The 60580-nt window shown below is 37.6% G+C and overlaps 1 protein-coding gene across 2 annotated transcripts; it reads right to left on the reverse strand.

Annotated features, from left to right (window-relative positions):
- Window positions 1-26809: 26809 nt before the first annotated feature.
- Window positions 26810-34291, reverse strand: sstr2b (somatostatin receptor 2b). Of its 2 annotated transcripts, XM_079891437.1 has the most exons (3): window positions 34110-34258; window positions 32737-32842; window positions 26810-29302 (listed from the first exon to the last, which is right to left on the reverse strand). In XM_079891437.1, the coding sequence occupies exon 3, from the start codon at window positions 29253-29255 to the stop codon at window positions 28032-28034; it is 1224 nt and encodes a 407-aa protein (XP_079747563.1). In that variant the 5' UTR covers window positions 29256-29302; window positions 32737-32842; window positions 34110-34258; the 3' UTR covers window positions 26810-28031. The 2 variants fall into 2 exon arrangements, with proteins under 2 accessions (XP_079747563.1, XP_079747564.1); XM_079891438.1 differs by lacking the exon at window positions 32737-32842 and having other exon boundaries at window positions 34110-34291.
- Between the last annotated feature and the right edge of the window lie 26289 nt (window positions 34292-60580).

Raw genomic sequence — 60580 nt, forward strand, 5'->3', positions numbered from 1 at the left:
CTCATGAATATGATTGACCTGAAGAATGAAAGCTGTATCATATACTTGGATATTTATTATCACTCATAGCCATGCAAAATGTTTCTAAAGCTTCAGCCTATCTGATAGATATAATTTTGTGTGAAAAGATTGCTTTATCAATAAAATTAAACACTAAGTTCACATATATTGTCTTTCAATAATTTAAGTTAAATGTTAAGTCAAATTCAAGCACTTCCAAGCATTTTAAGCACCTTGTACGAACCCTGAAAAAAAACACACAATACCAAATATTAAATAAATCATCCTAACAAAGTAGTAATAATCTCATGTTATAGGTAGTACACAGGTGTGACCAGATAGGTGGAGTGGGCTGTATAACAGCACATCCAGGATTTGAGCCGGTAGCACTTAACCCATATGTGCTACAAGCTGTATATGGTACTTACGTACAGTTATATGGGGAGATGGAAGAGACAGTTATAAACAGGTTAGTTCCAGAAAGAAAGGTTACATTTTATATAAATAAATATAAAAAATAAGTGTATATAATGCATTACAATTTTTTTATACTCAACTTCAACATACATGTGCACCACCTGTCTTTCAGTGCTTATAGACACCTTGCATATCGTAATGTCGTTAGGTGGTGTTGGGGGTACCTTGGCCAACATGTTCGGGTGGTCATACCTTCATGTGCGGTGATCCGGATCAGGGAAGAGTTTCCTGAAGAAGGAGCTTACAGAGGTTTCCTTCCCCCACTGCATTTTTTAATTTTTTTTTTTTTTAGAATATAAAAATAAAATAAAAATGAATTAAAAGAAGCATTTTTAACTGGAGTTACACACCACACACACACAAAAAAACCTCTTTAGTCTAAATTTGCAAATAATTTTTCTTGAATGTTGTAGATGACCAGGTTTTCCCCCAGGTTTGATCACCCCAAATTTAAGACTTCAGGACCTTTTTAAGACCACTTTAATGAAAATGAAGACCTATATCGCACCCATTATGCAGTCGTAAAACACCAGATCAAATCCCAATAATGACTATTACGAACAAATGTTTTAATTAAAAATACATTTATTAAAAAAAAAAAGCATTTAACAATACACCGATTTATGCATTTTGACAGAATAAATATATTTAATTAATATTAAATAGTACATAATACACTGTGATTTTTTGGGTAAATATCAAACATTCATAAACAGATAAACTTTAAATTGCATCAACCATTTTTTCATTTTCAAGAATAAAAAGAAATGTAAATACACCTTAAAAACAAGGGAGGGATGGATAGAGAGACATAGAGAGTGGTAGATAGATAAAAAGAGACAATGCGAGAGAGATAAGAGAGATAGTTTGCGCATGATACTCCAAAAAATTAGACGTTCTGCTAAAACCCTGTTGAATTTTCATTTCACCTTGCGTTGCTGTCTGGTTGAATAAATAGGCTAGTATAATGAAATTTAAGACCTTGTTAAGGCTTTAATTTAGTTACATGACATTTAAGACCTTTTTAAAGTCCAACTGAAATCAAAATTGACCCTATTATTTTGTTAGCGCATATTACTAGTCTTGTGGTGAACAATTAATCCGTGCAAGTTAAAACAGAAAAAAAAAGCACTCCCCTCAAACCATTAGTCTGTAATGAGCGAGAGATGGAGAGGAGGAGCGCTAGAGTAAAACCCTGCCCTCTGTTCAATATTTCTTTTCACTGGGAAATACGTCACAGCACTGGAGAAAAGTCGTTTGCAACTTCCGGTTCACGTGGACTTTAAGACCCCACGGCTACCCTGATGACAGACAGGTGTGTCCAAGCTGGCAGAGTGGGTAGGTATAGAGCTGGAAAGTCCCGCCCCTTCCACTGACCTCTAGGTTGAAAAACGGCCCATTTGGTTTGAATGATGAGATTTGGGTACAAAACACACAGGCATCTCGATCTGTCTCCATAGATTTTCTCAACATTAGCACCGTGATTTGACAAGTGGAGGGAAATTGTGTTATGGGGTGATGTCACATAGGCGACATGTAGTCTTTCTCATTATGTATTTTCCACAACTGCTAGCCAGATAATCATACAATATACTGTCAAACTCATAACATGAAAAATTATATTAAAAATTCACAGACAACATATGTTCACATTCATGGCACAATTCAAAAGGGACCAGAAAATAATTATTTTCTCACAATAGCCGCGTTTCCACTGTCGGGCCAGGGCCGGGCATATATTTGTATAAATTATAATTCTTTCTAAATGTGATGTAAATATGTCCTGTAACCAGTGTTGTAATGTAACGGAGTACAAATACTTCGTTACTGTACTTAAGTAGAAATTTCACGTATCTGTACTTTACTTCGCTATTTAAATTTATTTCAACTTTCACTTTTACTCCACTACATTTCCTAGATAAAATGTATACTTTTACTCCGATATATTTCCACAAAGCATCTTCGTTACTCGTTACTACAAAATAAAATCAGAACAAATGTGTGCGACTGCAATAAGGGAGGTTTGGCGAATCACTGCTCCTAGATTGCATTACGCACGCTCCGCACGGCGCGCGCTCTATTTCAGCGTTTGGTTGTTTGTTGCCATGCCAAAGAGGAGGAGGAAGCACAACTGAAACCGCCATGGAAGCACAAGCACCTACTGGAGGACGTCCCGTTATCGTAGACGACCACCCTGACACAGAGCTGCCAACTCTCTCGCATTCACCGTGAGACACACGCAATTGACACTTTTCACACGCTTTCACGCCACACATCCATTTTCTCACGCACAGAAAAATCGTGAAGCAAAGAGGACACGGAGACCGACAGACTAGACAGAGCAGGTTAGTTATGATAGAAAAAAATCTCAGCTTTTTATTACGAAATTCAAACAATAAATACCATTTTGGAGCTTGTAAATGTGACGTGACAGATCCCTAGCGCACGTGACCTGATCATCTCTACTAGCTAATAGTAAATAAACACGAATGAACAATGTTAAAAGAAACAGTACAACTTACCGAAATGTATATTCATCATACATAATATCGATCAATCAGTGTTTTTCAACCACGGAAAGGGTCAGTAAAACACCTGGAGAACAATTATGTCACATAACATTTACCTCAGGAAAGCCATTTGATGATCATAATATAGGCTATAGCACGTTAGTTGGCTAGAAAAAAAGAGCTATAGAGAGTATTTAGCTAAATATGTGTAGGCTACTATATTACATATTTATTATATTTTTACTTATCATTAAATAAAGTTGTTATTATGATAAAAACGCATTATATTTATATCTGATAGGGCTCTCTGTATGTTTACAGCATTAGGTGAGATTTTTTTTCTTGAGAAAAATTAATGCCTATCTTGTGTACCTAATATTTATCCAAATTAGTCAATATTGCATATTGTGATCTAAGATTTTTTTTTTACATCCCAACAACTTCCCCACCCACCCCACAATAAAGCCACAATAAAGTTCACAATCAAAGTTTTAACCGTTTGCTTTAAAAAAAAAAAAAAAAAAAAATACTTTTACTTCTACTTCAATTACTTAAGTACATTAAATATCAGAAAATTACTTTTGATACTTAAGTACAGTATATATCAGATACTTTAAGACTTTTACTTAAGTAATATTCTAAAAGGTAACTTTCACTTTTACCAAAGTCTTTTTCTAGTATGATACTTGTACTTTTACTCAAGTATTGCTTTCTAGTACTTTATACAACACTGCCTGTAACTACCAGATAAACAGAAACAGACACGACTGAAGTAGTAAGTGTGTCCTCTTTCTTTTGTGAAATAGACCTAACGTTAACGGTAATTTATTTCTGAGTGACTAATGTGCAATTTTGACATAAATTAATTCATTATTGATCAATGTTTACTTTTTATTGTAAACCTGTGGTAAAACATCGATGCTTGGGTTTTAAATATTCAAGTAAACAACAAAAAAGCTAGCAAACGGCCGCTTTTATCATGTTTGTTTTCAACGCTGTTTCCAGTGATTTCTGATTAGTTTTCTGATAAAACTTCCATTTGTTGGTGAAATGATGGGTTAGTGTAACTTCTGCATCCTTTAGCTTGGACTACAAAATTGCAGCGAGAAATAATAATGGCGGATTGCTCGAAGTGTTGGGCCGGAAGTCGATATCCTTATTTGGCAGTTCCGCTGCAAATACTGTGACGTATTAGTTCAAAAAACGTCATAGATAACAGAAAAATCTGAACAGGTTGAAAAATGATATGTCCCCTTTAAAGCCCTAACTCGCACTGGCCCGACAGTGGAAACGCGGCTATTCACTTGCATTGACGATTTTTCAACCTAGAGGTCCAGTGGGGTTTTAAGGATGGGCGGGACTTACCAGCTCTATAACCTCATGCATTTTTAAAAAACCTTGACCGGTGTCTGCTCACTGCCTCTTCTTTGTCGGGCCGAATAAACTGAGCACACAGTTTTTCTGGGACAGCCTTTTGTCCAGAGAAGTCCAGGTACGGCTGAGGGTCTTCCACCACATGGTGGAACAGCAGCTCCATTAATTTGTCAATGTAGCCTTCAGAAAGAGAATTATTATACTATATATATATATATTTTTTTTTTTAGAGAAAACTCAGAAAAATATAAGTTACCTGTGGTAGGATTGCTCTTCAGCGCTCTCACTGTGAATTCTCCATGCTTAAATTTTGGGAAAACGATTGAGTATCGCAGATCACCAGCTGCAGTGGATGCCTGTGATCTGCCTGCATTTTCATTGTAATGCATCGCAGCAAGCTGTAGTCTGAAAGGGGAAAAAAATACAGTAATCAATATTATAATGATTATAATGAAACAATCTCAAACATGACTTAAGATAACTATAATAAGTTACAAATGTGTTTTTACAGGTTACGTAAAAAGCTCCAGCAGTTTCTCTTCATATACAATGTACTTCATCACTTTGTGGGGTAATATTTCATCAGAGACTCTATGTAAAAAAAAAAAAAAAAAGTAAAACAAATTTAAATAAAAGCATAACATAATCATAATTTGGTTATGTAATGTGTATGTATCAGAAATAACAATGACAATCAATCAAAAGTATTTAAAAACAAGTAATAGCTCAATTAGAACATTCAAATATAGCCTAACTGAAAAACCTAACGGGACTAAACGCATTACCTTGTACAGTTCATGGTGCTCTCACTTCCGTCTTGATGGTAGCTGGAGTCATCAGTGGACACCTCACATCTTTTCCTCTTTATTGGTGTAGAGGTTGCTCCGGGACACTCTGTGAAAGGCTCCATCAGTGTGCCTGTGTCACACGACACACTTCTGTTAGGCATTCTGGCCTGGGTGGCTGCACAAATTAATAATAGATTTGTTATCAATAAGCAGCGACAGTGCAAAACTATTAAATTATATAATCTTGACTATGATGAAACATTCAAAAGCTCCATAGTATTCAAAAATCACCTTTGCTTCTCCTCATGGGCTTCATGTTAGCCTGCACACCTGCAGATCTGGAGATGACTGGTTCAGTCTGGCACCCAATTTCTCTGGTCATAGTAGGCTAAAAAAAATTGTTTTATGGTTTACAATTACAGTCTTATATTCAGTCATTTTAGAGATTTTAAAATATTTATAAATAGTTAATTAACTTCTGAGGTAATTTTCAACAGGATTATTATTACTATTACGCTATTTTTATTCCTCACAGGGTCGCAAGACGACGTAAAGTACATGCATCTGATGAGTTTTATCGAGTTGATGTCAATAGCGCGCGCTTTCCGTATAGCTGCTATTCATATTTTGCCGCTATGTGAAAAAATCCAGTAAAATGCGCTGGCGCGTTTGTCGACCCCAGAGGATTAACTTTTGCCTAACCGTAAATTGTGATTAAAATATATATGATCACTCACCTCAAGACGCCGCTGCGGTGGTGGAGTCCATGCAGGAGGACTCAGAGCAGCGTTTGGCACTGCGTCGCTGTTCAGCGTGAGCTGTGTGGAGAAGCCCATTTCCACCTCTATCGCATTGGAGAAGCAATCCCGCGTAAAATGCAGGTTGCACACTTGAGCTCTAGGCGGGAACTCACGGCCTTCCAGGCCAAGTGCATGCAACCACTGTCGCCTAATTTCCAAATCTGCTGGAAAACTATGCAATCCAGCAGTGCTGTTGCAACCAGCAACACTACACCTACGTACCATCCTGACCACTGTACTAAATACAGATAAATCTACGCTAACTCGAAGCTATCCTAACTGATGCAATACTAACGTTATTCTACTAACAAACTATGCTTCTAACAATACTACACTAACAACTATGCTAATAATAAACTACCTAGGCTACAAGAAATAATCTAAATGACTATATAAATGCTATGCTAAATAGATGCTAAAAATACTCTACCCTGATCGTTTTCAATACTCGCAATTCCAACTCCTGACTCGCTACAGTGGTTTTGACGCAACAAGATGGTTTTTATCCTGCCAGGGGCGTGGTAACTCGTACCAAGGGCTTGGTGAGCTGGAACCTGCTTACGTCACGCAGTACCTTTTAGCTCACGCAGTACCGCAACATCCAATAGGAAAAATCAACTGCAGTAGCCACCGTTCAACCTGAAGAGGGCAGCACTCAGACGTTTTTACACCATATATTGTAGAATTAAAACACTTTATACCCAAATGTCAAAAAAGTTACTCGAATCAATGAACAGCACTAATAAAGACCCATTCTTACAGATCATTAACTAAAAAAAGTTGGTTTAGGGTTTAGTTACCCTTTAACCTACAAACATAAAACTTTCCTAAATGTCGAAGTGATTCTTATGAGTAAAATAAAAAATAAATTCTAAAAAATCAAAAAAAAATAATTCAATGGCTTAGTAAATATCACAGCAATAATTAACTTTATTCACTTAATAAAATCTCTGAATATCATTTACTTGATAGTTTGAGATGAACATACCGAAATAATTGACTAAAACTCCAACAATTAATTTTGTCTGAAATTTACAGTTATATTTAAGTTTTAAGTTTTTCACTAAAATAATTTAGTATTTGACTAACCGATTATTTATTTAAAATACACTGAGCTAATATATTTGTGAAATTTCCATCACCATATTTGAGAATGGATAATTAAACTGATCTGTTTCAAGAACCACAAATATTACTTAAATAAAATCAATATTATTAATATTTAACACGCATAAGAAATTAAGTTTACTCAATTAAAACAATGCGCACCTCCCCCCTCCACTCTGACGTGACGACACTCAACGGTTGAGTGAGCGAGCGCGCGCTGTTTGAAATCTCTTCAGTCTCCAGAGCAGTTCTCTTCTTCTCTCCTCTCCTCTCCTCAGCGGCGCAGAATTAGTGCATTTCCTCTGTGAAATTCAGGTGTGTGCATGCTTTATTTTATCTATATAATCATTAATGTGCTTCAAATCATTTTATTTAATGCGAAAGAACATACGAGCTAAACGAGTGTTGACTCGCGCCTGTCTTTTCGCATGATTAACGCCTTGCATAAAAAACACACGACTATATTCCTAAAGATAATGAATATAACTAATTTGGATGATAAAATGTCCTCAGAACTGTGCACTGTTTGTTTATTGGCAGGTTATAGAGTCAGTCGCGTCGCAGCATCTTTCGGCTGTGAGGCGGTGTAAAGTTAGAGGTTCCCCCGCAGAGGAGAGTCCATCTGGATAACAGACCGGTTGATTACACTTGAATTACTTGAATGTTTAGGCCTAAATGTTTAAGCTTTACTTCGAAAATGTTTCTTACATGAGTTTAAATGTAGGCAATATTGTATATGTGTTAAAAATAGTATAAAATATGCTGTATTGCTGTAGGCTAACTTACTCATCGACAATAAAGGCCAATGTCATGTAGTTATACTGGAGGTTGTATGAAATATTTTTACAAAGGTTTAGAGGAAATAAAAAAGTTAATATTACTGGCATATAAACACAGTTAATATTACTCATAAATATTTGTTTTTAAATGTTTCCCCCCCCAATTATTTCTACTCAATTTTATTTGTTAATGTACCAAATGCAGTTACTCAGATCTATTTAATTAGTTTTACTTACATTTACTCAGTTAATACAGTGTATGTATGTAATTTATTTCACTGCTTAAAAATCTAATCTAATATTAATAATAAAGTGTAAAAATGTTTCACCAAACACAAATCATATTAAAAGCTTTTAGAGTGCATCACCACCAGAGTTCATATAGAAAAACATATTCCAGCCAATTTTCAACATTTTAATCACTGTTCTAGAAACATATTTGACTCAACTTTGTTAATTTGCAATAATATGTTATGATTTGTTCACAAACAACAGGCCCAGACAGTTCACAATTAATGTAAATACACGGTCTTACAATGTCATTGCTTTATTCTGCTCTTTCAAATCCTGTAGGAAAATGAACAGTCTTCATAAAGGTCAGTGATACTCTGACAGCTAGTAATTCTCGAACCGGCTTCTGCACTGTACAGTTTAAAGGGATACTCCACTTTAAAATGAAAATTCTGTCATCATATACTCACCCTCATGTTGTTTCAATCCTTTATGAATTTCTTTCTTCTGCTGAACAGAAAGGAAGATATTTAGAAGAATGTCAGTAACCAGACAGTTTCTGGTCTCATTGACTTCTATAGTAGGAAAAAAATATACTAATGGAAGTCAATGAGACCAGACACTGTGGTTACTGATATTCTTCTAAATATCTTCCTTTCTGTTCAGCAGAAGAAAGAAATTCATAAAGGATTGAAACAACATGAGGGTGAGTATATGATGACAGAATTTTCATTTTAAAGTGGAGTATCCCTTTAAAAATTTGCCAACTGCATATAAGTGAATCAGATGTTGGTCATCAAAACATGAAATCTGTATGAAACATATAAACAAATGACACAAAACGTGTTTAAATTCTATATGACTTTAATTTGACTAGCATATGATTCAATATAAGAACTTTAATTTTAACTTTAACTTTAATTTTATAAGAGTTTTATATATTTCTACTAATACCATACACATTTGCATTCTTTTGTCATGTAAAACTCATATAAGTCTTTTAACAGTATTCATATATAACGCAAAAATCCCCTACAAGTTGTATGTGTGCTATTTAGTATGAAATGGGCCATAATCGGTCTGATTTTGTATAGGACATGTATTGGCCTTATATGAAACACAGAAGGTAATTCTGGCCGATTTAAAGCTACACTGTGTAACTTTTTTTAGTTGATTCTTAGCAAAAAACACTTAGTTCTTTCAAAAATATATGTGCTCATTAATGTATAATTACTTCTGCCAGAAAGACTCGGGAGAATTAATGCTGTAGCATAGTCATTTATTAATAAGCTCAGCAAGCAATCAAATTCTTTGGCGGAGGCCCCGTTCATGACTCGAATTTCAGGGGTATTGAATCAGCGACTGCTGACTGAAGATGAAGGCAGGGGCGCCGCTCACCCCCCGAGGCGATGAAGGGGGCCCTCTGGTGGTGGTGGGGTGGATGGAAGGGGGGGCGTCTTGAAGACTTCAGGTTGGAGAGAAGAGCCCATCTAGTGATGTTAGGGATGGTGAAAGTGGACACCTGGGTGGTCGTGATGGGGGGGATGGAGGAGAAGATCCGTCTTAGTGGTGGTGGGGAGGAAGGTGGTGGCTGGAACAACAGCATCTGCGGACTCAGATATGAGTAAGTGCTGCCCTTTTATGCTACAGCAAGGAAATGATAGGGTAGTTGATAAGGCAATTAGTGACGTAAATGATTGAGTCTCCCTGGCAGAACTTGCGCTAGCTTTATTTCTTTCAAGTAATAAAGTATTCTCGTAAGTTTATAATCTGCCATTGAAAGTACATACGGGTGAGGGGTTCAAATGCCGGTCGCCATGTTGCCCCTCCATCTTGAAACTACATTGGCCAAAGAGGGACATACAAGCTTCGCCTTTCGCGTTTTTACACGCAGTGGCACAGTGACGAATGTGAGAGGGAGATTACTCGCGACTGCCGGCAGATTTGAAATAATAGGGCCACCGTAGGAGTTAAAATGCCTTTGGAATGGGAGGCGCTAGAAAGTAATATTTAGTTGGTAGTCATATACAATTTCACCGCTAGATGGGAGTAAATCCTACACAGTTTAGCTTTAAGTAAGGAAGATATATGGTTGCTGTATATGAACCATGCAGGTTTTTTTCATATGGGGCTGCCTACAGGAAATATGTGGTTTGGCAGTATGGGGTCCTTGGCCCGGGACATAGGGTTGTTATACCAAGGAGCTGCGTGTCTAGGATCAGGGAGCGCTACCCGGATCCATATGGTCAGTATACCGGGTTTCTACCTAGTAGGGTTTAAAAGCACCTGTTGCCCTAAAAAGGTCACTTTTTGGGCACGGTTCTCTTTTTACATTTTACTGTTCATATCAGCAATTTTATGTAAAAGTTCTCTTGTTTACAGTTTAATTTTCATTTAAGTAATTTAAGTACTTAAGTAAATTAAAAATATGTTTTTGCTATTGCTAAATTATGTTTTATTTATTATTAAATATTCTAAATGACATACAAGTATGGGTGTCTGTAACAGTAACAGTCCATAAATGTAAACTTTACAATAGAAAATTAACAGAATGTGGCAAACATTGAGTACATTTTGTTTATTGCAAGCAGTGGTTTGAACAAAAGAAAAGTGCATAGTTCACAACTGCAACATGTGGAGTCGGCTATTATTCTGGTGCCTCTGGGTGCCCTGTACACAAAGAAACACATAAAAAAGCTTTTCAATTATTTTTTGAAACTCAAAACCATGTGAAAATGTGATGGTTTATACAATATCTGCATCAACACAAGGGGACCGTGATGGCAGCTACCCAGAGCCCAAGAGTGCTCCCCGGTTACATGGTGGAGTAGGCCGACCCACATGTCCTAAAATTTAAATGAATGCAGAAATTTCAATTTCTGTGGCAAGCAAACAGATCCAGCAACTCATAACCTTACTTGTGATCACTCAAGGTGATCAATTCAAAGCAGCCTGGGAGAACTTGAAAACAGAGAAACACAGATCCATCAGACAGATCTGTTTCAAAGCATTTCAATGTTCTCAAGTGTTATACTGATGAGTGTGCAGAGGTGGAATATAGTGTAGAAGTGCCGTGCAAACATTGTGTAAATCATGGACTGCATCTTTTGCACAGCACTTTTTTACGTTTTCGGAGCTTTACACACAAGCCGCATTTCCATTACCCTTCAAATTGCGCAAATTGAAATTGCGAATTGAAAATACGCACAATGGAAACACGTCAATTTCGCAAAAACTCCCGTTTATCGCAAAAAAGTTTTTACGCTCTCATGAGGTGGTTTTTCAGGCAATTCGAAAAATGAATATTTCGCAAAACTGCAATGGAAACAGTTTTTGCGCATTTACAGTCACCTGACTTAGAAGACGCGGTGTGTTTGAGGTCCATGTATCTAGCAAATAATAATAATTTTATATTATTTTATTATAACATTTAATAGGCTATATTTAGAAGATGCTTTTATGCAAAAAAGGAACCAAGCTGAGTGTGGAGCGCGCACTGCATGGCACGGAGGCGCGAGCGCGAACACTTGCATTTTCCTATCAACAGTGGAAACAACTTAAAATACTCTATCATTTCTGGTCATACAGAAAATAATAATACATTATTCTCAACTACTTTTATTTGTGTAAACTCACAATAACAAGAAAACGTTGTGCTTTTGTAAAATAAAATAAAACAATCAGACGCACTTTCATGATCTCCGTAAACTGGAGCGCGAGAACTGAAACAAAATACAGCCTATGTAGGCTAAAGCTTGAAATGTCCACTTTAAAATGAACAAATTCGAATCAAAGGGTAATACCTTATGATTGTGTAATCCGTCTGCTTAGCAGCGGAGATGGAGATGTGATTTTAGCCAAAACAATAGTTTATTAATAATATTAATGGCTCTCATTCAGCACTGCGGGAAAAACATCAATTCCAGGTTCTAATTTGGCCTTAGAAAACCAGTAAAATCGACATGTTTTCCATATTAATTTGTGAATATTTTAAATGTTTAATAAAGGGGCAAAAAGTCATAAACAAAAATCTGAAAATTCGTCGATATTTACTTTTTTGTGCAGCAGTTGTGTGTAGCCAGTTCAAATTAAAATTTTGGTGTTCAACTTTGCATTTTAAAAAGACAACAACCGTTTATTTTTCGTTTTTCAATTACGGGTTAAAAAAGGAAAAAACGAATGGATACAAAAGTAGCCTACATGGATCGTTTGGACAGAATACGAGACAGAGTTCTTTATTAAATTAATAAAAGAAACAATAATTAGCCTATAGGAATACTGGATTCTAAATCTCAAAGAAATGCCACAATCAAAACCTCGGAGGAGAAATGAGGGCAAAACACCCAGAAACTCCTTAGGCTTTATGTGTCGTTCGCAGTATAAGGGTCTTTCCCTGCCATTAATGCTTGGATAACACGCCACGTCTCCTTCCATTAATAATAATAATGTCTAATGCGGTGGCTGTGATATTATATAAACCAACGTCCGTTGCCTTGATTTTTGGAATGACTTATCGCGAGAGAAAAAAGGACGTTTAGTCGCATAACATCGGTTAATGGAAACGCCGTCATTTCGCAATAGTTTTTTATCGATATTTAGATAATAGCGCAAAACATTTGCGCAAATCTGTAATGGAAACGCGGCTACTGTTATCTGTCGAACACTTGAGAACATGTAGCACCTCTACATATTTATATTTAATTTGTCAGTGTGTTACGCCAGAATGGAAATTGGATTAAGGTTATCAAGTTGTATCTTGGTTTCTAATATTATGAATTTCTTGACTCCATTTCCTATAATGCTGTGCTGGACTCTTATATTATTTCCTGTTTTTGTTTCTTCCTGTTTGGTGTTTTCTTCATGAATGGTGATTGCATATGTATATAAAGGGGTAGGAACCAAGGTGTGGGGTGTTGTTTTCCCGGGAACTCTTCCAATTGACGGACCTCAAACTTACCAGGTGGATATCCTTGTTTGCAGCATGCCTCGCTGGCAGGATTTACTTGTGTTGTTTTGGAGTGTTTCGTGACATTGGACTTTTTGACGCAATGCAGCACTAAAGACTGGGGTACATTTGTCTGGGACTAATGAAGGTTGTGGTAAGAGTTATGCGACTCATTTGTCAGTGCAAAGACAATGGGAACTATGATGAGTATTGACCAGTTGGACTTTGTTCATGTGTTGGATTAATGATATGTACTTTCTGGGTGTTTATTTAATACACATCACCTTTGCAACGTGAGACTGAACTGTTTGTATTTTATTGATGTGACATCGCTAATATTGAGAGTGTTACAGATTGGTGGCCCGTACGGGGAAGTTGTTTATGTGCAAGTGGTGTGTATATTATTGGGGATAATGGAGAGTGTTAATGAGGAGAAAGTAGAGGGACAAAACAATGAACAAAAGGGTAAAGAGCCAGATTTTTCTGCTGAATCTTTTGTATTAAGAAGGAACTCCACCAATGAAATATCTTCTATGTTAAGTTCATTATATGTTACATCTGATAGAGATGAGTCTGATGATGATGATGATGATGATGATGATGATGATGATGAGACAAGAAGTGTTGTAAATGTTTTGTCACAAACTGAAATGATGCAAATGAAAACTGAAGTTGGGAATGTGAAAGAACAGATACAAGTTTTAGAAACTAAACTAACTGATGCCATTAATAGCTCTCTAAATAGAGAGACCAGTTTGAGGGAAATTATCGATATCAGTCTCTCCAAATTAGAAGAAAGATATAATCAGGGTTTGGAAAGGTTGGAAAGGGAAGTGGTGAATTGTTTGCTTCGTCGAGATGAGAAATGGGAGAGGAAACTGTTGAAAGTTAAGTTCTGTAGTACCCCTACTTCTCCACGGTTACTTACTAGTAGAACCACGACTCCCCAAGTCCATGTTGAGCCTGTGAGTAATGTGTCTCAGATTAATACACAGCTTGTCTGGTCTGGCCGGTGCATCCTCCTTCTGTGCAAATCCTCCGATTAGACTAGAGTTTCCTGAATTTGGACTATCCATGGAAATTGCGGATGTATTGCATTTCATAGAACGATGTGAAATCTACATGGAGATAAGACCTCTTTCATGGCCTGAGTTGCTTGGGACATTGAGTACAGTTTTAAAAAGTTCAGCCTCGAGTTGGTGGAGGGCGGTAAAGTGTACAGTCTAGGGCTGTCGCGATAACCGCAATATCGCAGTACCGCGCTACTGACAGGCCAACCGCAGAGGAATTCAAGTAACCGCAGCAACCGCGATATTCGCGTGTTTTCTTTTTTCATAAGGCTATACCCTTCTTGTTTTGAACTTCGTGCATGTGTATTGAATGTTAAATAAGTTAATAATGATAATAAGACGTGGTGGTCATGGTTTTATCATGGTGATTTGTACAGAGGCTTCGTGGATTTGCACGTAAGCCTAAACAGACAGTGAATGAGAGAGATCGACTGAGCACGTGCGATTACCTGCGTCTGTCTTTGAGGTCAAGTCATATTCGTGTAAAGGTTGCCGTGTACAAGGAAAGTTAAATATTTGTCCTGTCATCCTTTTAACGTTTAAAATAAAGGGTATTTACCATGAATGGCATCAGCGACAGCGCTGGTCAGCATCCACAGCGCGAGGAACTCGCGGTCGCGGGAAACAAAACTCAGTGAGTCACGCATTGAATCAATGCCATTTGTCTCTATTAAGTGAAGCTTCAGTGTTACCCATGCGACGCATTGCTGGTCAGCTGAGCCTTGAAAAGTGGAGCTCAAAGTTAAAAACAATTAACCTTGTTTCATTACTATCTTTTAATGAATCAATCAGCGTTTTTGAACGTGTTGTTGAATGAATGGTTTAATGACTCACTCAAAGACAGTCCGTTGCCGTAACAACTGCGCGCTGAGTGACAGGATTTCAATGCGCAGATACGCTGTTTAGTTTCGGTTTTTTAGTTACTGAAAATGTACTCGTTTTTGTGCATGCTGACCACATCGTAACACTTATTTATATAGCAACAAATAAATCAAAATAAATTAATAAATGCGGTAAAACCGCATATCGCGCTATTGAGCCACTCATAATTACCGCAAGGGAAAATCCTTCACCGCGACAGCCCTAGTACAGTCCATGATTGGAAATCATTTAAAGAAGCTTTCATGGCAGCCTTTCTCCCTGCAGACTATATGAGTGAAGTGGAAGAGAAGCTGAGAGTGATGGTGCAGCAACCTGGACAAAAGCTCAGAGACTTTGCATATGATTACAGAGCTTTGTGTATAAAATGGAAACCTGAGTTGAGTGAGGAAGAGTTGGTTAACAAGATCCTCAATAATGTCAACCCCAAAATAGCAGGTTCCTTGAGGGGCACTGTACATTCGGTTGAGCAGTTAGTGAAGATTGGATCCCTGGTGGAAAAAGATTGTATGAGTATAAAAGATTACTGGCAAAAAGTCAATGACCAAGCTGGAAAAGACAAGATAAATAAAAGAGGCTCTAACAAACCCGTTGCTCCCAGTATGTCAGCAGGTCTATCAGTGATACAGCGCCATCACCATCGGAATCAAATTAATCCAGCATCACTTCTGGTGGTTCCTATCATGCTGAGTGGATGGCAGGTTGAGGCTGTGGTGGATACGGGAAGTGCCTTTACCCTAATGCAAGAGAGCCGATGGAAGGAGATTGCAGGTATGCATGATGAAATTCAGAATGTTAAGCAGAACTTTGTGATGGCTGATGGAAAGATGCATCAATCGAAGGGACAAGTTGAGCTGAAGTATGAATGGCACCAAGAAAGAGGGAAGGTGAAGGTGTATATAATGGAAGACTCCCACCTGGTTTTTCCCGTTGTTCTGGGATTGGACTTTTTGACTCATGTTGGTGCCACCTTTGACTTCTCACAACTCTGCTACAAACTACCCTCTAAAAGAGGTGACTCTGGTTATCCTTTTATCTGTAGTCAACAACCATCTTTTATCCAAGGATCTGGAAATCAAATGATTGGCTCTCATCCACGGAGCAACCTCAGCTTGTATTATCCTATAACTGAGGAACAATCATATTCCTTTTCAAGAACCAGAAAGGATGTGCCGGGAATGGTTGATGGAGATCTGTTCCCTCCTGAGGTACAGCAGCTGATGCAGGAATGGCCGGATGTAACATCAGGAAAGTTGGGAAAAACTTCAGTGGTAAAACATCAAATTCAGACCTCAGACGAAGTTCCAGTAAAATCCCGGGCTTATAGGGTTTCACCATTTAAAAAGAAGATTATTGAAGAAGAAGTAGAAAAGATGTTGAAAGAAAACATCATTGAACCCTCTCTCTCTCCTTGGTCGTCACCCGTTGTCCTGGTAGAGAAAACTGATGGAACATTCCGATTCTGTGTTGACTATCGGAAGGTAAATAGCAAGACCATTTCAGATGCCTATCCTATGCCCATGATCCACGAAATTTTGGAGTCCTTGGACGGGGCAACGTGGTTTTCTGCCTTAGACCTGAAGTCAGGTTATTGGCAGGTGGAGATGGCAGAGGAGTCTAAGCAGAAAACAGCCTTTGTTACTACAGCAGGTCTATTTCAATTTAAGACCATGCCGTTTGGAGCACGGAACTCATCAGCCACTTTCCAACGGTTGATGCAGACAGTATTGAGTGAGATCGTTGGAAAGATCTGCTTCGTGTATATTGATGATATCATCATATGTAATGGAGAAATTGTGTAAAGCAGGATTAAGTCCAACGCCAGCTGAAGTTCTTGGGACACATAGTGTCAGACAATGGTGTGGAGGTGGATCCTGACAAAACCCAAGCCATAAGTGAATTTCCAGTGCCCGGTGATCTCTTGTCGCTACAGAGGTTTCTAGGACTTGTAGGATGGTATCACAAGTTTATACCTCATTTTGCGGATGTTGCTGCGCCTTTAAATCATATGAAGCGGGAAGGGAGTGAGATGGAATTGGACGCAGGAATGTCAGGACAGTTTTGAGCAATTGAAACGTGCAGTCACAAATCCTCCTGTGCTATCTCAGCCTAATTTGTCACTCCCCTTCCAGCTACATACCGATGCAAGCGACGTGGGGCTAGGTGCTGTCTTTACTCAATGTACTGAAGAAGGTGAGAAGGTGATTGCCTATGCTTCAAGAATGCTAAAGGGCGCTGAAACGAATTATTCAACTTCCGAGAAAGAGTGCTTGGCAGTAGTCTGGGCTGTGGATAAGTGGAGGCATTACTTGGAAGGAGTGGAATTTGAAGTTTATACAGACCATGCAGCCTTGACTTGGGCCTTTAATTGCCTGAAGACGTCTTCAAGGTTGACAAGGTGGATTCTTCGGCTGCAAGCTTTTAGCTTTAAGGTTTTCTATCGACGGGGAGAGTGTTACAAACATACAAACCCCCCATAAAGCAGATCTGACTTGATTCCATGTTTTCCTGAGTGCAAGTCAACACATTTATATCCACGGCAAGTACTTGTCCGAGACTGTATTATTAAATCTAGATGTCAGATTGTTACAAATACGTACAACAAATTCATCATAGTTCTCTGTGGTCTTGCAACAGTGCCAAAAATGGTTGCAGATGTCTCTAAACCATTGCAGAAGAATTGAGCACCCCTTCTGTTGGCCTAGCTGTAAAACAACATATAACATGTGCATGGGTACAAAAATCAAGAGATTTGCGACATGACACAAAAATACTATTACATGTGTGAAAATACAAAGTGTGGCAGTACCGCAGTCAGTCTTCTAGAAAGATTTTTAGAACCATGCCAGACATCGAGAGAATGGTGAACCCCCTTATCTTTGAACATCCCTGTCTTGGGATCTGTAAAGTAAGAACAAATAAAAGAGATACATACTCCTGTTTCAAATACATACCGAAAGTACAGTCCTATAGGCAGCTGTGTTGCAATACAAAAAATAAAGCCAATTACATACTGAATTATTACCACTGAAGCATTACCACTACTTACTGAAAAGAGCCGAAATCTGTAGGTTGGCATCTGTGCATATTTCAGCCAGTTTGACATCTCGACAGACGTCATCAAATGTTCGGAGAAACTCCTCCTTCTCCATGGCCACTGAATTTCTTGCAGTCTCCCTATTGTCAATATTGATAATGGATGTGATTTTTTTAAGTGTCATTCTCCATGACAGAGTAAGAACAGTATTGCACGCAAAAACCAGGACTGTCCATCCGGCCATCTCCTGTTTGCATATTGGAGAAGCAAGTGTGAGAACAGAAGTGCGGTTATATTGGCCCATGCCATATATTAAATGAGCAGTCAAGTCCAGAGTTATTTCAAAACGAGACTTACCCAGGGCCACCACACTTTGCTTCGACTGAAGCTGCCAGATGATTTCAGTCCTTTTTGTGTCCCAAAATTCTATTATTGGGTCGATACAGAAGTGATCCTGGATCCTGGAGAAAGTTGTCTGGTTGACTATTCTCATATTCATGAACTTGAAGCAATCTTGGTGTAATTGTTGCCGGACAACAAAATATGTTGGTGCTATCTAGGAAGTCACCAGCGTGCATTCCTTGTGCGAACACTGGCTGTGAAGACCACTTCCACACGACGTGACCATGTAGACATATCTGTAAAACATTTAAACATAAGCAATGTGTATAGTTATTGTCACAAATGTGATAACTACTACAGTCTATTACTCTACACAAAATACCAACAAATCCCTGATATGAAAAAGACTGAAAATGTACCCATTCAACAACTGCAGCAGTGCCCCTTTCCACAAAAAGTTCCTCTTGGTAATCCTCTGCCAAATATAACAGGTCCTCTGGGACCTCGTCTGGACAGCTTATGGTGTCCTCGTCTGGACAGCTTGTGGTGTCCTCATAGTCTATGCTACACAAAGTGTAAAGAAAAAAAAAAGAATCTGGTATGTTTTGAAAAATGTGAGATCTCCCTGAAAAATACACAACCACAATTACTTACAATTCTTAAGGTCATTGAAGACATTGTCATCAATTGTATGTGCAGTGACTGTGGCCTCATTCAGATCAAATGATGACATACTAGAAAAGACAACAGTATCAGACTATGTTTTGGAAATACAGCATGGGTGTAAAACAAACATAGCTATGTGTGTGATGCTGCATTGGCCAATGACAATGTGTGCGATAGCAATATTCACGCACCATCATAGAGCCCTATCCAGTGTATTGAACAACACTAGAAAGAAAAGTACACATCCATATGTAAGAAGGTAGCCTAGATATTTTGTGTTCCTGCAACCAGGATAAACGTGAGTTCATCACAAAATTACTCATCAAAACAAGCTCAATCAACAACAAAGAAGATGAGAAAAAAGGGCCTGTAGTTATTTTGTACACACCTGGCTTCCAACTGTTCAATCACTGATAAAGTGCTACGATCCATTTCTTCCACTCCCCCGATGGCAAACTCATATCTGTTCCCCAGCACCACCAACACAAATAGAAATAAAAGACATATTATCACATAATTACAGTATGCATACCAAAAATGTGGACCGTAATCAATGACAAATTGTCTCACTGCCCGGACAAAGACTGGGAGCCTATTCTAGATAATTGTGGTGGGGAAGGCCTCCTGGTCCCAGCCCTGAATGGTGTGGAGGTACATTTGTCCTTATCGTAGCTATGGCGGCAACAAATTGAAATGATCGTTAGGAAATAAAATCCCTGAGCACTTGCAGCTTTAGGTTAGTGGGTGATTTGTGTGGGCATAAAGGAAAGTCAAAGTAGTCACTGCAAAGAAAGTTGAGTTTTACTGATACTTCATTCAATGTGTAATGTCGCCAAGTTAGATAAATGCTTTTATATATTGCAGAACAGAATGCAGAAAAAGAGAAACATTATCTTAAAATCGTTTCGCCACCTGAGGTTATAACTTTAGTTCCCATACAAGGACGCAATTATAGCAAAGATACCGTTAGCTTCGCGTTTCCCAGTGAGCATAAACAACGGCGCCGCTGTAAACAAATATAGTCAAAGTTGTCAATAGCCTATTCAAAGAACATTCAAATTCATAACAAACAGTGGGTGAAAACAATCATTCACACATGTTGTCGCCCTACTGTGAATTTGCTTGATCATTTACAATAGAGATTGATCGCTGCTAGAAACATACATGTTGTGTTCACCAAAGTTAACGCTGACTGCATAGTTCTTCTAGCTAATTGCATCCTTGTGTTGGTTTGGCAAACGTGAACGTCCATTTAGAAAAAAAAAAAGGATTTACCTGTTCTGCAGAAACAGAGCAACCTGAATGTCGGATTGGAATCCATTCTGCCGGCGGAGTTCTCGCCACCTTTCGAAGGTTTTTCCGATGTAAATTTGGTACTTCGCGCTTTCCTTATCCTTGTCCCTCTTCTTTGCAATTTGTTCATCGTAACGTCGTCTCTTTGGTCGTGTGTCGGCCATAATTCAAACTTCCCTCTTCATGCTTCTCTCTCCTCCACACACACCCCCTTCATGTGTACGCGCACTAACCCCCCAGACCCCACCCTCAAATACTTCTTGTCGGTTATTGGCTGGAGCACTGTTTGTTGTGTTTCGTGGTGCAGGTTGGCCCAGTTTGTTTTTGTTGCCGTTTGTGGAGCCTGTGGTGTCTACAGAGACTGCGTTTTTTACAGTGTGTTCAGGGGACAGGCAGCTAGCGGATAGTGAGGAGATGTTTGCTGTATGTGACAAAAAATGTTTTGGCCAAAAAAACGCGTGACATCACTTAGAGCACCTTTAATTAATCAATTACATAAAATCATTATCCAGAAGTTAAGAATATATACAGTAGCTCACTGTATATCAGCAGTCAATGCTGTGCTTTTGCGACATATTTTTCTCATGATATAGCCATGGGTATGCATTTTAATGTTTCTGCTTTGAGTCTTATAAATTGCAAAAAAATTAAAATTTTAGTGCGAAAAAAAAAAAAAAAAGATTCTACGTGAATAATGATCATTGATGTGTATTTGACTCGGAAGATGGCGTAACAACATACACTGCCGGATGGCAGGTTTAAACAAATCTGATTACACCGTAACCTAGAGCATGCAGACGTTGGTATCGCGCATCTTATTTTGTTCACAATGACGTTAAATGCTGTAGCATTCAAAGATCTGCCTCTGCTTAAAAACACTGATTGAACCAACTCCGCTGAGAACTAATATAGGCTTGTCTGTTGTAGTCCATATACCCCCGGTTTCACAGATAAGGCTTAAAGGAGAACTCCGGTCAATTTTAACATTGAGCTCATTTTTTTGTACATTTGGAGTGCTGTTATTTAAGCCAGCGCAAATACCTTTGTTTACATCCTGTTTTTCGGTTGAAGTCCAAAGTAGTCGATTGCCGAGTTCACGCGCGTGATCATAGGTATTAAACCTATGCGTGTGAACTCTGCAATCGACTACTTTGGACTTCAACCGAAAAACAGGATGTAAACAAAGGTATTTGCGCTGGCTTAAATAACATCATTTTTATACATATCTTTCACATCTACTGCAGTCAGACTCACTCGTGTTCACTCAGAAGGAATCACTCACATTTTCTGTGCACTTGTAATGACACATCAAGGATGTTAAGAGGCTAAAAGCAGGTTTAGTACTTGCCCCATTGAAGTCAACAGGGTGCAAATTTTAAAAATAGAATAACTCGGTGTAGGCAACACCGATTTTTGTCGTTGTTCTCTGTATTGACAGCACTCCAAATGTACAAAAAAATTAGCTCAATGTTAAAATTGACCGGAGTTCTCCTTTAAACTAGTCCCAGACTAAAATGCATGTTTTAACTGAAAGCAACTTGCACTGAGATATCTTAAATTAAGTCAGATAGAGACTTGAGATATTTTGTCTCAAGATGCACACCAGTAATGTTTTTTTTTTTTTTTTTTCAAAGGCAAGTTTATAAAAGCTAGGCTACTAACATGTCCTAATTGAACTAAGGCCTGATCTTGGCTTAGTCTAAGCCAGGGGTGGGCAAACTTTTTGGCTCAAGGGCCACACTGGGTTTTAAAAATTTGACAGAGGGCCGGCCCAGTAGCAGATTATGAAGTACGATCTCATGAAAGTGCGTATCTATACCACAAATTTTATTTCTCGTGCCATTTATATGCCAAAAATGTTGTGTTTTTTTGTTTTGTTTTTTTGTTTTTGCGTGCATGCTACACACTGTAAACCCCTTGGTTAGGATTAGGGGTGTGGAGTGCGTGCCTATTACACGCCATAAAGTGCATATCATATGCACGCGAAAACATTATGCACTACAAATACAATTCGTGGTATTCGCACTTTCATAAGATCGGGCTGAGCAAACAGACAACGTTGTGTCAATGTCTGTGCAAAATTCAACAACTGAGAGACGACATTCTGACAATACATTTTTTTTATGCTAGATATCCCCCATTTAGCATGTTTTGATGTTAATTTTTAAAGATGTTAGATAATTATATCCTATACTTTTTAAATATTGTTTATACTTATTATTATTTAATGGCCTAACAGTAGAAACAAAACATCTGCAAGTGTACACTTAGAAGAGTAAAAATTACAGGTTACGTTAATTCAGCTTTATTAAAACTGAATGGCAATTTGCACTTCCAAAAGTCATACATTTGTGGAAATAAACGAATATACAAATTTATTTTAAGAATAATAAAATAAAAAAACATAAAAGGCAAAGGCAGATCAGAACATTTAATAAAAAATAAAAAAATGGGTTCTGTACATGGCAGACAGGGTAGCGTAGTCGAAAGCCGGACGATAAAGGTCGGTAAACGGAATCGGGCAGGATACATCCACAAATCCAGAGGAGCAAAGAAACTAAATAGCAGACAAATCAAAGGAAAAACTAAGGTGTGTAAGCGGTTACCAAACATTTTTTTTTTCTCATTGAGTTACCAAAAAAGGAAAAAACATTAACGTGCTTGAAGTCTATGCGCTTAAGTTGCTGTCTGTTTGGTTTCCATGGTGACGCGCTTGTTACGTGACACACCGCAGCCACAACAGCGCTGAATGAATGATCTGCTTTTATGTCATTTTTCCTTTTTTACATTTGTTAGCTATGGCATGCAATATATGATATTCCGATTGTCAAATATATGCAACGCAATATATATATATATATAACGCAAAGTATTGCAAGAAAAAAGGCAAAATTAATGCGATCTTAAGACAATTTTTTTAAATACTCGGCGGGCCGGATTAAACAGCCTAACGGGCCGCATGTGGCCCGCGGGCCGTAGTTTGCCCACCCCTGGTCTAAGCCCTGTCTGTGAAACCAGGCCATTGTGTTCCAGTTAATTTGTTTCACCCCTCTACAGGCAGGACCAACCTACGGTCGTAAGATGATGACCGGTTATTTAGCAGCAAAGGGAATTCAAGCCGCAGAAAGTCGGGTTGGAATAGCCCTCCGGACAATACATCGTGAAATGCGCAAATAAAATGCAGAAATCAAATTTCGCATTTTTGTAAAGCGGAAAAAAAAGTTGTATGTCAATTATTTGATTTTCGGTAACACTTTATAATAACGTTCAGTTGTAAGTCATTTATAAGTGGTTAGTTAATGATGAACTAATCATTTGCAAAATATTCATAAATGATTAGCAAGTGATAACATTTTATGTATGTTTTGTAAATTCCATTACAAGTCATCTACAAGTGATTGGTAAATGATTAACTAATTATTTATGAAACATCACTATGCATTCATAACTGATTAATAAGTGATATGTTAATTATTGTATGTATGTTTTGTAGATTCAGTTGTCATTTACATTTGATTAGTTAATGATTAACTAATCATTTACAAAACATGAATATGCGTTTCATACATTTTTAATAAATTATGTTATTTTTTTGTATGTATGTAGCAATTAGACGGTGCATAAAGTGTTGTAAATGCCTTGTATACACGTACAGATCATTTGTAACAGGTCAGTAACAGTGTTCAACATAATGATAGACATCATTGGAAATGCACTCTTGAATTAGGTGCATGCCCAATGGTATCAATTACTGAGTTCACTGTGGTTTTGGAGAGTAGGGTGATAAGAGATCCTCTTCCACTTGTTCCACTGGACTGGTGCAACTTCCTGCTGTTTTCAATGCAATCATCAAGATGCTCTTTTGGGCATAATATTTTCATAATAAAAGGATGAGTTCCAAAAAGTTCCCATGGTCTATGGTATTGTCATCGAGTGTATATGCTGCCTCATTCTCCAGATGCCTATAGCTCAGCCCCCTCTTAGCACATCCACAACACGCTCCAATCCCTGGCGTCTCTTTCTTGTTCCCTATGAGCAGACATCTGACTACCAGCAAAAATGCTGCTGATATATGCTTTTGAGCATCTTAAAAAAAAACGCTTTGGCACAGGTTTGGTTTACAATGCTCTTTACATGCTCTTCTGTGTGCTGGTGTACATGCCTCCAATCTAATATTCCAGTAATTAATATGCTGGTGTCAGTTATCTTTCCAAAAGCTATACACACAAAACAAAACAATGCATGACGTCTCTCGCAATATGTAAGCCACTTCCTGCTGGTTCCGTCTTTACAGGAGAATACCTTCTGCATGACTGGATTTCTTTCATTCTGTTGCTGGTGGTGATCTAAAAATCTTTGTAACATTGTAATGTATGTCCCCCTACTCCCTGCACTCTCTCTCTGGACACTCTCCTCTTCTGGGGATGCTATCTCAACCTGGCTCAAAAAGGCATGAGGTGAGACTATGAGGTAAGTTTTTGTTAACAATGATGCAATCAGGTCCCGGTCCATCTATTTAAACTACATTTATTTCATACTAAGTATACTTCAAATCCATTAACATATTTATTGACATATCACTTAAGACTTACTGATATAAAAGTATAAACAAACAATCTTTTCCCCATCCCTAATTTGCATATTTAAATGCTCACTGACACGATGATTTCAGTACATGTGTGTCTGTCACAAAATTAATTGAAATTACAAGGACATTTGGAAATCCCACATGGATACCCGAAGTTTCTGTGCACTTTAACGTGTTTGATAAATATACATATATATATATATATATATATATATATATATATATATATATATATATATATATATATATATAGGGATTGTGTCTGAAGAGAAACAACATTGTTTGCATTTGAAAAACATTGTATGCATACTAGTTCATGTATGAACCTGGAATGATTGTTGAGGCCTCTTTGCTGCAGCCTGAAAGAAAAGAACCAAATGGTGAATAAAAGAACAAGTAAGAGCTCGAAAAATCTTAATACAGAGCGGGTACATCACTCTTCCACGAGTCAGGAATGAGACTCCTACATACTAAAATTAGGCAACAATCTAGCTTCTGCAGTTTGCCCTGCGATGAAGTTCAACGGGGAAAATCACGATCCTTTGAAAAATGTTGTGTTTTTAAAGTTTTGTGGCTGCGTTTTCTTCAGCTCGGCCCGCTCAAGTGTCTGATTCCTCAGGCGGCAACGTTAGCAAGCAAGAGAAAAAAACTAGTGAGATTATTCAAACGACTATCGCACCAACACATACATCACATACAGAATTTCAAATACATTTTTATTCAACAATGGTAACGTTACCCCTTAACCAAATTGAAGACGTTATAAATGTAATGTTGCCAGATAAGAAAAAAAGTATATGCTCCCACAAATCGAGAATGACACTTCAAATTAAGCTATCAGCAATCTCTTTTCTGCAGTTTGAGCTGCGAAAAAGTTCAGAAAAATGTGTTAAGTCTGCACGTGGTGACAGTTAACGTTAGCTGGCAAGAGAAAAATCTGAGTGCATATTTCCGGCTAGCGCACCAACTAATACATCACATGCACAATTCCAGTTTAATTTTTATTCAACAATGTTATCATTTGTCCAAACTGATGACGTTATCAAATGTTGCCAGATAAGAAAATCTATCGAAATCATGCGCAAATCGTTTTTTTTTTTTTTTGGTAATAAAATGCACACGAAATGACTAATTAGGAAGGGTGCCGCTCGCTACTCTTAAAGTTGAACAAACAGCTAACTTTACAAGAGCAAACTGTGGAAATTAATGAGCAAAGTTACGTTTCTGAAGTTAAATGAAATTCCGATGAAAGTGTGGAATCTTGTAGCTTTCCATGGCTGAAAAAAAATCCCGCTAAAAATTGCTGTATTGTGATTCACAGAAAAAAATATTTTTACTATAGAATTTACCCGCCATTGAAAATTGACCATGATGCTTTGCAGAACTACAACATGCTGTATACAGGTTCTACAGTAAGCATTTGCTCATTTTACAGTAATAATGCTGTGAAAATACAGACATTTGTTACAGTGTGACAAGTGCACTTTACAATTTAAAGTTTATTATTTTGGTTATTATTTTTTACTTCTAAAGCATGTATTAATCTTACTTAATGTTAATTTCAACATTTACAATTATATTTTTTATATTTTTTTGATAAGTTAATGTTAGTTAATGCATTCACTAATGTTTACAAATGGGACCTTAAAAAAAAAAGTCCTAAAATAGGCTTAATTTGTTTGTGTGAAACATAATTTCTTTCTCATTTAGAGTTGGTTGGCATTCTTAAAACGAGTAAGCTTGACTCTTCCAGCTGTGTTTTGGTGTGTCACCAGATGATGGCGCTCTCCACCAGGCGACGCTTGATGTCTGTCCAGCTCAATCACACCCTCATGCAAGAGGATAGATAATGAACATGTATATTCTATAATACTTCACAGTATCATAACTTTGAAACCTCTTTAATACAGTGGCATCAAACGGGCAAATTAGCACGGTAGTTTTATTTTAATGAGTGACCAAATGTATTCCACACAGACAGTGCCAACAAATATAAATCTCCAAGCAATGAATGCTGTTTACAAATCAAAATACAACATGCTCAGAGATACACTTTCTATTATGAATTATGATTTATTAGACAACAGGCAATTAAGAAAACGGAGAGCAGAATTTCTAACAGTCAAATATTGCACACAGACTTGAAAAATGAAGCTTTTTGGACCGAGAGGGTGGAAGTGCTGACTCGAATAAAGCCTTTTGCAATGGTAAAGATTATAACCAGACATGTTGCTATGTGTGCCATCATTCAAAGTGTAAACAATCAATACTAGTCAGCAAGTAAAGAAGGCAAGATATGTTTCAAATCTATGAGTACTAAAGTCAGCACGATCATGATACATGTGTCCCTGCCTGATCTCAGAAGGAACATACAGTAAAGACAAACGTTCTAGCCATTTTCAAATAGACATTCTATTAAAATGTGGAAAATCTCTGAGATCTCTCTAGATGACTGTCTGAGCTTAAACGTATGTTGGTTCATTGGGATAGAGACCAGAATCCTTTCACAGTTAGACTGTGTATTGATCAAACTGATTCCCATTAGATGACATGGAGATTATGAGAGAGACCATTGGCACTATTTTTTGGCTAAATGAATAGCAGTCAGATTAGTTAGATGTCGAACTCTTGAAAATATTGTTTACATGTTCACAATGCAACAATAGAGTGATGCATCTTACAGTTCAATGCCGTTCTATACAGTCTAGCAGCATCTTGTGGGCTATACGCTGCAAATTCTGCATAGTATTTGAGTAGAGTAAAAATAAGGCCAGAAAGCATATTTTTATAGTGCAATGAATAATATATGGTTTTTGTTGTTGTTTGCTACTGACACAATATTTGATTTTGTCTCCATGGATAAAAGATAAATGAAAGATGACTAAGTACTATTTTTTTTCTCTCTTTTAATACAATGACACTGTAGAATTCCTTAGTCCTCTTGTTCTTATTGTGACCATGGTTTGCTTAAGAACTCCATAAATATACTTTATAAATAACATTTTCAGAGTAACATTTAACAAAAATGCATTTTACAGGTGTTAACCAATGAAAACATCACATGGTAACCAAAAACTGTAAGTAATTCTATTTTATTTAGTAAATTAAGAAAACTAATCCATCATTGTGGGCTTTAAAATGGAAATCATAGTTTCTGTGTTTCCTCTTTCTCTCTTTGTGTATTCCATGTGTTCTGTGGCACACAGTTTATAGTTTGCTGGAGTAGTGACCCTTGTTTTTTCAGACTCTTGTTGTGCAGGTCTCCATTAAGCGGTGCGTTTTTAGTTTCTTTTGGATCATTCGCTATTTGTGACTTGTTATGTTTGCTGTCAGTGCATTCAACATCATCCAAACCACCTGTTTTTTTCAAGCACAGAACATTCTGGAAACTTTTTTTGAAGTTCTCTGACAAGAAGGCGTATAATATCGGGTTGGCACAGCTGTTGGCGTATCCCAGCACCACGACAAAGGCGAACATGCTCCTTAAAAAAGGCGTAGTGCTAATGGTGCCTGTAACCGATGTCACGTTGAAGATGTAGAAAGGCAGCCAGCAGAACACGAAGACGGCGACCACAACGGACACCATACGCGTCACCTTCTTCTCAGAGCGCTTTCGTTTGCTAGAGCACACCCTGATTCCTGAAGACTTTACCTTGATGATAATGAGCAAATAGCATAGACTTATGACCACTAGAGGTAGGAAGAACCCCAGGAAGAAGGTGTAGAACATGAAGGCGGTGTAGTAGGCCTCCTGCGGCTCTGGCCACACAATAGTGCAGAAGCAGCCGTCGTGTTTCGTGATCAGTCCACTGTAGATTACAATTGGGAGGTTGACGATGAACGACACGACCCACACGGCCAGGTTGATGGCTTTTGCGACACGGGGCTTCCTCCATTTGGTCGACTTTATGGGGTGCACCACAGCCAGGTATCGATCAATGCTCATCACCATCAGACAGAAAATACTGGTGAACTGATTGAGAGAATCTAAAGTCATGACCACGCGGCACAGAGCTCCCCCAAACGGCCAGTGCACCAGCGCTAACTGGATAGCGATGAAGGGCAAACCTAGCATGAACAGAACATCTGCCACTGCCAGGTTCAGGATGTAGATATTCGTAACCGTCTTCATCTTGGCATAGCGCAGGATGACATAGATGACCAGAGCGTTTCCACAAAGACCAATAGCGCATACCGCAAAATACATGAAGGTGATGACGACTGTGTTAGTTTTGGTCAAGCTCTGGTCGGTCTCGTTTCTCAGGCCTTCTTCGGATATGTTGTCGAGCAAAATGCCATCATACATGGGGAATCCAGACAGATTATGGGGGAAGTTACTGGGTGAGAATGAAATTGTCCAGGGATCCATTATATATTTCTCTCAGATTCCCAATTCCATTAGGTGTGACATATTGCCTGGAGAAAACAGTATAATGGTAAATTAGTTATATACTGTTGTATACATCATATTTTGTTATCAGTGATAATCCTAATACAAACAACACATAATGTCTTTGTTCAAAAACTGCCTTGTTGTTGACACCCTACGCTTTATTGCACTGTAAAATCTAATTAGTTTAGATGTACTTAAAAAAGCATGCAAACTGATTGTCTTAAACTAAGTAAAGTGAAATAGGAATAGTATGTTGTACTGACAAATTCTAAGTTATTATAGTTCACTTACACAAGAGTTCTAGTAACTAAAAAAGAACTGTAGAGAGTACTTGATCAATTTCTTGAAAATTACTTTTGACTCAGTATAGTTGTTACCGTTGTTGTGTTTTGCATGCTGAATGTTTAAGTCTGTGTGAGTCTCAAGCATGTTCAACTGTAAGATATTGTCACAAATATAGAGTATATCAACCCAATTAAACGTGTATGCAATAAAAATAAGTGTTATAAGTGTTAACAATAAAAATTTAAAACATCCTTATTTGACATGAAATAGACTAGTTAGTGATTTAGTTAGAGGTTAGGTCACCTTTTAAAAGCAACCTATTTTTTCTTCCTTTCCTTTGAAAAAAAAACAAAAACTGTGATTTCTTGTTGCATTGCTGAATCAATAGGAAGAGAATTACAAAACTTTCAATGAAGTTCCAAGTGCATAAAACCAAAAAGAACACCGATCACCATAATGATGAGTCCAAACGGAAACATTTTAGGAAAATCAACATCAATTTATGAAGTCAGCTTATGTGATGTTCTCTCAAATTTCTCAGTTGTGTTGACAATTTAACATTCAAGATGACTTTGGGAAATGAGTGAATGGAGCTAGAGAAAAATAACTGCAGAAGTGGAGGAAATTAGAAAAAGTATATTAAGAATTGCCCTGCCTCAAAAATTATTTTTTCCTTGTCAAAATGGCACTCAAACCAATCAATTAATCTGAACTTGGGTTTTCTGAGTAACCACGGCATACCATGTGAATAGTCCATATTAATATTTTTTTACAATTAAGTTAGTAAGAACAACTGATAGATTTTTAGTGCGTCTAAAACATCATCATCCTAACTGAAATGGAACCTCATACAGTAAGAGACAGATTTGGAACATCATCACAATATCCACACAGACGACTCAGAATTCATTTCAATTGTGTTAGCATGTTGCTATAGGTTAATTATGTGATAAAAAAAAAAAAAAAACATAGCCAACACAAATTTTGGGTAAAATAACCCATTTTTAAATTATACTAAACAATGTTGGACAGAGTGCCCTCTTTCCCCACTTTTATTTGCACTCTCAGTGGAACCTCTTGCTCAAGCAGTTAGAGAACATAAACACATCTCCCCCATCACCGTACTTGGCTCAAAACACTTCATCTCTCTCTATGCGGACGACATTTTGCTCTTTCTCTCAGATATTGAAACCTCACTCCCCTCTGTGCTTGTTTGAGGAATTTAAGAACTTAGCTGGCTATAAAATAAATTGGTCAAAATCTACGTTGCTTCCAATGAACTCTGCAGCTCAAAATATTACACTTCCCTCAGGTATTCCCATTAACAACAGCATGCGATACCTTGGTGTGGACATATACACAACTCTGTCCCAAACTGTGAATAATAACTATACAAACATGCTCCAGAAGCTTAAAGGGGATATGCAGTGATGGAGTATTCTACCTGTTTCATTACATTGTTAAAATGAATATATTGCCCCGGTTCAACTTTTTATTCTTCATGATCCCAGCCTCTCCCCCTTCAAAATTTTTGGATCAAGTTCAATCCATGATTTCAAAGTTTCTGTGGAATGGCAAAAGGGCCAGAATTAAATCGACCACATTACCACGCCCTAAGTTAGAAGGTGGACTGGCACTCCCAAACTTAAAATTTTATCATTGGGCTTTTCAAGTTCGAGCATTACGTAACTGGGCGGATGAGAACTCCATGGTGCCCTGGAGGGTAATAGAGGAAGCACTAGCAGTACCCCACAGATTGCAGGATCTTTTATATATTAAACATAAGCATCGGAAATTAAATGAAAGATTTGGAAACATAATATCATATTCCCTTTTAGTTTGGAGTAAAGTAGAGAAACTTCTTGGTGATGTGCCACAATATCATACATTATCTCCGCTTTGGAACAATCCACTCATTTTAACTGCAGGAAAACCCTTTATATTTATTCCTTGGGCGTCAAGGGGAATTAACACTTTAGGGAATATATATGATGATAATGGCCTTCTCGCCTTCCAGCAATTACAGCAGAGGTTTGACATCCCAGGTTCTTCATTTTTCCTTTATTTAAGATTACGTTCATCATTGATGGCTTGTGGTGTTACGTGTGATGCTCAAATAGACTCTCAATTTCTATCAGATTGGTTTAACAACAGCCAGTGCGCTCGGGGATGGGTTACCAAGATATACAATGCACTCATAAATTCACATAGTAAAATATTACCCATTGAGGGGATTTGGGACAGGGAGCTCAATAAAACAGGTACTCAACCAGACTGGCACAGGATTTGGTCAAATATAAATAACACATCTCGAAATTTAAGTCATCAATTGATCAACTTTAAAGTAATTCATAGATCATATGCCACTCCTTACAAACGTTATAGAATGGGTTTACTATCAACTCCCAATTGTACTTTATGTCCGAGTTCTTATGTTGGGACAGTTTTGCATATGTTTTGGGAATGTGCGAAAGTGAACACGTTATGGACTCATGTGTGTGACATTATGGGTAAAATACTCTGGACTACCATAGTTCCAGATCCTTGTTTATATTTGTTAAATGATGACACCATTTTAAATTTTAAAGTAACATATAGGAAAATGCTATTTTGTGGCTTTACAGCAGCGAAAAAAAACAATTCTAGAATATTGGTTTAATTCAGAGATAAATTTACTGAAACACTGGTTGTTGAATGTGCAATCAATGGCTAATTTAGAATACTCAACAGCCAGATTTAACCGGGCAAAGCCCCAAACTGTGTCGGACTGGGGATATTTGGTTGTTGAACTGAATATGCTTCTTAGAGGACTATAACACGTGTTTATTTGTTTTCTTTTTTAATTGTATGGGCCCATCTTCTCTTTTGTCTTTTATGTTACTGGTATTAAGTGTGTACATATGTTTCCCTTGGTTTTGACCCCCTTTTTTTTTTTTTTTATTGTGGTGACGGTCAGTGTTTGAGTGCTGTTTTGTCTATGTTTATGTTTATGTTAACTTTCAAGAAAAAGTTAATCACAAAAAAAACAACAATGTTGGACAGAGTAGTATTTAACTATTTAAATGTTACTGAATAGATAAGGACTATTCAAGAAAATGATGGTTTTACTGATTTAATTTTTATTACATTTTAAATAACAATAACAGCTAAAATTCCAATCACATAACTGTACCTTGAAGCTGGTATAATGCGGTATAATTCCGTTGTTGGACGATCAATGCTTCCAGTCAAATTTATTTTTTTATGTGGCTCTGTACAGCGATGCAGTGCTCACTGACCTAGAAGAGCAATGACCTTTATGTCATAATCATGCCTGGTGTTCAAACAGGCTGAACAGCTGAACAATCAATGATCACCACCTACATGAAACATGTGTACATTTATCTATGGAAGCTTGTTTCTGCCACTGAATAAAAACTAAAAAATGTAAATGACTTTTTATCTCAAAATTCAGACATTTTTTTCTCAATTTTCTCAATTGCGGGTTTACATCTCACAATTCGAATTTTTTACCGAAAATTGCATGATAAAAACTCACAATTGAGAGATACAAACTCGCAATTATGAGATATACAGTCGGAACTGTGAGATAAAAAGTCGCAATTGTAATCTCATTATTTTTTTCCCCCTCAGAAATGGACTTTATAATCGCGATTGGGAGTTTATATCTCACAATTCTGAAAAAAGAAGTCAGAATTGCAATATATTCGAGAAAAAAAGTCAGAATTTTGAGTTTATATCTCGCAGTTTGGACATTATTTTTCACAATTGCTACTTTATGTCCCGCAATTCTGACTTTATAACTCACAATTGTGAGTTTGTATCTCGCAATTTTGAGAAAAAAAAGTCAGAATTGCGAGATGTAAACCTGCAATTGTGTGGAAAAATGTCAGAATTGTGAGATAAAAGTTTGCAATTATCTTTTATTATTATTATTATTATTATTATTATTATTATTATTATTATTATTCCATGGCGGAAACAGTAACCCTTAGAAACCCTAATAAAGTCAGTGAAATGCAGAATTCACCACAAAAGCTCCAGGACTGGAAGTGTCTGTCACTTTACTGCCAGTCCAAAGCTGATAATATCAATGCAAGGTGTTTCATTTGTTATTAGTTTTATTAGAGTCTCTTTAGGGCAACATGCAAGAAATTCTATGTTGAAAGGTGGTTATTCCATCAAAAAAGTGAACAAAACCATTTTCTATTTATGTAACCCATGTTAATAATCACTGACAAAATCTGTGATTTAAGCTTATGTCTGTATACCATAATGCAACTTAAACCTTTCAATATAACTCTTTATTTTATGGTTCATTCATGCATAGTGGACATCAAAATAAGAAAATTATGTGGAAAATATTTAGAAACTGAAAATGTTGTTCTACAGTATATTAATATCCATTGGTTCATGTGGAATTTTCCTCAAATTCTTTTTAGTGCAGACATTCGCATGAATGATCAAATTATTGAATTTTCGGATGGACAAAATACATATAAATGATTTTTAAAAACATGTATGTTTAAAATGGTTCATTCTTACCTTCATGTTGGAGTCCATTGTACAGTACAATAGGATCCAGCTCATGATTATGTGGATGTGCACATGTGGAGAACATCTGAATCGCAATAACCCTTACAAAACATCCAAACACAATCTGATCCCATACAATCTGAACTGAAACTGACACTGAACAGATATGAACCTGTCCCGAGACAAGCCTCTCAGAGAGAGAGAGAGAGAGAGAGAGAGAGAGAGAGTCTATGTGTGTGTGTATTGAAGAGATTGTAGTCTGAGTAAAGATAATGTATGATTGATGTTTCTTCATCACGGATGTGTGTGTGCATGATTGAATTGTCTGTTCAGCGTGTTCTTCTCAAGAAAGATTGGACAGTGTGAACCACGCCTTTATCCCAAAAGCTTTCACATGACCTTAAAAAAACTGCATTACAGAGATGCACAAAGCTGGAAAAGGCTGCCAACGCACCGCTAAAAACCTGGCTGTTCATGAATCGATGGTGAGGTACATATGTTCTCTGAGATAATACACAACACTTTGTTTAAAGGAGAAAGGGCGGTTCACACCGACCCCAGCTGTGAAAACTATCAAGTCAGATAATTTTTTATTTATATAGTGCCTTTTACAATACAGATTGTTTCAAAGCAGCTTTACAGAGATAACAGGAAAATAATGGCAGATATTAATAATGTCCAGTTTAGCATTGTTTTATTTCCGTTGTAAAAATCATTAGTTATTAATTTAGGGACCGTTTACACAACACGGCGAGAGACTGTCTACATTTTCTTGCCGATGATTTTTCCGGAGTAAGTCTTTCCCCCAATCCTCCCCATTACATGGTTTCGGACTCAAACACACACACACTCACACACACACACACGGACATGCTGCATGTTTTTGGATACAGGGACTCCACACAGAAAGGGCTGCTGGCTCAGCCGGGACTGGAACCGCGGTGAGGAGGCAGTGCTTTACCCACTGTGACACTGTGTTTTACACCATTAACAAGGAGTCACTGTGGAGCTCCTGTGCTGCGGTTTTCTTTTCTGAATAACTGGGACCAGCTTATGTACAACATTCCTTTTAAGAGCCATAGTAGGATTTGTCAGAAGATTACATCATGCAGCACTAGGAGGATTACTTCACCGGCACCATGGTCAGCAATGCATAATTTATGGATATGATGTAGTGCGGGGGAAAAAAATCCTCATAACTTTAGTTACACATTCATTTCCATGAAAAAAAAAAAAAAAAAAAAAAAAAAAAAAAAAAAGTACAATCATTTAAGATTTTCCAATATTGTAATATGACTGTGTGGACATAAAAGCAGTTAATAGGATGATACGAATATTTTTGAAGAATTTTCAGAAAATTATGATCATCAACATTGGGTAGTAAAATGAAATAATATATGAGCATAGAGTTTAATTTTACATTTTTTTTTTTTTTAATAATGTGGGGTTTGTGATTTTTGCAACAATTTTTCTTTTTTTAATTTGTGAAAACAAACATAAAATGAATTAACTGAATCAGATTATTTGTCTTTATAGCTAAGGCTTGAAAAGATTTCATGCATTCTCCAAAAAAGAAAAAAGAAAAATGCTTTGTGTTTATTGACCTGCTTGAAGAGAGATAACAGTCCATAAAGGGCTGATCCAAACACCAGCCAGCTGCTATGGATTTTTGCCTTGCCTCTAGGGTGATTCGAGGTCACAGTTTAGAGTGTGGCACAAAGTACACCCTGTGTCTACTTTGCCTTTCAATCTCTCTGGGATAGCTTAGCATTCCTAATTCTTTTCTATGTATATATATAAAACTCTATTCTCTCTTTTGGCCAACAACAGCAACAAAACCAAGTTATGGGTAAGTAACTGCAAAATATTGTATGTAATATTACAATATTTTGTCTTAGTATATTGATAATGATCATATATTATATAACTTTATATTATATGATATGCTTATGCAAAATATTTAGAAAATTCGATACATTTCTATCTAGTGAAGTTGGCCTTTGTGATGATCACCAGCTGAAGAACCCTGGACCCTCTTTTGTTCATTGCCATTCCATCAAGGACTACATTTCCCAAAATCCATTGCCCAGACTCATCTTCCATGATTATGTTCAGCTGTGTCTCATTAGTCTCATTAGCTCACCCTATATAAGCCTGGTCAATAGGCTAAATGCCAATGGCTGTTGTGACGTACTTCTGCTGAAATGTCAGCCACCGCGAATACGTCCGTTAGCCTTCTGCAAGTTTAAATACCTTCTTGTGATTGTAAGAAGCAGTGAGTCAGGAGCACACATCAAATTCACATTTGAATTTAGCATTTTTTTTTATGTCATTACACTGTTTAGAACATAAGAAACAAATGAAAAAAAAAAAAAAAACATTTTTGAAAAATTATATTTAATTCATATTTTATGCTATGTCCTCTGAAGAGGACACCAGGACTAAGTTGTTTAAAAAATAAAATTACATGTCTAGGTAAAAACAATGGTATTCTTTTTTTTAATTCACCAATCAATTTTTAGGTTTCAGGATTTTTTTTTACCAAACTTTTTTTAAAGATGATTCTCAACTATGTTTTGAAAGACATAATGGAATGGATTGATAGACCATTTTACTTTATGCAATATGTGCGTAAAATGGCCATACATGGCTTTTCCCATTCAATACAATGTATCTACACACTGTATCTAATTTGCATATTAATGTGTTCTTCGTGCAACATGTGATGAAATAAGAAGTGTAATAATAATGGGAGTAATGATTGGCAACATTTTCATAATGTTTTAATGTTTTTCAGCATTCCTTGCTGAAATCGCACAGATATCGCACAGTGTATGCCCGCCTTAATGCAGTCAAAAATAATTTACGGGGAAACCTTCCAATCTTTCGTTCGTCACATGACAGACGTAATGAATGGATCGTTAATGAATGACCCATCACTAGTGTCCTGGTTCTTTTGATTCTCTGCCTGTTCCCCTGGATTTGCCTCAACGCTTAACTCAGTGATTGTTTGTTTGTGTGTGACCTTTTGCCTGGATGTGGATTACGATTGTGGATTTGGATCCTCGACTTTCGTGTCCCTGAGCGGTCCATGACAGACTAAGAGGAGCTAACATGGGACATGCTAGCCAGCCAAACCTTCATCTCTTCGGAAAAGTGACTTGGAAACTTTTAGAAAGAATGGACAATTAATTGATTAATTCTCACTTTGACAAAAAAAATCATTTATAAAGATTATAAGAGACATCTCTGGAATCACATCTTTTGCATATTTGCAAAATATCTTTGTTTGTGTGTCCTGCTGTGTTTCTGTCTTGTGCTGCGTCGCACACAGCTAGTGTTTCTCATGGGCATTCCTGAGTCCTTTTTGGGACTGAATCATCTGAATCAAAAGTCCTGAATCATTTTGAGTCATGTGGGCTACGCAGGCATTCGCCTTTGTATATTTACGTAGCAATGGACCCACATTGTCCAGCGGCCCACCGGTAAAACTCCTGGTGCTCCAGGTGGCCAGTCCGCCCCTGAGTGCCATCAGGGCCCTTCATTGATGTCCAGTAGTTTAATGGGGCATTTGATGGCTTCTTGGCCAAATAAAATCTTGGCCATTGATTTTACAGTCTTGGATCCGTCCCGGTATGGCAATGAGAATGTCAAGTCACCTTAATATTGATAGCGCTTTTAATAATATAGATTGTTTCAAAGCAGCTTTACAGTGATGCTAGGACATTAAAGTAACAGAGATTGTTTGGCTTTACAGCAGCTCTAGAATAAAGTTATTAACTTAGGGGCCGCTAACACAACACCGTTCTAACAGAAAACACTTAAAGTGCTCCGGCCCGCTCATTTGCAGTTGCTCGAGAACGCAAACCTTGAAATAGGTTCCAAGGTGCAAGCCTTGAAAAATTATGAAAAAAAAAGGTTATCTCTGCGCAAACTTCAAAAACGCAAACCTGTGAAAACACAGACAGCATGCACATGCGTATTACATGTTTAGTCTATCGGTATGCGTATTTGAATATGTGAGCAGACGTGTAGTCCTTCTCTACAAATTGACCTCAACAAACTACTTGTCAAGTCAAGTCAAGTCAAGTATATTTGTATAGCGCTTTTCACAATACAGATTGCATCAAAACAGCTTCACGGTATTAAATTAAAATAATACAACAAGGTTTGTTTCTAGTGGAATTTATTGATTGATAAAATTAAATTAAATATCCCCAAAATATCCCCAACTGAGCAAGCCAATGGCAACAGTGGCAAGGAACCGAAAAACTCCATCAGGTGACCTAATGGTGTCCTAAAACTCCATCAGGTGACCTAATGGTGAGCTGAAACTCCATCAGGACCTAATGGAGAAAAAAAACCTTGGGAGAACCCAGGCTCAGTCGGGGGCCAGTTCTCCTCTGGCATTTATGAACTAGAGACCGGAATTAACTGTAAGATTAAAAGTATTATATGAATGCCTGGCTGAAGAGATGCGTCTTTAATCTAGTTTTAAACTGGGAGAGCGAGTCTGAGCAACGAACAGTATCAGGAAGGCTATTCCAGAGTTTTGGAGCTAAATGTGAAAATGATCTCCCTCCTTTGGTGGATCTGGATATCCTAGGAATGACCAAAAGCCTCGAATTTAGTGATCTTAAAGAGCGCGATGGATTATAGGGCGATAGAAGATCGGTTAAATAGACTGGAGCTAAGCCGTTTAGGGCTTTATAAGTCAGTAGCAATACCTTGTAATTAATACGGGACTTTATAGGTAACCAATGTAGTGATGATAAAATTGGTGTTATATGATCATATTTTCTTGATCTAGTAAGAACTCTAGCGGCTGCATTTTGCTGCACTTGTCTGGCCTTAAATATGTATAATACAGAATTATTGCTTCGGCATAGCCATGTGAATTATTTTGACAGTGTTTTATCTGTACAGAGGTTATGTCATGGTTATGACAGATGTTCTCTAAATATACATGGGGTGTGTTAGAGCCCCTGGGACAGGAGCTTGCCCTTGTGGACGGTGTCCCAGGAGAGTGAGAGGTTGTGGGGGTTGGAGCTTTCAACACTGGTAACACAGTTGTGGAAGTGAGGTTACCAGAACTTACTCCTCTTTCCAAGGATGGCAGGGGCAGAAAGCCAGTCACCATTCAAATCCACACCACCTCTCCTGAGCAACAGGAGGAGTAAGGTATCAAGCTGGTTTGGGCAATAGCCTTTATCCAGTACTGTAGAGTGCTCGGCACTAAAACAACATAGGGAGATATTAAATTGTTCATCATTGGGTCGATGATGAAGAATGTCAGGGCTAGATTGTGACCGGATGCTCCGCTTCCATGTTTTGAAGGAATAGAATGTGGGTTAATTGGAAGAGCTTACCGCCTATAAATAGCCTTTTCTTGTTACTATCGAGGCGCATCACTTGCGATAATCCCAGGGGTTGTTCCTACCGCTAGTGCCCAATGGGCGAATTGATTGTGGTTCTTCTCGTTTTGTGTGCGTTCCTGAAATGGCAATTCCCTCAGCATGTTTCAGGCGTATGCAACCCAGTTAGCTTGAGGCTTAAGGATCAAAATGAAACCAAATGATAAAGAAGCGTTACTGTTTAGAGCGCTTGACTGTTTTCGTGGTTGGGTTTTTGGGACCTCTCCCCTGTGTTCAGCATCGAGCATGTTTGATTAATCACTGCTGTCCTGTAAGGTTTTTATGTTGTTTGTGTTTACTTTGATATTTTGTCATTATTTATTACATTTTTTTTTTTGTGTGTGTTGTGTTTGGTCCGTCACTCGGATCATTTTTAAACCTTCTTTGTTTTCTTTTTGTCAGTAGGATTGAGTTGTATGGTTTGTTATGTGGCTTTTTATAATTATTGAAGTTAGGTTGTTTAAACTGTTGTATTGTATTAATTGTTTCTTTGTATGTTTTTCTTGTTTTGATGATATCCATGAGTGGGATATGTAACTTCTTATTCCATTAGTCCTCAAGGCATAAGATCCTGATCTTGAGTGTTAATTATGTCTGTGTGGGCATTTGTGAGTTTTTCTTGTTTAGGTGCTGAGGGCTTCGGGCAGGACTCCTCTTGTCTCCTCCGCGGGCTGGTGGAGGGTTGAGCACTGTGTGCAGTGATGAGCATGGATTTGATGTGAGTGGTAAGAGCTTTTCCCAGAATTGATTGGTTTTATTCCTTGTCCTCTAGCCCTCAGCCCTACAGTACATATTGTTCTATTTAGAGTGTTCATTTAGTTGTTTTATGTGATTTGAATGAATAAATAATAAACATTTTGTACAGTACTCATGTCTCTGTTCCTAAGCGCAATGAACGTGTGTGGATTAGATTAGAATTGAGTTTTTTTAAATCATTCTCTGTGTGATGTCAGAGTGGTGTAGTCGGTCCTCTTAGAGTTGAATTATTCATTGTATTCTAAGTAGTCATTGGGCCTTATAGTGGCCTCTTTCTTTAACTCTCTCTGTGACTGCAATGACACAGAGAGGATATGGGCAACGGACACTGAAAAGAGCTTTGTAGCTTTTAAACAAGTATTGAAATGAGTCAAAGTTAGTATATAGCATGTCGGAAGGAGCATCACTGACTGGCTTAAACCACCATGATGGCACAGCATGCATTCATAAAACAATGCAACTAGGGTTGTGCGATGTCCCCTAAATTGGCAGTTGACGATGCTTACTGTAAAACATCGCGATGGACGCACATAGTACTTACATCTACTGTGTTTATGGGAATACTCGACTTGGCATTTTGAAATATTTCTGTGTTTATTTAGCCGTTTAGGCGCGCAACCGAAGACAAAGGCTGCTTCTCCGTGTTGTGCTCGGAGCGTGCACAGCATCCTGTCAGTACAATTCAAGTTCTCTTTCGTGACATATCACGCTTTTAATATTTATTTTCAGTATAAAGCACATCCTGCTATTTTCTTTCTCTTTCATTCATGTTTCGTTATTAATAACTTTAAACAGAATCGTCAACTGAAATCTGCGCGGATTATCACAAAAATATGACATATTTATAGGGCATAAAGGGTCTCTTCGGCAAAAGTGAAAGTACCCGCGGCCAGCGGGTGAAATGTTTCAAAATGTCTCTTAGCACAGCAAAGCACCCGTTTCAATAAAAGGATATATTAAAGTTTATATAGCCTACTTTTACATTTTCGCTGCTGTTCTAAAATGGTTTTCGCCAGCTTGAATCCCAGTGCAGGAGCTGTAGGTTACCACAGAAACGTAAGTGGTTAGTTGATTGCTGTGGTGACTCGTGACACTCGCGAACAGCACTGAACACGCACTTTTGCCGGTACAACTTGAACATTATTATTATCATAAACTTTTCATTAACTTCGGTAGGCTCTACAACAGGGTTCACCAATCTCGGTCCTGGAGGGCCGCTGTCCTGTTGATGTGTCTTAATTTTGTTATCGTTTGTTGGTAAAGGGTGAGAGACCTTGCGAGCCACATGATTTTTGTCAAAGAGCCAGGTATGGCTCGCGAGCCATAGGTTCCCAACCACTGGTGTACACGAATCAATAGATTAAATTACGCGACCTTTCACGAACTGCAGTGAGACTGGGCTGGTCTGACAGGGTGGGGGGCGTGGCATCACGATGGTGGCTCTCCATCATCGTCCATCGGCACAACCCTAAATGCAGAACTCCATCTGTGCATGTTCTGTTTAGCGTGCATTCCCAGATAGCAAACAGTCATTGAAACTATGTTAAATCAACATTCCGTTTTCCACATTAAGTCATTGAATCAACATCGAACTCTGATGTTGATTCTACATCATTTTGCACCCTGTTTTAATATTGAAACAACGTTTAAATCCTGTCCATAGATCAACGGAATTTCAATGGTATTTCAATTATCAGGAATATTGAAACAATGTTGAAATTTCAACTGAACTAAGGATCAACGTGATTTCAATGGAATTTCAATCCCTTTTAAATGTTAATTTTAAATGTAATGCCATAAATTAAATAGCCTGCTTTATCTACTACAGCCAGCATGTTAAAAAGTAATGGAACATTTGAAATCTTGTATAAAACACTGAACACACCACACTATTTAAAAACAAATTCATTTTTATTAGCCTTTTTATGTAATTATTTGTACTCTTTATTTACACTTCAATGTCCTCTGACGCCTGAATATTTTGTCGTCCAGTCCCTCCTGCCCAATCTATCACATAGCACAGCCACTTTTGCACAGCCTGTGCAAAAGTGAATTGGGTGACGGCGGCTGTCCCCATCTGCAGAGTAAGAGCATCTAAAACAGAAAATAAAATCACAATGCAAAAAATTAGCATTTAAGTTAAACAGAACACATATTTGAACACTTGGAACAAATTCAGTAGCCTATAGGCCTATGATTTTTCAATGATCGGATATTTGTCCATGTGTTGTAGGCTAGCCTATCATGTTTCCCCTACATTCAAAGCACTTTTCAAAACTGCCCAATATGTTCATGGATGTATTCGAATTAAAGGGAGGCAAAAAGGATTAGCTTGCAGTTACATCTTTCATAAGGACAATTCTGACTCTAACAAATTCATGTTTATTATTTTAGTAGTTCAGAACTAATTGTTAACTCAACAAATTTAATATAAATAACTTGATACTTATAACTAATGACTAATCGCACATTTATATTAATTTCTGCTTAAATACTGGGTGCATGGAGGAATATAGCATGAACTCGAGCGCATGCATAAATCTCACCGCAAAAACAGGCTTATAATAATAAATAGGCTACTGTATGTCTTTAAAATTAACGAGGTATTTTAAATGTTTATCATAAACTATGTCTTCATCTCCGCTGTAAAGTTGATGCGCCTTTAATAGAGAGAAATGCATCTTTCTTTACATAATCAGATGATAGGCTATTTGCTTTTGCATTTTTTTTATTTTTTTTTTAAAGTGGACATATCATGCTTTATATAGATATATTTCCATTGTAGGCTATGTGAGGCTAGTGCCTATAGCCTACGCTGTGTTTCTGTTTATTATTCACGGAGCGCACCCTGATTGTTTTATTTAATTTAACGAAAGCACAACCTTTTCTTGTTATTGTAAGTTTACACAAATAAAAGTAGTTGCGACTGTTGCATTATTATTTTCTGTATGGCCAGAAATTATGGATAATTAAGTTGTTTCCACTGTTTATAGGAAGTAATCGCGTCGACGCCTCCATGTCATGCAGTGCGTGCTACGCTGCACACTACGCACAAACACTTGCATATGCACTAGTGATGTGCGGATCGATACTAAAGTATCGATATTTACGATCCCAACGTCTCCTGCTCTAGTATCGATTCTCATATAAAAAGATCGATATTTAAACTCAGTAATTTGGAGTGAGTGTTTATGTTATCATAAGTAACTTGTAGTCACCAGAAAAGTCTAATTATATCCGGTTAGGGGAACTACTTCTCCTTCCGCCGGTCAGTTGTGTGTGCACTGCGGCTCTGTGACGGAGCCGGCCGCTGCAGCCCTTTAATTTCCCGCTACGAAGACTGCAGAGTGAAGCTAGGTTTATACTCGACACGTCCGCACGAGCGCGAAGGTGCGCGAGGGAAAAATGACATCACTGCGGTGTGGGTGGTCGTGCGCGTTGGGTGCGCAAGACCCCATTTCGCTTGGCAGTGTGCATGGCTTTTTTTGTAACAGCACGCACGGCTCCACATCCGAAGATGAGTGACTTCGAGCCGAATCTGGCCGAGATCGAACTTCTCACCACACCGGCACCCAGTTTGCACGTCTAAATTAGTTGCTTACATTTAAAAAATTAGCATACAATAGCATAAAAGTATTTATAATTAACCGTAGTTTCAGTCCATGTTTAATAAAAATGTTCACGAAACTTAATTAAATGTTTTGTGAAATTAGAAAATATTTAAGAGATCGTTAATTTAGTTGTATAGCCTACATACATGTTTTTATATCCACATATTTTGTTCTAATGTCACAAGTAATAATCTCAGGGTTTACTGGAGTGTTATTGGTGGTGATGTACTAAAATAAACATTGTCACGTGTGGACCTTTCTTCTTCTCACCAATGATTCCTGATGGTTAAGAGGACAATTACTTGAGTCGCCCCCTATCGTTTCAAAGAATAGTACAACGGCGAGCGCGTCGAGTGTAAACGCCTCGTCCGTTTGGGGAGGTGCGCGCGCAGTCTGCGGAGACTCGCGCTGTGGAGCCAGGCAAAAGTATAAACAATATAATGCTGACCGCAAAAGGAGTCATGTCTGGTCGTATTTTAGCTGTAAAGACAGCAGTGACACTGTGTGTGAGGGCAAGACAGACTTCAATCAGTGAGTCATTTGGCAGCAGCGGCAGAAGTTATCCAGGTGTGACCCCTAGGGGGCGCTCCGACGCACACAATTTGAATATCTAAACTAGAAAACCCAAACCACGCTAAATTATTTAGGCAGATTGTATCAAATGAAGGAACAGAAAATGGGACTGATGTAATCAAATATACTTTTATTAAACACTAAACAATACACTGATTGGCAATCGGAGCAGACAAATGTTCCCCGTAGGTAACAGTGAACAATTCTACAATAAATAAATCACAGTGAATAAAAGTCTCATAGTAAATGAGTTACAAGATATAAAGTCTAACAATATCAAGACTATAGTGAATGAAGTTGAATGAATAGATACTGTTCACATACACACACTCCAACACTGCAAGAGACACTTCAAACCAAATCGGCCGTACGTACATACATTAACACAGCATTTCACACTTCACACTAGTAAACATTGCGCAATAGACACTGTCCCCAAAGGAGATATTGCACAATGCCCATAGGCCGAATGTTGAATTATAACGATTGCCAAACAGACACACACACACAAAAAAAAAAACGTTAAATTAACAAGCTACCACTAGCAGGACTCCATCCTAGGCCCACCTAGGTCCAGGTCATCAAAGAACAGTGGTAGCAGATCCCCAAGACACACACACATAAAAAGTAAAACAAAATGATTAAACCCAGGAAAAACAGTGGCTAGTGACAGACGAAGGCAATCCTCCTGTAATCACAAGCATAAGTGGTTTATGATGCGATGTTTGATAGCATCATGACAATTTAAAACAATATTAAATCTCTAATTAAAAAATTAGAACAAAAAAGGGATTCGATAAACTTACATTTTTCTTTGGACACCTGCGTAGATGAATTAGAGCTATATGCCCCGTAACAATAAAGTTAAACGATGTGGGTGACTAATAACTGTGCACTCTTCCCAGTGTTGCTTGTTGCTGCAAACCCGTATAGAATCACTACTCGCTATTATGTGAGCAAGTTTCTATAGACTCGTAACTGCTGGTACCATTTACTAGTCACCATACACGCAGACGCCAGACCGAGCTACAAACAAACAAAGAGCCGTGTTAAGTGGTTCTCAATGAATTTGGTATTAACGACAAATAGGCATGACCTTCCAAAAAGACTCACGTTCTCCCGTTTACACAGCTGATACACCAAGAGGCTCACTCTTCAACTCACACCGCATTAATGTTTTTCTGTTCATGTCTCACGACACATTTAAAGGGACGCGTCACTTACGCCACCTGATCCAAATAATCAGTGCCAATGAGCAGGCCTTAAAGGTACACTTCCCATCTCAACCACCCTACCTGCTACACAGGTACAGAGAGATAGCGTGATAGTCGCGTTATCACTGACTGTGGGAAAGTTATTCACGTCTGTTAAGGGTGCCTGATTTACATGTGTTGTAAATGTGACCCCTAGGGGGCCTTTTTGAACCAATCCCAAGTTGATAACCAACAATCAGAATTTTAGATGTTTACAAGCAGGCTATCCCAATAAAGGGAAATAAAAGGAGAGAGAGGGACTGGAGTATTATAAAAATAAAAACAGTTTATTTTATTTTTCTCAAGTTAGACACACACATGAAAAACAGACATTAGGCCTCTGGACAACAAATTCAGGAACGGGGACAACAAAGTGCAAAATCAAGGTGTTTGAATAAATAGCACTCAATAAAAATTCAGCAAGACTCAAACAAACACAGAATAAATAGGGCACATCACAAATCACATGCACAAAAAAAAAAAAACCCAAAAAAAAGTAATTTACACTCAGCAAACCAGTGACCACACAACAGAGATGTTACCCCCCAGGATATTGCACCAACCCAATGGCCTAAGATACAAACATTACATACACAAACATGAAACATACAGCAACACGCACAAGGGAGAGACTGATGGGCAACACAGTGGGCGGGCCTCCCACACACACACACACACGCGCACTCACAACTGAATACTAAAAACAAGGCACAGGAAAAACAGTGGCCAAGATGGCATTTGACGGTCCTCCTGTATGAACGCAGACCACAGCGTCGAGCCAAGAGCTTGTTTAGTTGTAATACTGTAGCGATCGCTTTATTCCGTCTGGTTTTTACTCGTACATTCCCAGGCCAAAATTCTCAGCACAACAAACAGCACTCAGCAAACTTGTAGTGGTCACACTCTAAACCAGTGACTAATATAGACAGAACACGAGTCAATGAGAGTTCATTACGGCCAGTGCCTAAAGAAAAAAAGCTGAACGCTGCTCATGAGTAAAAGCAGAGAACTTACATTTTCGTTGAAACGCGCAGAGACAATTCGTAGCCGGTGAGGGCTCGTGAAGACAGGGAGCTGGATGTAACCACGGCACTGAATAACCACACAAACACCAGGTCAAGCTACAAAACAATGCAATAGTCTGAATCAAATCAGATCCATGCCAACCATGTTTTCACAAGGAGGCTAAAATACATTTAAGCATGAACTCACATCAACTCGTACAACCAACCAAGAGTCCAAGGAACCAAGAGTCTGTAGAAAAACACTAATCAGAGAAACCGCCAGCTTGCTGGATTTAAAGGTGCAGCGCCAAACGGCCACCACCTGATTCAATCAAGGCGCAATTCCCACTGCCTACGTCCTACCCGCAACATAAAGAACAGCAAAAAGTGGATATGGAATATTTTGTGACAAGGTTAAGAGTTTTTTTTTTATTTGTGTGTAATTTTCAACCTGTTTTACAAGTCTCTGAGATTTTCTTTATAATTAAATGAGAGTAGTTTATTGTCTTGTCATTATGCAGCTATAATTTGGAATTGGTAAGCACACAGCCTACTTTTTTTTACTTTACTTTAAACTAGTTGTCACATCACACTACAAATAAAATACGTAAAAAGTATTGGTATCGGCATCGGCAATACCAGCCTGGGTATTACTTGGTATCGGATCGAATAGGAATTAAGTGGTATCGCACATCACTAATATGCACCTAATAATAGCTGCGAACAACTGACCCTTCGCTAAGCCCCGCCCTCCTTAGTTACTGTTGCTACACCACGATTGGCCAGTGGCAGTTTTCGGGCGTGGCAACCCTGCCGGTCGACAGCTGACATTACCTCACGATTGACACACCTCTCTGGCTACCAACCAAAGGTAAGTTACTGTTATATATGGGTGATTCTTTAACTATGGTACTTTTCTTGTCCCTGGATGAAATAATAAAAACTAAAAAACATTTCTTCTTTTTTGTTTTTGCACCCCAAGGGGAACTTATAAAAAAAATGTATCATGCCTCAATCATTTTTTTTATTATATAATATGAGTCCTTTTATGCATGATTTTTACTGTTTTCCCTCTGTCCCTAAGCCAGACTTTGTACCTTCAACCTCGGTTAATTCTAAATTAAATATTTAAATAATGTAGATTTCAAGTACAAATGATAAAATAATGTCTAATTCAATTATACATATTATATATTGCAATATTTATTCACATTTTCCTATATTTTTCATAAGTAGAACCCTTGTCCCTTGGGTTCACTGTCATTTCCACCACACTGTACAAAATAGAATCCTGGGATCATTGTTTTAGGTTTGTATACTTAGTAATCATAGCAACAGAAACTCCACAGTGGAACACAAGGCTGGGTGAAGGGGTGACCTCTTTAGGGGGTAATGAATAGAAGAAAAATCAAGGTAAATATGACTAAAACTGAGAGTATGTTTATTAGTCGTCATTTCCAAACGGCTCATATTTCACATGGACATACAAATAACTAGATACATTTAATTTAATAATGTGTAATTTGTGTATATTTAATGCTAACTCTAAAATTAATATTAGCATGATATTTTAGAGAGAAAAGGGGGGAAATGTCATTTCCACCACAGTCATTTCCACCACGGTGTTCATTGTGGTGGTAAAGACAGGTTGTGGTGGAAATGACATTGTTCGTGCTAAACAGCAAATTATTTGGGCTATAATACTAAAACTTGAATATAAAAAAACATATAATTAATTAACCCTTTCATGCATAGTGGTCACTACAGTGGACAGCTATTAAAAAAAAACATTTTCTTAAATTTGCATGGGTTTTGATGACTTAGTTGCACATCATCCTCTTCATTGGACCCTGGTGCATCATCCTATACATTGCAACCAAGTGGCAAGAAGTTGTGTTTTGATTTTTTCCCCCTCCAAACCAAGATGGCCAATGGTCAGTCAGAAATGCCAAGTTGCTCTGGAATATCCACCCATTCCTTCTATCCTAGGAGACTCTAGTAGGTAAAAAAAATATATATTGCAGCATCAAGCAATATCTAATGAGTCATATCACAGTTAAATTTTCCAAGTTTTGATTTTAGATTGGGAGAAAAATCTGATTAATCATCTGTCCACTAGTGAACCTCATGCATCAATGGCTAACATCAAAAAGTAATCTGATTAGGTAATGCATGTTACTTGTAACACATTATTTTACTTGTAACATCAAAAAGTAATCTGAATGCATTATGCATGTTACTTGTAATACGTTACCCCCAACACTGCTCATTCAAGATGAGATTGATAAAAACGTATATCGCTAGGTTTTCTCAGAGGAGGGCTATGCTAGAAATGTGTCCATCTAACACTATCTCACGACCAATTCGTACAAATGATAAAAAGGTGGCTAATTTATCTAAACCCACGTGATGGATAGGTTTAGGCGCGGGGTCAGGGGTAGGTCATTCATACGAATTCGTATAATTCAATTCGTAAAATATGTACGATTTTGCAAAAATAGCACTCAATAGTACGATTGATTGAGGTACAATTGAAGTCGTATGAATTCGTACGAATTTGTACGTTTTCCCGTGAGATCAGGTCGGTCCGTCTTGAACATAATCAGAATTATCAGCTAATAAGGGTAAATCTCCATACTCTGGTACATTGGAGAGAGCATCTGAGTGGTTTCCACAGTTGTACCTTGTAGAGATCTCTGATGGAATCACGTCCTCATGTTCTGATATAAAAGACACGCGAAGTGCAACTTGTATGAAGTTCAATTGCCTTTGCAATATTTCACATTTATATTTTTTGTATATATTTTATAGTTTTCACATGATTTGATATAATTTTATTGATTAGTTTGTTAAATACACATACTTTATCTGTTTGATTATTGTATGTTTAATACAGTATCTCTTCAGTTTAAACTATAAACGCATGCTGTCCACTCAAGTGGACATCTGAAAATCTCTTTGAAAAATGTGTAAAAAAACAAAACAAAAAACAATTCAAATCTTGTTTTTCATGCCCTAAGAGCAATAAAAACCCATAGGAAAAAAAATCCTGACTGAGGTTATAATAATTCATGCATGAAAAGGTTAAGATAAGGTAGTAAGGAAATATTTTAGTATTTATTATTGTTACAATATTGTTGGTAAATAAGAGAACAATAGATAAGTAAGTTTGACATGATGTATTGGCTCTTTCTTTAAGATGGCAAGCAATACCACAGCACAGAGGTCAAGATCATATAGAGAAAGAATAAAATCAGATCCACTTAAAAATGCAGAGTCCCTCAAGAAGGACAGAGAAAGATACCTGAAGAAAAAGCAACAAGGTGTTCATTTCAAAATATTGCCTATTTTATCTGTTATTCAACATTATATTCAACTGGTTATATTAAGGTTATATTAAGGCAATGATGACATAAAGGGTTTGCTCTAGTTTGTCATATTTCAGCATGTAAGCAGTAAAGAAAATATTTGCTGATTTTTATCACATTTATGTTTTTTTTTTTTTTTTGGATTGTTTTTCATTTAAAAATATTGATTATATTTTTTTGTTCACTAATGCTGTTGCTTATTGATTTGCTCTTGTTCACCACATAGAGCAGTAGAAAAATAGTTTTTAATTGGAAGTTGCCTATCTATGTCATTTCCGCCACACACTGTCTCTTCCGCCACGCCATGTCAATTCCACCACAACACATATTTTAAAGTAAAACATATAAAAAACATACAATCAAAACAACTATATTCAGTGGTGTTGATAATTGTGCAGTTAGGGGTAAGATATGTGTATACACTTTGAGAAATACATGATTTTGAGCTATGATAAGTAAATGAAATGTTCCAGTGATCTAGTTTTAGGTGTTTTTTAGTGTAAACATTGTAAAATCTTTACAGTTACATTTCTGAAAAATAAATAAATTACAAATTTGATCAGAGATTTGTTTGCTATTTAACCAAATATATTTATAACAGAATATATTTTATTATTTTCTCTTCAAAACACATCTTTTGCTATGTGATGGAAATGACCGTTTTCTTGGACTGTCAGATAAAAATGGCAAAATATATATATTATTCAATACAAATCATCACAGCCAACTTAAGGGAAGGTTTCTAGACAGATTGAGAAACCAACTGATACTAAAAAACTGTTTGTAGAAATGTTTTTATTTTCTGAAACTGTCTAGCTCAAAGAGTACCATAGTTGAAGAATTAGGCATATACAAATTATATTGCTAACGTCACTTGGATTGTAAGATAGAACAGTTGGTCTAGTTCCCAAATTTTCTAAATAATAATAAAAACCCAGATGGTCAGGTAGGCAACGCATGCTCCAATTCCTGTTAGCAAATAGCACGTTGCCTACCTGACCATAATAGTGGCAGCTGTTAACATAATGCTGACCTATCGCTGGGTGGTAGTTTGTATGGTATTATACATTTGGGATGAATATAATATAAACATGATTAACACGTGCACGCACAATTAGCCTATCCATGAACTTGATAAATGTTACAGATATGTTTTACTATTATCCACAACCAAATGCCTTTCAACTTGCGTGAGCAAATTCAAAATTGAATGAATGTGTATCAATTAGTACAAATAGAGACATTTTTGTGAATACAAATGTTTTCTTTTGTATTAGTGTATCATAATTTGCGCATGCAACAAAGAAGATGTGCATGTGTGGACGTCTTTTCTGAGTCAATCTAACAAATCACTCAACAATTCACTCTACAAATTCACAAATGTGCGTCACTACATTTAAAACTATTACAATACATCTTGTGTGTGCGAAATTCAGAATCACGTGAATGTGCAGCATTTTGAATTTGTACAAATAGAGACATAGGCTAAGCCACCAAAATGAAAGTCTCAAAATCCGAATGAATGAAACAGGATCGACTCAGAAACGCGTCAATGAATGCAAGTGTCACCTCATCCACAAATGCACATCTTGTTGCATGCACAAATTCTGTCCTACATTAATACAAAATCGAGGCTTTGTATTAACAACTATGTCTCCATTTGTACAAAATGCTGCACATTCATGTGATTCTGGATTTCACACACACAAGTTGTATTGTTATAGTTTAAACATAGTGACGCACATTTGTGAATTTGTCAAATAGATGGGTAGTTGTGCACACATTAAAAATTAACACCAGGCCTATTCATTTGTAGTTGTTTGTGTGTGGGTTGTGGAATGCTTAAAAACTGCGAAAAGAAAGTCTCAAAATCCAAATGAATGAAATGAGATTGACTATGAATGGTCACTTGCGTGAGCAAAATTCAGAATTGAATGAATTTGTAGCAATTTGTACAAATAGAGACATTTTTGTGAATACAAATGTTTTCTTTTGTATTAGTGTATCATAATTTGCGCATGCACCAAGGAAAAGATGTGTATGTGCGGATCTACCTATTCCAGCTAGTGATGTGAGCCGACCAGGAGAGATGTCTGTCACAGGTGGGCTAGTTGAAACTTTGAGAATTCAATACTCAAATTATTTGAAGAAAAACATTTGAGTAAACTAGCGTCGCAATGTAGCAACATGTTTTCTTCTAATGTTGTAAATGTTAAAGGATTAGTTCACTTCAAAAAGAAAATGTCCTAATACTTTACTCCAAGATGCCATTAATGCCATCCAAGATGTTCATGTCTTTCTTTCTTCAGTGGAAAAGAAATTAAGTTTTTTTGAGGAAAACATTTCAGGATTTTTCACAACACAATGGACTTCAACGGCAACCAAAATCCTGGACCATAGGACTCTTTCTTGGTAAACTTTCGAAAAATTATGTAAGTTTCCTGACCTACCCTGACAATGTTTTCAACAACGGCAATGTCATCTACAATTTGAAAACGCTTATCCCCAGACCTAGATGATAACGTGTACTTTTCCGTAACAAGCTTACGGTACTGGTCCCCATAACTTAATGAAGAGATCAACGGACCATCATAATGAGGATGCATGAATTTTTGTCCTTTCTTCACTGAGTCCAAGGTCAGGTGCTTCTGAGAGCCTTTTTACTACTTGCTGTAAAGGCAAGTGAGGCTTGCGCAATAGGTGCTTCAGTTGCGCTAAATAATTATCGTAAGGAAATTGTTGTGGAAATTCATTATTTCTTATATGCATTTTGTTTTCCAAAACTGTTAATCTCATTTGATTATGTGTGTCTGTGAGGGTTTCTAGCAGCTGAGGGGGACAGGAAAAGAACAGGCTAATAAAACCAGATGGGCCAGTAAGATAGTAAGCACCTGGACACGGGATGGGACTCGGACAGGGGAATACAGGGGGTCGTATAGTAATAAAAGTGAAGTACCATGCCCTCTCCTGAGGGAAGCAGGAGATAATTTAGGTCATAAATGAAGGCCTTTTGGCTTCTCAGGGACAAAGAACAGTGTGACCTGCCCAGGGGGGGTAGAAACCAGTCCATACCAGCTTGAGATATGAAATGTCTTTAAGGAAAATTACAAACTTGGTAAGGAGGAGTTAAGAATGTCAGAAACCTGTATAAAATGTCTATGTTTATTGAGTCCAGAAGGAGTTCTTTTCCAAGTTGGGTGGCTGCAACTTGTATGAAAAGAATCCTCAAAGAATAAACCTTTTCTCTTTATTACAATTTTGCCTCTTGAAAGTTTCTTACACCTTTGATGCTGTTTTCATTAACATTCTGAAAATTGCTTTTACAAAATGCAGATATGTTGTCCAAGGGACCAAACAGACTGTATTCTGACGCCAAGTGTGTCAGCTGATGGATATTGTAGGTGATTTCACCTTTCCCATATATATAATCTGCTGCCCAAAGTGAGTTACCAATGAAGTCAACAATCCCTGAGCGCAATCAATAATTTCCTCTGATGTTCCAGGAGACAACAGCAGATGCATGGTCACAGAAAGTAACATAAAGTTTTCATATTTCAAGGGCAATGTTATTTTTCAGGACTACTGGGCCAGCAAAAAGCATGAAATATCGAAGCTCTGTAGCCTTCCACCGATCTATTTCAGAGAGGTGCCTGGGTTTCCGATTGAACTCAGAAGGAGTGTAAGATCCTAGTCCCTTCAATTTAATGGATATCTCTTCGATTGATTTACTTGACAACCTAGTTGCCAGTGATTTGCCCCTCATCCAAATATATATCAACTTCCTGGTTACCCCAAGACAGCACAAGTGCATGTAATCTAATGGGAACATTGTCACCATTTTGACCAGACTAGCTAGCGGCATACATGCCAACCCTCCCGATTTGTCCGGGAGACTCCCGAATTTCAAAGCCCCTCCCGAAAATCTCCCGGACCGACCTTTCTCCCGAATTTCTCCCGATTTCCACCCGGACAACAATATTGCTACACCATCCGTCACTGGGCGCCGTTTCAGACCAAACGCTTGCGCTCCCATGGCGTCTGTCGTTGCTATGCAACCAAACTGCGCTCTCCATGATGACGACGAAGAAGTATCAGCAAAGGATTAATTGATTTCTAGCCCTCGCATTAGCTTTACTACTAGATATATTTCTGGAGATGAGAAGGAAAAACCCGCCTGGAAAAACTAGCGCACCACGTTGCTTCCATTATGAGCGTGCTCACCGCGGCCACGCTCCTACGGTTGAAATAACGACCTTGAGCACGGAAAAGACGCGATATGTGAACGGCCCCTAGAAGCAGATGTCTGAAATGAAAGGCAAGAACAGCTATTTATTTAGCTTTAGACTGTTACATGAAAATTTAAAAATGAAATGTCATAATTATAATGTTTTGAGAGTTTACTTATGTAATTGTTGCATTAGGCTATGAAGTAATAAATGTTTATTGATAAGATCTAGCCTAGCTATTTCATGTCTTTTCATTTACAGTAGCATGAACCACGAGTAGTCGAGTAACTCGAGTATTGTTTTGATAAGAAATCAACTAGTAGTAGTCGTGCAACCCCTATTAGAGGAGTGTTGTTGTTATTGTATAAATTAGGGTCTAACCTCCTGAGGAGAGGCCTTAAGGAATTGAATTTGTCAAATAAATGAATTACATTTTTCTTTGCGTTTGTGTGTTTTGTGTTTTGTGTTTTAAGTGGTGTTCATCATCAGTCATAGAGTTGAAGTCTGTGTCTGTCCTCAATCTAACATTTGTTTCCGGATATGTCATCTTGTTGTGCCATTCACCCACTTGAAAACACTTGTCGCAGCCTGAATAACCATTGTGGCTTTTTATATTTTTAATAAAAACTCGTGCTGGGCCATCGCATATAAACGAGCACACTTCTGCCATAATCTGCTGCCCATTGTGAACAATGCCATTTTTTAGAATGCCACTAAGGTCCTCAATAAATGCGCCCAAGAACTCAAAGACAGTCTTTGGTTTGGTAAAGCCACAGAAGAGGCCGACAAGGAATGGCGATTTTCTGTAATCAACATTAATGGTAGCTAGAATGGGCCAGAACGGAGTGCTGCTGCTTCGGAATAGTGGTAAACCATCTATACTGAACTGCAGCTTAATTGTGGTCAAATTAGCAGGCAGCTTCAAAGATTTCAGTTTTGACATCAATCCAGTAGCTAGGCCAAAGTGATAATATTCCCCACCTTCCATTTTCTCAGTTTTTATTTCACCTCGTATCTTGAGAATTGTCCAAGCATCTCTTGGCAATTCTGGATGAAACACTCGCAAAATGCTCAAGAGTGCAGTCAATGCTGCTAATGAGACCATGGGCCCAAAATCTTCAAAAACTCGTCACTAACTCTGATGTTGGAGCTTCAGCATCAGAATCATCTGATTCTGAATCAACAGGCCTAGCTGATGGACAGTCGTAAACAGAGTCCAATGAGAGATGGGACTCACTGAATGCTGACCTCTTCTCAAGTTCACTTATACTTGGTTGCTCCACAACTGAGCTAGATTCTGAAACAGCGGACTCCAATGCTACACTTGGGAATTCAACATGTTCCAGTTCTGCAACAGAGTTGCCTTGCATGTTGGAACCAGTATAGGTTTTCTCATACTGCTGCAGGATTTCTGACTCTGTGGCCCTAAGCATTGATTTAATTTTCCGCTTCTTTGACCAGCGTGATGTCATTGTGCAAGTGGTGCAAGTTGTTTGCAGAAATTAAATAAAACGAAATCAAAAATGTTGTTTTGCTTACTTGGTGTGCAATGGTGATCTGTAAAAGAACAGAAAAGACAAAAGTCAGTGTTAAAAACAGCAATTAAAATTCACAATCACACAGTGTGACTGTACTTTATACGTATGTACTCAGGTAACCAATCTGTTATCTGTTATTAAAAATATAACAAAGAAAGTTTCATATAAACAACATAATATACAAATTAAATAAACAGTGGTTTATTTTTTTCAACTACAGCAGATTTAACAGTAGCATTCAAGAAATAAATGTAAAATATAAAAAAAAAAAAACGAAAAACACTTTAATGTAGGCCTATAAAATATACAATTCTCATTAAAGCTATAGTGAATTACGCCCCCTCTACTGGACTCCCTCGCCCCCTCAGATCACCATAAATGTTAAAGTGATTTTAATGATAAAATATGCTATTTAAAAATCACATTTGCCAACTGCATTTTCTTCCTATAGTGAATATCAAGCTAAAATAGCAATATTTTAGTTAAGGACAGTCTTAGGGAAAGTCGAATTTTGATTGGTCGTTTGAAATCAGAGAAAGTCTGAAATATTCGTATGCATTTTTTTTTTGTATTCTTCTTTCGGTGGCTCTGAATCAAAATACTTGCTATGGATGCGAAAAACGCAGAAAGTCGAATCCGATCCTAATTTTTATATGACAGACGAAAGTTAAGGAGGCATTGTGCAAATGTGATTGACAACGTGGGGTCATAGGTATTTATTTTTTAACGTGTGAAAATTTCACTGTGCAAAGACCTTTACTGCTGAGGTGGTTTCACTCATCGAAAAGAAGATTGCAGCTCTACTGAGGCCAAAGGTACAATTACATATTTTGCTCGTGATTTAAAAGGTTTGATAATTAGTAGCAGTTGTCCGTGTTATTTTTTTTTTTCTTCATTGTCATTGTAGCTGTTCAGGTTGTTTTAACCGCAATATTCCGTTAAACGGGTTGCAACAAGCTGAGCATGTGGGGGTTTTTTTTACTCCTGTTGTTTCTCGCAGGCCTTCAGGCTCCTTTTCTGAAATAAAACAATGCTTGTGTGCATGAACACAAGTAACAATAACCATTATATAGATTTATAAATGAAATGTGACGGCGCATGCGTGGGCAAAACTGCTGGGGTAAAATTGGCTCTGTGGCTCTGCAGACAGAAATTATTGGCTGGCGCTGGTGTTGTGCCTAATTCCGACCCCCCGGCATGAGACTACCCCCTGTCGCGTGCACGCGGACAGTACCGCTGTGTTTCCAGTAGATGGCAGCTGAAACACAAAAAGTTCGGTCAAATGCTTCACTGATTAATCATATTAATCATAGTTAATCATAGTAAATCATGCTGGAATGTGGTAAATCGTAGTAAATCATCTTAGAAACATGGTAAATCGTGGTAAATAATGCTAAAACGTGGTATATCATGGTATCACAACATGGTAATTGTGTTAGCATCTGCCCAGTGGCGAATTTAGCCACTGCAAGCACCACTTCACATTTTCTTCAGGAAATGTACATAGATCTCACATCAGTTAAAACTGTACATGAAGTAGACTGTCTTTCTTGCAATGTTAGTGGAAATTAATATTAGCACATATCACAATAATATAACTTTATGTTCCAAAGTAGAACCCAATAATGGGTAATGGCACTTAAACCGAAAATGTGTATAATATTGAGTTTAGAAAGATATTGCTCTAAACAGAGTATTGCACTTACAGGCATATGCCTTGGGAGGCATTTAACTGTTCAAAACGGAAATGGCCGGTGGGAAAACACTGTTCCTGTGCCTAGGTGTTCTGATAATGATCATGTAGTGTTAGATTTAGGGGGTCTTATTTGGGCAGGCCCGTTTCAACCCACCTGCCTAGATTATACCCCCCTATTTCTTCACTCTAAATACACAAATGGTTCCTAAAATGGGTCTGATACACCTACACCAGCAATACTGTGTGTAAAATGCTACATTTCACTCTATTAACATGGGCAAATTTAGTATGGGGGGGGGGGGGGGGGTCTTATTTGGGCAGGCCCGTACAAACCCACCTGCCTAGATTATACCCCCCTATTTCTTCACTCTAAATACAAAAATGGTTCCTAAAATGGGTCTGATACACCTACACCACCAATACTGTGTGTAAAATGCTACATTTCACTATATTAACATGGGCAGATTAGTATTTGGGGGCGGGGGGTACAATTTGGGCAGGCCCGTTTCAACCCACCTGCCTAGATTATACCCCCCTATTTCTTCACTCTAAATACTCAAATGGTTCCTAAAATGGGTTAAACACACCTTCACCAGCAATACTGTGTGTAAAATGCTACATTTCACTCTATTAACATGGGCAGATATGCCAACATACAATGTAAATGTAATCAGAGTTAATAAACAAATCTCTTTAACTAGGACTTTGTTTTTCATTTTCATTTGGTTTCGTTGTAGGTTGTACATTATTAAACGTGATTTTGTAATTCTGTAAAAAAATATTTTTTTGAATATGTTGAACGGTACACAGAAGTCACGTTTCGGTTCATACCTCGGTTCAGACATCACGGTTCAGTACGAGGGACAAGCAAAACAAAAATGCAGAAGGCACACACACACACACACACACAACATATTTGCAATCTTGACATGAGCCTGCTTCAGAGCTAAAGCGGAGCTACAGATTAGGTGTCCCTAAAGAACTTGTGTATCTAACCGTAGTTCCGCATTACATTCATTAATTTGCATGCGAGTTTTATTTATTTTTATACGGTGTATTCTCCGTGTAAATTTATGCACCGAACCGTGACGCCTGTACCGTTTCGGTTCAATACGAAGTTACGAACACATGTACCGTTCCACCCCGAATATTAGTGTCTAGAAAGTGTACTAATAGATTGTTAATGTAATAAAATAAAACTAATATGGCTACACTTCAACTCTAAATAACAATTAATACAAATGAGAACCCAAATAAAACTGTGCCTTTTTTACAGTGTTATTTCGTTCTTGCTGGCCTTGTACAATTTGAAAGTGTTATGTTTAGTCCATCACCTGATCACGTGAAGGATGACCAATCAGGACTCGGCCTCCCTCGGGTGCAGTGATGCTGTGTGCCGAAGAGGAGGTGTAAAACGGTAGGAGTGTTTCCCGCTTAATTATGATAATATCTTGATTGTAAATGATATGACACAGTTAATTTTCTTAAAATTGCACAAATTAATTTTAGTAGGTCTGTGTAAAACGCAAATATACAGGATCTAAAAGCAGGCCGTGTAGAAAACAAGAACTTTTCTTTCCATCGAAATTGTCATTTTGAAAGGTAAATATATTTCCATTGTCATATTATAGCCAGATTTATAGTAGGGCTGACGGGGGTTGATTGAACTCTTACATTTGTGTTGAATTCCTGTTGTGGAACAAACATTATAAGCCAACCATGTGGATGTCATGAAAGCAAAAAAATAAAAAATAAATAAAACAAAACAACACCACATTATTATCAGGGCCAATGAATTACTTTATGAGAGATTTGTGTAAGTGTTGTGTATGCTAGACAGTATTGTGCTCCCTTTTTTGTAAATTATGTGTGTCAGTGTAATGTAAAATATTGTACAAATATGTGTCTGGCTATCTTTAGTTTGACTGTAGTTTCAGAAGTCAATAGTAAGGAATGAATGAATGAATGAATGAATTATATTAATATATTAACATTTAAAGGCCGTTACAGGATCAGTGCACATCAAGTTACGCTTTTCTGAAGGTGATTATAAAATACCATCAATTAAATCTGTGCCAATAAACCCCTCTAGACAACCAACCCTTATTTATTAATTTGTGCTTTTTGGTCTAGATTATGGATCCTGCAACATACAGTGCTATTGTGACCAAGAAAACAGGTAGTGGGTATCCTCAGGGATTACCCAAGGACCAGAAGTCCAATTTCCGGAAAAAAAACAGCTATTTATGATATTGAAGGTGACTACAACTATGTGATTAATCATTTTTTATTTATTTTTTTTAAACCCATTTACAACATAAAATGTGGCTATATATTAGGACATTTCCATTAGACTATTACAATTTTACCGGGCATGTTATTTTGATTTCATTATTTAATATCATGTTAAACTTAATTATTTATAAGGTTTGTTTTACATTGTTTGACAAGGGACCCGATGGAGAGATGTCTAGTTTTCTCTATTTGTACTGTAGAATGTCATGTCATATTCATATTTGATGCTTTAATTAATAGTTATTGTATTGTTATTTAATCGTTCAGATGGTCTGCTGTACTACAGAAGATACAAAGGTACCGCCCATGAACTGAGATTGAAGGTTGTCTGTGGTGCAGAGGATGCAAATAAATGTTTTATCGAGTTTCATGCTAGCAGCATTGGTGCTCATTGTGGACAGAAAAAAAACAAAGATGCCATATCCAAAAGATTTTACTGGCCAGGGATGTCCGTGGATCTTGACAAATGGGTAATGAAGCCGTTAAAAGTTTTTAACAAAAGTCTAAAATATGAAATTAAATATAAAATAAATTTAATAAAATCTTTCTTCTATCTTGATGTTAACTGATAACTTCTTTTTAAACAGGTTGCTGAATGTGTGGCATGTCAGGCCACCAAAGCGTCAATTAAAGAAGAGGTTAAAATTACACTTATAAAGGTAATCAATCTATCTATTTTCTGTGTCCGTCTGTCCTTCCTTTATTCTTTTCTTTCTTTCCCCGACACCCGAACCATGTTAGAATAT

This window comes from Squalius cephalus (assembly GCF_949319135.1).
Source record: "Squalius cephalus genome assembly, chromosome: 1".
Taxonomy (NCBI): domain Eukaryota; kingdom Metazoa; phylum Chordata; class Actinopteri; order Cypriniformes; family Leuciscidae; genus Squalius; species Squalius cephalus.

Bases quoted from the DNA above. Each gene is read 5' to 3' on its own strand.
- sstr2b (XM_079891438.1), bottom strand. From the start codon at position 29,255: ATGGATCCCTGGACAATTTCATTCTCACCCAGTAACTTCCCCCATAAT.